This window comes from Trachinotus anak, unplaced genomic scaffold, assembly GCF_046630095.1.
Source record: "Trachinotus anak isolate AG129_WGS33_773 ecotype Australia unplaced genomic scaffold, CSIRO_AGI_Tana_v1 ptg000009l, whole genome shotgun sequence".
NCBI lineage: Eukaryota > Metazoa > Chordata > Actinopteri > Carangiformes > Carangidae > Trachinotus > Trachinotus anak.
In genome coordinates this window covers 14,833,864-14,884,629 of record NW_027273860.1, presented here as the reverse complement: position 1 = coordinate 14,884,629, position 50,766 = coordinate 14,833,864, and the positions used below count along the sequence as shown (strand labels likewise).

Here is a 50,766-nt window from a genome sequence, read left to right as displayed (position 1 = left end):
GGATTTATATTGTCTTTCAGCTATTACACTGCAACAGCTTTCATGCCGTCTCTAGAGAAATCCCTTTGGTAACAACATGGGCAGAACCAAGCCAATGCTGCGAGAAATCAGATTGTGTTTGAAGCACAGAGCTGGGAATGATACTAAACACTCTTCACCAGGACAAATAATCATTCATAGCAAGTATAAGGTAAAGGCTAAAGCCATGGTATTTTGCACATACATTTGATGCCATTTTGTCCACTGAAGACAGAGTGAAATGATTTCATGTTGAACTTGAAACATAAAATTACTTGAGATAGAGCCATTTGTTGGGAATCTGCCAAACAAATGGCAGTATTAGCTACCATATGTTAATTTTGCATTCTATCATTTTATCAGTTCAGTAATATTCCAACAAGATTTGCTTCATACTCTTCTTTAATGAGACATTTCATTCATGGAAAATTTTACATTTTATACTGCAATTGCATGTTGATTAATCAACCTTTAATATTACATAAAGTGGACTGATTCTATACATTGTGCCACTGTGATGAACTGTAAGAGAATGCTTCAGTTATTAATTGTTGTTGATAAAAAGCCAGATTCATAGACCATTACGCACCAAAAAATAAAAATCATTAATCTGACTTTTACTGACTGTGCCTTTGACTGCTTTACATTGGGCACAACATTTGAAACAGATTTAGGAAAAAAAATCTATGTAATTCAATCAAAAAATGAATCGGTTCAAATACAAGCTGCACGTATTTTGAATGAAATGTTCAAATAATGACAACTCTAATGAGCCCACTTTCCTGTGTAAACCTCTGTATGAAGCCATTATGAAAGAGAAATAAGTTTTTAGGTGATACAATGTAAATTGTATTATACTTTGAATTTTGGATGGGTGGACAATTTCGGCAAAAACGAGGCAAACAAAAGACATGCACCAGTAAACACACACATGCACACTCACACTCAATCCACAAAGGTCAAATCCTGGAGAAGATTGGTTTTCCTCTATATTGAATAATAAATGCTATCATCCTCTCTGTGAGGGCATTCTCTAGGTTAAACAAACAGGGTGCTCTGATTATACTGAGACCACCAATACCAATGGCCAACATGATGTCATTTTGGACACCTCCCTGTTTTGCACACCAAAACTGAGTCTGACAACAGGGATCCTCCCTGTTTCCTGAGTTGCAGGTGTTGCAGCCCACAGAAGCTCCAGGTTATATTAATACCGACTTCATAATCAAGCCAAAACACAATTTTTATATGTGTTTCTTAACCAGACCTGAACAATGAAATAGGAAAAGAACTACAAAGAACCACGCAAACGCAGGTTTTCACTGTCTAGTTTATACTGTCTGACAGGTGATGTACTTTCTTTAGTCAATTTAAAACTAATTCTATTGCATTTGGCTGATTACTTCCATTTGTTTGGGCTGGTGTGACAGAAGTATGAATTCTGGTATAGACAAACAACCAGACTACCTGCTTCTGAGTGAGTTCTGGTGCGGTTTGTTTGTGGTATGAAAGCAAAGCAGATCAATCACAAGATTATCAGGCTAGTAAATTTGTGATTTTATTCTGGGATCATTTCAGTCTTCAGTCATGTTAAACATGATCCTGTTGAAATATTCAGTTGGCTTCCCCCTTTGGATAAGACCTAGTAGTTTGTATTGTTTGTGTATGCCAGCCTGGATCCCTGTGGACATGGAAAGTTGAGGCTGTTCACATGCGTGGCTATGGCATGATTTTACTTCATATGCTACATTTACAGATTTTTATCTTGTTTGTTGATCCTTCCTGGACTTTGGTTTGACCATCAGCAGTAGTTTCTGAGTTTCTACTGTCGCAAATGTGCATAGACAAATTCAGACTGACTTGCTAAAGTAAATATGTTGCTTCTCTTGGACTCCAGCTCCTTCACTAATTGCAATTTTTACACAGAAAGGAGCAAGATACAGCATCCATGACTCTACTAGGGATGCATTTGCTTCCTGTGTAAATGTCACTGTGCTGGGATTTGAGGAGCCAAGGTGAGTGATTGCAATGGAAAAAAGGGGAGGGGGCATGGTACTCCTCCCTAATTCCCTCCTTTATTCCTTAATAAGAAAAGTATTCTTCGTAACCCCTGATAGATATTTGATATTTCTCTTTTTCCTGATGTAGGGGCAGACAGAAAAGAAATACGAGCCTAGGAGAAAGAAGGAATCATCAGAAGGAGGAGAAGAATATATTCAATAGCAGGTGGTCTGTCTTTGTAATGATAGAGGTCTTACATTAACATCAGAGAACCACAGATCCTTGTGGCTTACTCACTCTTATCTTTCCCTTCTCTTTCTTTTGTGTCTTCTATCTCTTCCACGCACTTGCTTCTCTTCTCCTCTTTTCTTTCACAAGCTTTCTGTCTGTCTGCACATTCTGGTCTCTGGGGTACAATAAATGTCACACTGCATCATTTACCCTGACCGGCAGCCAACTCTGAAGCCACACGACTCAGGGATGGCTCGTAAGAGGCCATCCATCCAACCCAGGACATCACTGTTTTCATTGTGGTTCCTCTACCCACTACTTTCTCTCGTTCTTTCTTCTATCCCATGTTACTTACTTCTTTTTATTTTTATCTTTTGGCTTTTTTTTATTGTTGACACTCTCCATGTCTTGCTCCCCAACACTGGCATACTACTACATATTTCTTTAATTTTTCCCTGTTTCAGTGTCAGCTGTGCATTGCTAGCATTTGAAGTGTTGGTGTCTCTTCTAAGCATTTTGTCTGGAAGGTTTACTCTGCACATGTTGGCAGGAGGAGAGAGTAAAGATCATATTTGTAGCATGTGTCCGGGACATAATGAATGAATCACCTGGAAAGGAGGAAGAGTTACTCCTGGGGCTCTGGGGTGATAGTTATGGAATGAATGAAAGTGCATTTGGCTTTGAAATTGTCTGTCATGTAATCACCATGTATCATTTAGGTTGGTTGATACTTCGCCTTGCTGGCTGCAGAAAGAACAATTACCACAATTATGGGCCTTTGAGGCTGCAATGTTCATTTCATCCAACAAAAGAACTAATGATTTTGCTACGAGAGCCTAAAGAGCAGTGTGTCTAAAAACAAATATTTTCTCCTTATAATGGTGCTTTAGCATGTGATTTACACCATTTGCTAGGGAAGATCAATAGTTTGATCACTGCGAGCCTGCAGTTCAGACTCGGCCTAATGAAATACTCCAGTCTCATACCCCTCCATAGGACGCAGTTTGAGACACCTGGCTTCAGGACCATATATATCCACTACATCCAATTTAATGCAAAAGACGCCATTGATTTTTCAAATACGTTATTGGGGTTGGTGCATCTTGTATGGAAATCAGAGGCTTACCATATATGTATACTGGCAACATCCTGTAGGTAGCTTCTGTCAGCAATGATACCATACCATTTTTGCAATCTGACCAATAGTTGTGCTGGGCAAAAGTTTCACTTACACTTCAAAATACATTTGTGAGACAACATTATTTACCTACATTTGGATATACTGGCTTAATAAGAAAAATTAGCGCCAATATTCATAGTCCTAAACATGGCTCTGGAAAACTATGGTTATGTTAAATGCTACCATATGTTTATGTTTTGGATAGTGATAGGTTGTAGGAGCCAAAGGATTCAATATCATGTATGTAATGTATCAGTAACACTGTTATCTGAGTTCAAGTTACAAGCAAGCAAATTCATTATTCTCAAAGCTGAGCTTGAATTGGTGATGGCGAGTAGATGACAGCAAATAGAGCTGGCACAGGTGTCATAAGTAATAGATTGTTGATGGCTGTGTATGGAAAGTGACTGAGTGAAAAATCCCTGTCTTAAAATTGATCTCTGATGTTGGATGGGAAAGTCCTACTTGATCTTCCTCCAGCTCTCCTCTGACTCCTGGTCAACAACCCATTTCTAGTGGATGTTATGACCAGCTTTGGCCTGGTGTACATAGACAGCTGGTCTGGTAAACACAAATAGATGAAGTTCTCTGTTTTCTGGATTTAGTCTCTTGTTGTCATTTCACTGAGATATCATTCCTTATGTTAGGACAGGCTCATTTCCATATCCTAAGTCCCCTTACAGGTCCACCACAGTAGCAAAAGAAAATATACTCATGCTAAAATCCAGGTTGTTCCACCCACCATCTCCTATCATAGCTCCCTCTTGTCCTCCAGTTTGCCATATCCCTGTTATTTGGCAGTCAAGATCCAGTCTTTGTGCTTCAATTCATCAGCCTATGGATTGTCATAATAGGAGTTCACTGTATTGCATTAATTGTCTGTCAGCTCTCCAACTCCCTGTTCTGTCACCTGCCCCTCTAAAATGTGGCCTGTTAAATGCCCCATCCATCTCCAAAAAAATTCCTTAATTTGTAACGATTTTATAACTTCCAACTGCCTGTACTTTTTCATGGCTACAGAAACTTCGCTCACACTAAATGATACTGTCTATTTAATTGAGGCTACCCTCGATACTTTCTCTGATTTTCAACTCAGTGCTTGTTTCATGGCAGTGGTACTGCTTATTGAATCTTTTAGATTAAATCAGATTGTTAAGGGTGCCACACATTTGAAAGGCCATACTTTGGATCTGGTCCTCACTAGTAGTTTTCTCCCCATGAATGTGAATGTTGTGGACTTTTATGTCTCAGATCACAAAGCTGTTGTTTATAATGTCCCTTCATCTCAGTCCAGTCAATCACTCCAGTGTCAGCAGTGTGACACCATCCTATCACATGTCCTTACTGCAAATTCTGCCAGGATGAAGCTTTCTCCAGCATCTTGACCTCAAGTGCACTCCTGCAGCAACAGTGTCCTGATCCCAACAGTGTCCTGATGCTCTGATTAGAAATGTAGATTTTGTCCTTGCTGTGGTCCAGTCAACCAACTCTTCACCCTTGCAAGACTTGGTGAAGGCTTTTGAATGAGTTAGGTTTTCTTCACAAGTGAGGGTAAAATGGAGTGAGACTGACAGGGGTATTGGTGTAGCGTCAACAGTAATGCAGGCATTATACCAGGCTGGTGGAGAGGGAAGTGAGAAAAGGGGAAACGAGTCAGAAGGGAAAGCTTTCAATTCACCATTCAATCTACAAGCCAACCCTCACCTATGGTCATGAACTCTGACTAGTGAGTCAAAGAATGAGACAGCAAATACAAGTGGCGAAAATTTGTTTTCTTCATAGGGTGGAAGGATAGCCTTACCCTTAGAGAGGGTAAGGAGCTCAGACATCTTGGGGGAGGACAACTCTCCTTCGCGTTAAAAGGAGCCTGTTCAGGTAGTTTGGGCATCGTACCAGAATGCTTCCTGGGCACCTTCCATTGAAAGTTTTACGGATATGTCCAACTGGTAGGAGAACCCGGTGTTGACTCAGGCCATGGTGGAGAGACTATATATCTCATCTGGCCTGGGAACACCTTGGGACCCCCCAGGAGAAGCTGGAAAAATGGATGGATGACCCCCGACATTCTGGCTACGTCTGTAGGGTACCCCAGGGTTTCTTGCTTCCTCTTACTGTCTTGTAGGTGGATTGATGTATGTTCACACATACAGACTCAAAAGCTGTAATGGGTTGCTACTCATTGTAAATGGGACCTGATTTTGCAAGCCCGACACCACAGGAAGAGAAGTTCAGAATTGTTTACCACTCCACTAATGTAGTGGGGATCACAAGCCCAGGTATCATTGTTGCATTTGGTAAAAGTTTTGCCAATGTTAAAAAAAAAAGAAGCTATTCTGTTCCAGTAGCAAAATTTCCTGTTGCACAGTTTGTGCAACAGGAAATGAACAACTTCCTTATGTGGTGAAACTGTCCAGTCAGAGCACAGTAAGTAAATTATGTGCTGACGGCAGAACATTCACCAAGCAACAGCTCCATGATAGACCAGAGACTGCTGCTTTGTAGCTGTATGATTGATCGCAGTGTTACCCTTGTAATAAGCCAGCAACTTGCACAGAATAAGTGGCTACAGAAAACAAATGAATGGATAGATGGACATCCTGGATTTACACTTCACTGAATGCGTGGGAACACATTACATAAATGTAACAAGCACCCAAGAAGGGGGCTTTTGACTGGAAAAGGAGCACTTTTAAAGGGATATGATTTATACTTTGTTTTGTGCAAAGGTGATAAACACATATATTGTAGGGAAATTTAAATTTCAATGGGAAAAATACATGCTAAATACAAAAAACATTCAGTGATATATCCAATACTATGATGTGATGATATGACATAACAAACACATTTGCAATGGACTACCACCAAGATTGTAAATGATCAAGCACAGTAAACATACAACTTGACTAAAACGATAAAAGATGAGACCTGATCATTGTGTCTTGTTTAAGAACCATTTAGACCCATGTAACCCACTTGGGTACCCAGTCACCCTCCTGTCTGCTCGGCCTCACTGCTCTCCCCTTTTCCATCCTTCAACCAGTTGACAGCGGCTGGCCATGTTGGATGAGTGCAGAATCCAGCTGTGACAACCATTTATGTGTGATTAATGGGAAAGCCATTGCCCATTGTGGGCGACTAGAGGTCAAAGTGACATCAAAACCCATGCAAATCATAGCAATTAATCCATGACTGATTGAGCCTTCCATTCATATGCCATTTTTACCCTGATGGGAGTCCAGGAATCCTGATTGCCCCTGAGAACTCAGCACAAATCCCAGTTAATTCTTACAATTTATACCTGATGATTTTGTTGCAGCTGTTCAGTGGTGCTTATGCTTTATACTATACCAAAACTCCACTAATCAATATTTCTAAAGAATAATGATTAAAATGAGTGCAGTGTGAATAAACTCTTTGCTACTCACCTGTTTTTAGTATCCTCCCTTTTTTTTCTCATTATTTCTTTTCATGTGCGTTGGTTTACATTTCACATTGTCTCACTATTTCCTTAGATATTTTTCCAGCAGCAGGTGAACAATTACAGTAAACATGTTCTGATAAACCCACTATACACCAACTGCATGACAAATGGCTTACTAACTTAGTTGTTAACTTAGTAAGCTAAAGAAATGAACCAACATGAACTGATGGACAGGCTTTTATTTGGCCAATAAAAGAGCAGCAGAGAATCTCAGCCCCCACAACATTTGTCCTTTTACTGTAATGACAGAGCTAAAAAAAAAAAAAAAAGAAAAAGAAAAGAAAAACTGAAATTTCTAAACCAAAATAAGAAAGGCAAAACAACAGACAGACCATACAGTCACTCCGAAGGTGTGATTTGGATGCAAATCACATTGTAGAACAATTTGGATTGGTTGCAGTTTTTGTTGAACATTTTGCAATCCCAGATTTCTTTGCGCTATTGTTGGTGGACAAAATTATTACTATAGACCACAAATGTGTCATAATGCTTTGCAATCCCACATTTTGCAAAACATTTTGTGGCTGTGGCACAGGAGGTGGAGCAAGTCATCCACTAAGCAGAAAGTTGGTAATTTGATCCCCGGCTCCTGCAGTCCTCATGTCTAAGTGTCATTGGGAAATATACTGAACCTTGAATTGCACGTAGCTCTACAATATATAACACATTAGACACCTCTCACCATGTTATATTATGAGAGGTGCAAATAAACTTTCGGTTCATTAAGAAACTGTGGTGGGACAAATTTAGCCTAGGGGATGAGTGGGAAATTCTGTGGCATATATATATCTTGCACAATGAATGCTCCAACCCTCTGAAGGCTGTATTGTGTTGTTCTACGTGAGTTATCCAAACATCCAAATATCCAACAGTCAGAATGTACAGTACATGTGTTGTGCACCTGCATATTACAATCTTTTTATTGCACCCTTAAAATAATGGATAAAATACCACACCATCGACCTCAGACCAAGTTTTTGCTGGTCAATCATGTAATTGCCTTCCGCTGCCTCAAGATAGCCATATACCAACAACGCATCTGACCACACTTCATTTCAAGACCAACACTCCCATGAGCACTCAGATGGGCACAAGGCGCTGGATGGGAAAATGACACCTGTGTCGGTCTGAAACCACCAAAGACACTTGTGTTCCGCTTTGCGCCAGGTGTAAGATAGGGCCACTAATATCCATAATCCATTACAATTAGACTACATAGCCCTACTCTGACTTCTGGAATGGAGGCTTGCTATAGGGGGTGTGCACAGGTGACTCTGTGGATGGGCCTGGACCCATAATGCCTGTCCATACCCTGTCCATGTGCTTTGGGTGGATATATACGAATATAGATATATAGGACAAGTAAAATGTGTGCAATTATGTGGCTTGTCTAGACAGCTGGATTGATTAAAATAGGAGCATACCTGTCCCGAGAAACTTGTGTTAGATGGATGACTGAAAAACACAAATGAAACACCCTCTGTCTGGACAAGCCCGAGTGTACAAAAGCAACACAATGCAAATGTTGCAAAGTTCACACTACATTTAATATACACTCTTCTAACCTAAGGCCATCTCAAGCACACATGTAGAAACACAGTTGCACAGACCAACTGCACATGTAACCAAGCTCTTTGTGCACACACACACACACACACACACACATACACACACACACACACAGTCTGGTTAGTATGTTTCGGTCATCACCTCCCTCCATTCATTTCCACACCCTGTGAACATTGTTGTTCAAAGCCCTGCCTCACATCCAGCCCCCTTCATGTGAAGGGGAATAACAATAATTTGTCATTGTAATCTGCTGGGTCACATAGGGGTAAGCAGGGGATATGAGAAGGCAATCAAATAGGAGGGACTTTTAAAAAAGAACAAGTGAAGGATTTTGATTCATCACTCTGTCCCAACAACAGAGATTAATATTTGAATGTAATTATTACCTTCCTGGCTATTACTGACCAGACTAAATGAAATAATCTGTGTAAGAGAGAGAGACTGAGTAAGACAGGTATTTCATTAAAGCTTCAACAGACCAGGAGGAGGAGATATCACTTACTGGCCAAATGAAAGAATGATTGGATATGTTGAGTAGGTGAGAATAAGGAGGTACTGAGCATCCTAATGAGGACAAATATCATTATCATGAGCAGGTGCTATGTCTGTGATTCATTTGGCCACTCTTCTATCATTTGGCTAACATCAAATGAGGCATAAAATAATGGCAAAATGGAAGATTGTTTTGTGCGATTGAATTGGATTTTATACAATCACCTCCCAAAGCTCAAAACTAATCAAAATGATGAGGAAGTGAAAATGTGTCAGTTGGTCATTCACAGATTCTATTTAAATCTGTGGAGTAAAAGACATTGTTGAAAACTCATGCACAATCTTGTGATTCAGTTTTGCCCCAAAAGTCTGTCATACATACACTTAACATTTAGAGATATTACATTTGATGAGCTTGACCTTAAAAACATAGTAAGATTCCCTGCTTGGATAACCCATGGACCACCCAAACTCCACAAGAAATAAAAATATCTCCCCATTGTGCCTACATGATGTATATGATAAGTCTTATCAGTCCCTTTCCATAAAAGTGCTATCTATCAGCCTCAAACCAAGAGAGTCTAACTCTCTCACATGCAGACAGGGAGTTCCACAGCTGAGGGGCAAAGATAGCAAAGGTCTGTCACCCTGAGTGACAAGTTGAGACTTCGGAACCATTAGTACGGCCCTGTCAGAGGATCTCGAGTAGCAATCAGGCTTATAGGGAGTTAGATCACTTGTATAAGCAGGTGCATGATCATGCAAGGCATTAAAAAAAATGGCAAGGCAGCAAGGATTGGTGTGATATGGTTGCTTTTCATAGAATGTGTTGAAATCATGGCAGGAGCGTTTTGTTGAAGTTGCAGTCTTTTGGATGAGCATTTCTCACAGTTTTGCCCAGGCTTCCTTTAATTACCATTGGTTTTGAACACTGAACATTGCTGCCACAGTAAGATGGAGATTAAAGGATGTTGTTTTCTTTGCTAGTTGTGGATTCACCAACACAAGGATGAACATTAGGGGTCTGTCTCTCTCATTAGCTTAACTGAGTTGTATAGATTTAGATGGGCTTAAGCCTGTGTTGTCTGGATCAAAATCACATGATCACTTAAACCCCACTGATGTGTCCTCAGAAGCTGTGGTTTAAACCGAACTTTTGATTTAGTCTGAACAAACTGCCTTGTGGAAAACATCTAAACAGACATGATGCAACTGAGCTTTAAGGTTTTAAACTTTAGTAATTCAGGATTTATATAGAGTAGTTCTTTTTTTTTTTTGATTTCTAAAATGTTGCATCTTTTTTTGTCATTTCTTCCTCAATTCACCTATGAGGCCAGAAACATTGTTAATAAGTCCAGTGCCTCCAAATATGGTGCAATATGGCTATGTGGTCAATTTTACATTGATATGCATTATCAGACAGACAAAGACACAAATTATCATATATGTATTGTGAGACCGATACCCACCACAGATTTAGTGTGAACTAAAATTATTGATGCTGCAGTAGACTGTAAGTTACTAAGTGTGCTACAATCACTATGCTTTACATTTTATTAAAAGAAATAGAGAACAATATTACTTAAAGGAAACTTCAATCAACTGTTAAAAAGGCACATGTAGACATGTTCTGTCAAGATAAAGTTTTCAGATCAGAGAGGTAAAAACAGGATTCACTATCAGTGTCGCATGTAGTCATCAGATTACTGCCTGGTGAGAATCTCTATGGCCATTTAAACATTAACAGCTGCAACACAGAAAAAATAACAATAACACTAATAATTCCATCGCACCAGCACAATGCTGGTAAGCCTTCAGACCAACTTCCACTGTGCTGTATGATTTTGAATTCCTCTGGCAAACCTGTGTTGGGTGGTGCAGACACCTGGTGTGGCTACAGTTTAGATGTGGTTCAGCTGAACCTGTGCTCGCTTTGACAAGCGATCAGGTCCAAATTAACACAAAGCTGTGTTTTAAATACCTGCAAATGCAGATGCTGCAAATGTGGAGGACTTTGTTGAGATTACCTCTCATCTCCTGGTCATCTTGTTCGTTGCCAAGTGAGAGACTGAGAACAAGCCTGTACAGACAATTCTTCAGACTTAATGTAGTCCATACAGCCTAAAAGAGAAAAGATCATGGCCATGGCTTATTAAGAAAAATGATCATAAATGGTATAAGACAGGACATAAACCTCAGACCACTCCTAAAGGCAAACATTTTATATGATCATTCACATTCCAGTCACATTTCACTGTTCCTTGAATGTCACAGATATCACACCAGTCCTCCACTGGCACTAAAGGCTGTCACTGAGCATAAATCACTGATGCAGAAAAGCTGCATATGAATCTAATTCATGGGAGACAAACTTTAATCAAATTTTCACAACATGTATGGACCAGTGGAAATGTGTACACGTGCGAGGAAAATCAAATGTTTCCCAACAGCACAAACTGATACAAGGACATTCAATCATCTCAGTGTCCAGTACTGCACTGCTTTCATTCAGGAACACACACAAACACTTATGGCATCCACCATGCTGCTGTGAGCACAGAAGCAGTCATAGTGGAACTTCATCCATCTGACGATCAGTCCCTGTCTTCCTGCCCTCCTCAGCTGAGCTCATGTTCTGTCAGGGTTAATGAGCTTGTTGAGGGTTGAGTGATGGATCAGTGTAGAACTGTAGGAAGCCTGCTGGATTCAGCTCCACTGCTTAACAACCACTAAAGGACTTCTGTATAATGACCCCAAATTCAATTTTGCTATTTTTTTTTATTGACAAACCCACCTTAAATCCAAACCTTCAAAAGAACAGTTCTTTTTGAAAAATGCAATATTAGCCAGTTTAACTCAATAGTTGCTCTACTTGTGTTATTGTAACAACCTTACAGTCAGTATTGTAGGGTGTTGGAAAATGTAATACTGTGACCACTTGTATTTTGGTGTTGTATTATGAGTAAGTATTTGTTAGTAAGTCATTTTCTGGAGCTATCCAGTCCTTGTATAACTGGAGTGAGAGTTGTGTTCTTATTCTCAGCAGGAAGTCAAACATGTTTCCAGTTGGTGTTGGACTCTGCCAGTGTTTATTCTTTGTCACTGACTCTGTTTGTGATTTTCATGGATAGGATCTCAAGTTGAAGACGAGGGGAGGAGTGTGTGTGGTTTGGGGACCTCAGAATTGCTAGTGGCATCATCAGACCATGACTTTCAGCATGCACTGAGACAGTTGGCAGCTGAGTGTGAAGTGGCTGAGTTGAGAGTCAGCACCGCCAAGGCTGAGGTCATGGTTCTGTGCTGGAAAAGGATGGAATGCTTCCTTCGGGTTAGGAGTGAGTTGTTGCCACAAATGGAGAAGTTTGAGTATCTTGTGGTTTTATTCATGAGTGAGGGTAAAATTGAAGATGAACTTGGCAGGTGCAGCATCAGCAAAAGGATTAAATGGCGAATGCAAAGGGTTGAAATGGTTTTCCTCCAAAAGGTGGCTGGGCTCTCCCTTATGGATAGGGTAAGGGGCTCACCCATTCAGAGTTAGAGGTAAAGCTACTGCTCCTCTGTGTTGAAAGTGGGACGCATTGCTGGGGAGAGGGGAGTCTGGACTACCTAGCTTAACCTGTTGCCACCTCGACCTGACTGTGGGTAAGTGGTAGAAAATAGATGGATGTTTAAAATAAATTACGGACATGTACAGTTGGGTGTCATTTGCATAGCAATCATATGAGAAGCTATGCCAGCAGAAAATAGGACCCATGGAGGTGATGTATATTGCAAAGAGAAGGGGTCCTAGTACAGATCCTTTGGGCACTCCTGTGGGGAGGGGATGGGATAAGGACTTTTACCCTTGCCACGATACACTGAAGGAGTGCCCAATAACATAGGATTCAAACCAAGAAAGCGCTTTCCCTGAGATGCCCATGACAGCAGGATGTGGTGGTTCATCGTATCGAAGGCTCTTGATAGGTCAAGCAAGATTGGAACCGAGGACTGAGCTGCAGCTTCAGCTGCTCTTAGGGCTTCTGTCACAGACAACAGAACTTTTTCAGTGGCGCGGCTGCTCTTAAAGGTCAAATGATTTGGATCAAGGAGGTCATTCCTTGAGAGGACTTCTGAGACTTTCTTGAAAACCACACTTTGGATACACTTAGAATAACATAAGAATGGAAGTAGTGAGACCGGTCAATAGTTCTCCACTTGGGGATCAAGTGAGGGCTTTTTGAGTAGAATTACCTGAGCCTGTTTGAATGCAGTTGGAAATGTTCCCGAAGTGAATTAGGCATTTATCACTTGTGAATGCTGGCACAGTGGTGAGAGATATGGCTTGGAGGAGGTTTGTGGGAATGGGTTTCAGCGCACATCTAGAAGGGGTACATTTTGACACATTATTCTCAGTAAGAGGGATGAATGAGAGAAAAGATGCACCATCGACCTGGGGAGACCAGGATGGAAATGTAATAGGACTACTACATGTTACATGGAAGATAGGAGTGACTGATAGCCCTTGATGTCAGCGGGGGTCACTGATTTTGCGCCGTTTTTGTTTGCTTTTAATTTGTGAAGAAAAAGCATTTGCTTTTAATAGAGATAGACATAACATTATATCAACTATACAACAATAGCAAATGATGTTCTCACTCAGACAGAGGGCATCGGTGTGTGTTGGATTTTAAACTGTACTAACATTTGTGTAAAACGTTGGTGTGTAAGGATTAAGAAAAATGATGACAACTGCGGCATGGGTACATCACATTACATTACATCATTATATTACAGCCATTTGCTTTACATGGTAAGTTGCTTTTGTCCAAAGTGACTACGGTAAGTGCAAATGTGCCAACCATATATAGTAGGTTGGCATGTGCAAGTTGTCCAAAACTGGGATTGTATCCCTTTCAAAGCAATAAATTTCAAGCAGGTTCAGTGCTAGAGTACAAGTACACAGAGATGTTTTTTTTCCTAAAGAAATGAGGCCTAACTAAGTGCTAACAAGAATTGTTGAGGTGCAATCTGAAATGCTGGGGTTTTAGCCTGCAGGCTTCAGTGGAGGGTTAATAGAGAAGAGACTGACTCCTCTATATGATGGGATGGATAAACGTCCAGAGGCAGAGGAGTGCAAAGGTATTTAGAGCTATCCACTAATCTAAACTGGCAGGAAAGGCATTATTTGATGACTGCAATTACATAAAACTATAGTATCAAAAATATATATGGAACCAGTGGGTAGCCCTACATCGTAACTGCTATAGTCTGTGTACAAAGCTTTAAAAAGCTCAGCACATCCAAGCTTTGACTAAGTATATAAAAAAATCATGCCAGAAAAATAGCTTGCTTAAACTTGTTTTTTAAATTTCAGTGCATTCCTGTGCTTGTTGTGTCTATAAAACAATGTGTGACAGCCATCTAATCACAATGGTTTTAGTGAACATGCATGCTTTTGTACATTTGTTGGGGCCTCCTCTGTTTTTTTTGACTTTGTATGTGTTTCCTCTTCCTTCGACCAGCCGATATTCTTGTCTCTCCATACCCAACAAGTCAAAGTCTATTTACTGTTCCATGGCTGATTTATGGCCTGCTATTGTTGTTGGTCTCTGATATTGTTGAATATTGCAGACTGTGATTGCCTCTCCAGACCCCTTGCCACTCCATACCCTGTACTGTCACTGAAAGGCCCCCCTGAGGACCTTACACACACTCTAATTGGTTTGGGAAGGATTTGGCAGCCTTTGAACTAAAGAGAGACAGAGAGGAAAGGCAAGAGTGAGGCAGAGAGATGGAAAGAAAGAAAGAGCACGAAGAGAGAGGTGGAGACGGTGTTTGTGTGGATAGTTTTCTTGGCAGTTCTTTAACCTCATTCCTGTTGTGTGAAAAAAAATGTAAAGCAATAAAAGTGACGTATTAAAACGGTATGCATTTTACTCTTGAATAAACAATATTGACATGCGCAGTAATGCACATCGCATGCAAAGTAGCCCTCAAATTGGACAGATGAGGGTGGAGTGAAATGCATTCACATATGGACACAGAAGGGGCAGATAAAACGTGTCAGCCAGACAGAAAACTGTCAATTAAAAATGATCTCTGAGAGCCGAGGCTATTTTGAAGTCAGACCTACTACTGCCCTCTCCCAGTGTAAGTCTGATGAGGAGAGTTAGTTATGAGACACAAATGTCTGTTTTTATCATCAGAACCTTTTTAAGGTAATATAGAGGAACAATAAAGAGCACATCCTAGGGAAATTAACTGAACTCAGCTAGTAGATACTGTCTTCATCAGTGATTTCATGGATAGAGGTGCCAACAGACATTTTGAGGGACAAGGCCAGTGAAATGCCACACAGCCATACCTCTGGGTGGGTCTCAGACAGCTCCATGATTCAGTTACTGATAATTGAACTGATAATTTTCTGATTGATCTGCTGCCAAAATTATGCTGGATGTTGCACTGGATGTTTGGCTACTAAGAGAATTACCAGAATGCAGTGTCTTTGGAAAAGAACTTTTTGGAAGTAAGTGAGCACGGTAACAAGTTTTGCTTCACTTCATGTAAAATAGAAGTGTAAGTATGTACGTGTACTAAAATTAACATTGTGGGCATTTAGTTTAAGGGAACTGAACGTACTGTCAGATTTTGTACAATAAATTAGACAAGTCAACAGAGGTCAATCACACAGCAGCTAACAGCAAAATTGTAATAAAAAATATTAAATATTTTAAATATCAGTATCAGTAGTAATTATTGCAGTATAACCAGCCGCGTCAGCAGGTCTGATATTGTCTTCACCTATGTGGGTGTTTGTGTGTCATCATATGTAAACCATATGTAAATGGTATATATTGGTATATTGAATGCCCATAAATGAAATATATATACATACATATATGTAAAAATTCTATATTAAACTTATTAGAAATCAAAACAATTTCATATATTGACATATATGTCTAGCCCACACAAATATGTATGTTTATGTATGTGTGCTGATATTGTAGACATATGTTATGTAGATATACATAATATATATCCATCCTGAATCCTGTCAATAAACTTTATGTTGATATTATATACAGTTGTTTCCGAAAGTTTTAGACCACTTGCTTAGAATAGAAAGATAAATTTACTCTTATTTAAGACAAATTTAAATGAAGAATTCAAATATATATATATATATTTTATGCATATAAAACTTGTATATGTATGTTGTTTCAATAAACTTGCACATATAAATTAAATATATCATTAACATATATCATCACAACATGCTATATCACACAAAAAAAATCATCATAGACACATTTAATATATGTACATGAACAAATTCTACTGTGGGTATTTCATATGTTATATCTTCATGTAGCCAGAGGATGTAAAATAATAATAATATATCCCCTTATAGGTGACATATATGGCAACATCACTCTTGATACAGGGACATATATCATATTACATTTCTGTAAGGCATGGCAAAATGTGGTTCTTGAAACTCAGACGGTAGTGGGAACTACCACAGAGCCAGTTTTGAGCACTTTGGTGAGATAGCTTCAGTGCAAGATCCAGTCACAAAAGCTTTAAAGGTGTTTAGTTGTGATCGAAATAAAGGCCGAGTTTGGAGATGGGTGTAGCGTCAGAATGTCAACATGGTGACAGGGTGTTGCTCTTGATGTGATCCATCACAAGGATTTATTTATATCTATTTTCTGTTGTCACACAAGACTGGCATTTTCCAATGTTTTTTTTTTTTTTTTTGGTGGTTTTGGTTGTTATTATTATGTATTGTTATGATTAGACTACTGCTATTCTGTGCATTGTGAGAGGCATAGCCCTTGCCCCAGCATCAGCTTGTGCTCGTCATTAATAACAAGCTGACAGATGACGTTATATAGAACCCATGCGTCGAATGCCTGTATTTGGGGACAGTAAATCAGTCATAAAAAATTATTTCCATCTCAGCAGTTTTTGGGGTTGCTTCAATATAGAAAGATAGATATCCTAAATACCAGAACATCTTTTTTTTTCTGCGCACATTTTCTGAATTCATTAACATTCTCCGGGCTGGATCAGAGGCTTTGGCAGGCTGGATGTGGCCAGTTGATGATCACTGGTCTAGGATGTTACAAGTGCCTGCCAGTCATTTGCTTGGCCTCGAGAAAAGAGACACCAAAGTTCACTGTTCTGTAGCCACAGTGTGAGGGGGGTGGGGGCAGGTCTTAGTGATGGATGGCAAAGCCCAGCTGAGAATATTGCTCCCTTAATAAAAGCTGCCCTGCAATCTACACGCAGCTAACGGTGTATTTTTTCTCTGTGGCTCCCTCCGCCCTCCTCATTCCACCATCATTTTTAAGAGCCAAAACTGGTTTAGGTGTCAGAAAGAATGATACCCCTCTTCAGACTGCGACTCACCTCTGAGCAGTATCCAAAGCTATATTCACACCAAGTGGCTCTCTATTGGTGTGCGCTGTTTTCTTTTTTGCTCTTGTTTTACCAAGGGCCCAGAACAAACAAGAAAGACAGAAGACATCATCAAAATTTCACCTGGTGACTTAAAACCCCAAATGATGTTTCAGTCTTTATTTGGCAATAGCAGACAGACAAAGGCACAACACTGCCTGGAAAATAATACATGTTGACTTGGTGATCGTGAATCATGAGTCCCTGTTTTTTATATGTAGAGAACTTAGTTTGATTAGACTGTCTGTGATCTGACACAAGCCTGGATTTTCACTTCTTCTAATCTATTGATGGCCCTCATTTCCCATCATGCTCAAGGCTGACCTAATTAGCCTACTGGGTTTTGTTTGCAGAGAGTAGTGCACATGCCATGGAAACTATTTTTTTCGATCCATTGTAGAATTTTTTTATGTATAATAGATAAATGTGAACATCACAGCCAGTAACTCCCACATTGTACATTGCATGTTCAAAAATCTTACATGCATGTATTCCTTGAATATATCTGAATCTCATGATATAGGCCACAAAATGTCTTTGTCTATAATAGTTTTGTTTGTTTTATTTTATTTTTTTCAAAATTTGGAAATATGTGAAACCTACATTTAGGGACTCTCAAAAGTTATTAAAATAATTTTGATGATCCAAAAAAAAGTTTCAAGTTACAAAACTGCAGGTAGCAGTCAAAACGCCTCAACGGAGCTCAGGTTCACATGGCTTGGTGGTCTCTGTTGATACCTGCCTGCAGGCCTTGTTTGCCTTTGTCTTTGATTGTGGGTCATATATCTCTTATATGTCCCAAAGTGGCAACACTGTACATGTTATGTACGGTGTCCCACCCTCGCGCCTCTATCCTCCAGGCGTGACCTGGAACTCTCTCTCTCTTGCTGTCTCTTTCCCTCATATTAAGGCCTTTCACTGTGATTCACTGATAGGAACTTTTATGTTGTTGCTGGCTGCACCAGTTTGCCACTGGACCATATTGTATACTTGTTTGCTATCTCAGTCTGATTGCACACCAAAAGATTATACTCATGGCAACAGCTGGAGCATCAAAATGGATAGCTGGTTAGCATCAGGAAGAATTAAGAGAGAGATGGTGAATCGAAAAACTGATCTCTCGCCATTCAAAGAAAAAAGAAAGATTAAGCTTTCCCTGCTTACCGTTCAATCCTGAATGACCAGCATTTTTGAGTTTTTCAAGTGGGCCACGAGTTGGAAAAGGTTGGGACCCACTGTTCCCTGGACAGAGGAAGAGAGATGAAACTTGTGTGTGTGTGTGTGTGTGTGTGTGTGTGTGTGTGTGTGTGTGTGTGTGTGTGTGTGGTGGAATCGCTAGAAATGGTGACATCTGCTGGGTAACTCTTGGTATTGTATTAGACAGCAGTGGTGGAGGAAGTATTCATGACCCTTGACATAAGTAAAAATAAAAGATTTGACTGTCATTTTAGATAAGAAGTCAGATATAAAGATTTTTTTTTGTTTAAATAAAAACTGATTAAATAAACACCCACCATAATCAGATTCTGGTAATTCAGTGACTGTGAAACTTTTTCCGTTAGTTTATTCTATTTTATTCATATTAAAAACAATGCCATGTTTCTTTTTAACAGTTCCACGGAGCTTTGCAGGACTTCACCCATTTCAGTTCCTGCTCATCATAATTCTGGCTGACATCTTTTTACACAGGAACTGACTTTTTTTAATGTTTAGCCTATTGATAGTTTAGTAGAATAATTCATGTAAACACTGCATCACTGTCAGTATTACTCCATCCCAAAAAGAGTAGAGTAGAGTGGAAATGTTTACTGCTGACAAGCATGTTGGAGTGAAAAAAAAAAAAATAACAGGCTGATCTGAGGTGAATGATATAGATATTTAGAAAATGAAGTGAGGGAAGGGAAAGCAAGAAGGGATCCTCCAATGAAGAGAAAAAGACACAATATATTAATGGCTTTATGACGATTGAGTAGCAATTGTGAGACCCCTGTTTGGGAGCTTGGGAGCAATAATGCACAAGAGCGTAAAGGAAAACAAAGGAGCTTTGACATTTTGGACTGACCTTGAAAAAATAGTTTGAGCGTATAAAAACTGCGGCTATAATGGGTAGGAATCAGACTTAGCTACTCCTATAGTGCTAAATTTCTTCAACTTGAAAAAGTGATACCACAACACATGCAGACAGTGTGTGTAGTCTGCACAGTCCTCTAGATTCCCATCTTATTATTTATCCTCAACCTAAAGCTGATCACAGAAGAGCGTGTCTTTATTTTTTTTTTCATTTTTGCCCCGAGTAGTAGATTTTGTCACAGTAATACCGGCTTTTAAAAGAGGGGCCTGGAAGAAGACACTGTGGCAGATACCGATTCTATAGATTTGAAATTGTACTCTCTATCCTCTATCCAAGACCACCTCTAGGTGTCTCTGTAGTTCAAATATCTTTGCACCCTCTCTTTATTTGTCTCTTCCTCAGAAGTAAATTGAATTTAGGCTGTTTCCGTTTCAGAAAAGCACATGATCATCCTGTGATTTTGTCTGTGTTTTTCCCCTTTTCTCATCTTTCATGTCTCTTTTCAGAGTGAGTGCAACGTCCAGACTGGACTTTTCTGAGGCAGTTTGAAGCAAAATGCATCCAGTCCACTGGTTCCTTGCTGTTCTCCTGGTAGCTGGTGCCTCTGAGCTTTGCTGTGCAGGACCACTCCATGCCCAGTGCAAAGTAGAATGGTAAGGTGCATTTCTTGGCTTCATACATTGTTTGAGGATGTGTTAGGTCTGCACAAAATAACTATCTAGGAAAACCTTTGTCATCAGCATAGTCCAGACCATTAAGAACCATAGTCACTGTGAAACTAAAAGCTGTGTATTTGACTGAAAGTCTCTAGGATTTGTCACAGATATTGACTTATTAAATCTATTACAGTTAATTTAATTTAGTGTAGTTGTAATGACTTTATTCTGTCCTCTGTATTAATGAGGTTTGTATAGATACTTTCTCTGTCAGCTTGTTCAGTTTATATTTAGCACTACTGCAGTGCACAGACTGACTTATAAAGCAGTGCAATCCAGTGCTAGTGTTGTAGTGATTCTGTCTTTGTGAAGCTCAAAACGTGGAATACTTGATGCATGTGTCAGAGTTTTTTGGTTAAGGCTGTCATGAGCACTGGCATCTGTTATGCATTCATTCCATCAGTGTTGGTTAGGGTCTCCATGTGATCATTGCTCCACTTTGCCAATGCGGTTTTACTGTATCTTTGACACTGTATCACTTGTAGGTGACAAAACTTGCCTTGGTTCTTATTACTTTCAGCAGTTTACTTGATGTTGAGAGAATTCATACAGTCAAATGTTTGTGGCAACTTGTCACTGTTTTCTTATTTAGTTTAATCTGACCTACTTTCATGTGAAGAATCAAGTCCACTATAACATATTAAGGAGATGAGCTGACTATTGCTGCATGCAAGCAGCCAATATGTCCACTGGGTGGCACTGTAGGAAAGGCCAGGGAGGCACTTTAAGCCAGGATGTATGCCAGCAAACTTCATGGCCTTCTGACCATTACATTGTTACATCACGTGCAAGTGGAAGTCATAGCCTGAAAAATGCATTTAATGCCATAAACAGACCATAAATAGCTGAGCAAAAACTTTTAAGTTATCGGTTACAAAAGGCAGTTACAAAAAGACATTTTTATTGTTAGATTTTTTTTCTTGGCAAGCAAGCATTGAGTTTGGGGAAAAAAAACAAAAAAAAAACACTTGATTTTAAATATCCTAAACTTCATTGTGCTTGAATTTGCTGTTATATTCGATAGCTTTGTCTTTTTCACATTACCTTTCATTTTTATATTAATTATTATTGTTATTAATTTAGTTCACTCATCTTGACACAATGTTCTTAGGTTTTCACCAAGATCCAGTATCAGATGAAATTATTTAGTTGTGCTAAAATACTATTGTCATATAAACAGCAACATGAAGTCAGACTTTCAAAGGCTTCATTATGAAAGCAACAGAAGATGGTCAGAGTCAAAGAAACACACTCACAACTAATGTCCATCAGATGGAATCTTCTACACAATATTTGAAGACAACAGGAGGACTCACATCACTTCACTGACTGTACTTGTTTTTCTCATGCAGGTACTTGGGGATATCATGTCAAGATGTTTATGAGAGGCTGGTCTCACAGATTAAGAAGTGGAGAACCATGGCTGGCTGCACCATGGGGGGACAGAGGTGCCTGTACAAGGTATGTGTGTGTGTGTGTGTGTGTGTGTGTGTGTGTGTGTGTGTGTGTGTAGTGTGTGTGTGTGTGTGTGTGTGTGAATTCAAAAGTGTAAAACCTGTTTAGGTTTTTAGCCCACCTGGTGGCACGTCTCCATGGAGGGAAATGTAAGTCTGTTAGTGCGTCCACCACTTGGACTCAAATAGCTCAAAGACTACTGGATGGATTGCCATGCATTTTGTGCAGACATTCATGTTCCCCAGGTTATGAGTCTTACTGAGCACCAACACAAAGTCTTGATGCTTTGTTTTGTTTTATATCAGTTTTGGCTGCTACCCCATATACAACAAGCAACTGCTGATCTCATCAACACTCTACAAATCTATTCTTATCTGCTCTCAGTTGAATCCAGCTCTCATTAGATTAATTACTTTTTTACATTTTGTTTCTTTATTTACTTATTTCTCTTTCCGGTCTTGTTCTTTTACTTTGACTGAAATGGTTATGGTAAGTTTTTTTTATATTATCAGTTACTGGTGGCAGTGTACCTAGAGGCTGCAAAGGAGGCCTTGAGATGATTGGATAAAGAGGCCTGGTTGGTTGAGAGGTGGAATCAAGACCATCTGGGTGCTTTGTAACTTTGACCAATAAAAAGTTCAAAAGAAAGCGAGAGTTTTATTCCAGCACTTTCATGTCACTGGGTTTTAATCAAATGCAGTTTGGTCTGTCTACAGCTCCAGTCTGCCTCTGTCCACTTTATATCAGCCAAGCACACCACTCCCTTTAAGGGGTATGTGGATGACATCAATTTCCGGCTGGTCCCCTATCACTTCTTCACCTGCTGTCACATTTCGGTAAGTTTTCATTCTCCTCTAATTCATTATCTGACTGTTTGTGGAAAAAGCAAACAGTACTATAACATTGTACCATAAAGCACCACCTGCAAGCACAACAAGCAAAAAATGACATTGTCTAGCTACTGGTCAAGCACAGCTGTGGAGATTTGTTTTTTCAAGTGTCCTTGTCCTTACAAGTTTGAACACAAATAATACATTAAGTCATAAAGTAAATTATTCAATCAATCAAATTGAATTCATTTAGAATTATGTAACAATTCAAGTATTAGGTAAAAGGCTCAGTTCCTATCCCTAATTAGGTATTTTGCTCCCACATAGAGAAGTGGACCACCTTGGTCTTTGCTTTGAGTGTAATATTATATTGATGAAAGGGGGGAATATGTTTCAGTCTGCCACCTGGTGGACAAATTCATTCTTGCATATTTTGAATGTCAATTCAAATGAGTTCAAGTAAAGGGCGACACTACCAGTTGATTCCACCACACAAATACAGATGTGAGCTGTTGACACAGTTCAGTGTAAAATCTAAACACTAAATGGAATACTTTTTGTGTCCTCCTGGGATAAAAATAAATTGCCTGAGACATGAAAATATGCAAAAAGAACATATTCTTCCAGATGACTGCATGTTTCTGGCACACTTGGTTTGTCACCTGCATAGTTATCCAACGTCTCCAGTCTTGCTACTGGCAAAGCTCAGTTGTCAGTTGTTTTCTCCATCAGTCTGTATGCCAGCAACAACTGCAGCTGAATCACATGGCTCTTGTTTAGGCCAAACAAAATAATGTGATTATGCACACCAGACTTTTGGCATGAGTTTCGGTAGTAGTTTAGACTTGACTAACCATGGGATACACTTCATGGACAGATTTTTGTTTATTACTTATTGACAGGCATTTTTTGAACCATGACCTGCAGTATTTGTATCAAGAAGCTCATAAACAATAAGGTGTGAGTTGTTGTGTTATTTCAATGTGTGCAATACATAGGCCATTTAATCAACATTTAGGTAAAGTAAATATAAGAATCAGACTGGATTCGGTATCCAGTTTCACCCAAAATTAACAAACTCATTGGGTGCGGGGCCAGGAGAACCTGATCAGGTCATCCTTAACCCTTGTATGTCTTAGGGGTCAAAAATGACCTGCTACTATATTTAAAAGCAGAGAAAATCTCTTTAATGATATGCTTTCCAAAATTTGATGATTTGATGACATTTCCTCAAATGACCCATGTCAAAAAAATCACAAAATGTGAAAATTACCTTATACAATGAGACATTTGTGTGCTACTGAACTCAGACAAACATAAAACTTTCCTGTGCATGTGCAGCATCTCCCCTTCACAGTCCTACACATGACTCAAGTCCAAAGACAGAATTTAAGATAAAATAAACACAATTTCAGACAAAATCTAAATTTCTTGAACATATTGATTACAAATGGGGAATGCTGCCAGAGGCTTTAAATGTGCTGTAACGACAGTACCTCTCATTCTCTCTTTGCTGAAGCCACAAGTGCACATTTCAGTGTCCAACAGGTTGTAGATCAATTTCAGATGTCCAGGAGGAACAAGAGAACAATGATTTAGAAGAGGAGAAGGCAACTGAAGAAGAAGCATCATCCAAGATGAGCTTTAGATGAAGACGAAGAAATTGCCCAAAAGGATAGATAACTGCAACTGAACTCCATGTCTACACAAGTCTGCTAATCTTAGCGGGTGTGTACAGGTCCCGAGACATGGCCACATCCAGTCTCTGGGGTACAGAGTATGGACTTACCTTACCACGATGCCACTGAAAGTCTTCTCAAGTGTACTGTGATGAGCTGACCAGTGGAGGCCCACAGCAGAACCAGGGGATGCTGGCTGTGCAATTCCACGTGTGACACTGTCTACACCTCTAATGAACTCAGCCCGAAGCTCCTGAATAGGAAGATCTCCATGATTGGCACAGTTAGAAAGAACAAGCCTGAGCAGGAATGTGTGGTCCTCGTGAGCACGCCACACAAAATGGCTGAGATCAGTGACCATGAGAACAGAAAGTCAGCCATCATCCTGTACTACAACCAAAACATCAAAGGAGGTGTGGACAACCTGGACTCTCTTTATTTCTGTCACCATTTGTTTCCTTTCTGTCTCTCTCTGTTACCGTACAGTGTTTCCTTTCATGGCATCTGTCCTTATTCCTGTTACTGTCTCTTTCAGTCCATGTCTGATTCTGTGCAGCTTTGTCATCTGTGTAATACAGTTGTAACTCTGTCTCTAGGCCATGTCCATCTCAGAGTCCTGGCATGCCATTAGAGACTATGGCACAAACTACTGCAACCTCTACAACCTCATGGAAGGTACAGTAAGATCACACAACTGTATATTGACGAAACAATAGCCTTTTTCTTACTATTCAGTTTTGACTGGTCAGTTTATCCTGGAGCCTAATGGAGTGGACAGGGAGGACCCTGACAGTTTGCCTGTTTTCAGGCGAAAATTACCACAGAACAGAAGAGGCTGCATTGGTGAGGGCCTGTTGCCTCAGGTACCAGTGAAATGATGGGTTAAGCTCTAGAGTTACACTGATGTATTGAGCAAGTACTGCAGTGACCATCAACTGGTGATGACAGGAATGAATCACCAACTCCAAATAAAGTATGTGCATTCGACCCATGGGTTTTAAAGATGTTATAAATCCATCTGTCAGCTTATTATTAGTAAGCATCTACACAACCCGATGCAACGGTAAATGGTTTGTTATGTCCTGTGCTAACACAGACTGCCTGAAGAGGTGCACTTGTTGCCCTCACTTTAAGTTTCAAGGTAGCAGTTTTTCTGCAATGGACTACTCAGGGTATGATTCTTTGAAAGTTGCATGCTTTGCGTAATATTGACGCCTAAGACTGCATTCTTTTATTTGAAAATGACGATTACAGCTTTAGATTTACTGTAAGCTCACATGATGAATGTATACTTATTTGTCCATTCAGCCATTCCATAAGTCCATTCATTTTTCTTTGCCTTGCATACAACAAAAGGTTTTTCTTCCTGCTTCCTGCAAACTTTCCTCCAAGGACACTGCATAATAGCGTTAAAGTTGATTCATACGTCCTACTAATAAAGACTGCAATTGCTTTTCTGGAATTACAGATTTACTGCTTTAGAGATGGGATGTGAGCAAATAAGACTTGAACAAGAGTCCCAACTTAACATCTTGGTATTCTCTCTTTGGGCATTGTTGGACCATCAAAAGTCAGCAGCATAATTATTTATCTCATAAATAAAGACACTAATAATTGATGATGTCAATTCCAACTCTGTCTCCTTTAAATTAAAAGAAAACAGCAACAGCAGGTACATTTTGTAGGAACTGTAATTGCACCTGAATTACATTTTCTGATTTGGCAAATCACAAATATGTTTACACTGAACATATCGGTAAAATGTTCACAGGAAATGTGTAGCTGTATTATTACACTTTTTTATGGTTATGTGGAGGCACTCACAGCATTTGGTCAAGGTTTGGGAAAACTTGTGTTCCTGTTTAATACAGAACAATTTTACACTTCAGATTCAATATGTTTATTAAGATAAATCCAAATCCATTATCTTTACTTAACCTTAATCAAGGTGCTTCTGTTACCTTAGGCTAACCACATATGGAGCTCTGGATACGAACCCCATGCACTTTATATGCCCACCAGTGATGCCAAACAACTCCTGCTGACTTAGAATATAACATTTCATTCATTAAAAAAAATATATCGCTTCTGAACATAATGTGGCCATCAGTTACACTTCTTAGAAAATGTATTTGCTGATGCAGTGAAGGTGATGGTTGCCATTCTTATACAATTGTGCCAGTTCTTGTCTTCTTCTGTGAACAGATGCTCATTATACCTGTTTTTCCTGTCATTTGTCGAACAGGAAGTGGTCTAACTGAAGTCAGAGGATATAAAGAGGTTACCAGTGACTTCCAGTGTACCCAACGCTCATCTGCTAACTGCACTGTCTACTGACTGCATATTCATTATAACCAAAGACCATCACAGTATATCAAGGTTCATCGCTGGACAATTTTAAAAGTTTCAATTCTCTTCTTTTTTTTCTGTTACCTGCTTGTTGGTGTCATTTTCTGTTTTCCTTGTGCAGTAAATGCATAATGAATACATTGAAACATTTGCCAATTTAGTCTAAACTGAGTTTGAATGTATTCTCACATTTTATTGATGCATATCATCCAAAAAACTAAAACAAAAAAAAAACAAAAAAACATACATTTTCATACATACATAGTAAATCCAGTGCTCTTCTTGTTCTTTGTACAAATTCCAATTTTTCATCAGATACCAACTAAATTTCTAAATCAACTATTTAGTTTTGCTTCTTTTGCTCTTTTGAGTGCAGTTAAAGAACTGATTGATGAACACTAAATGCAACATTTTTTATAGCAGTCTTATAAAGGAGATAATATAATTATAAAGAATGTACTTGTTATTGTTTTTTTTACTTTTTTTACTTTTTTTACTTAAGACAAATCCCCATCAAAAATAAAGTTTTTTTTTTTTTTTTTTTGTTTTTTTAAATTACTTTAATAACAGCCCAAAACCTGCTTATTGTTTCCCCAACTTTGACTATATACCATATTTTACCAAGTATTTTTTTCTGTATTAAACTCTTATTTTGAAAAATAAATAGAAGTCATTAAACTGTAAGATCTTGGTGATTCATGCATCCACGCATAGCTGTTACTTGCATCAGCAGCTACCCAGATAGCTTAACCCATATTTTCCAAGCTTCCTGGGAATGTATTGTATTAATGGACAGCGACCTCTGAATGGGACCAGCCGTTCATCTACTGTAACCCTGGGTCCTGGATTGTGGGCCAGTTCCACCCATTTGTTCCACACATTTCTTATGGGGGCAAGTTACTTCTTCTCACAACGAGCCAATCTGGTTTCATGACTGTCAAATTGAATATCTCTCAAAAAATGCGAAAGGTTTGAAGTGACATAGTAGCACAGAAAATAGCCAGTTTCAGCAGCTCATATATACACAGGAAGTATTGGCAGTCCTCTGTAAGAATGGAAATGATGTGTCAATCTCCCTCCAGCTATTCCCTTCCATGCTGTTCATGTCAATAATAATAATGCTTTCTATAGGCTGTGGTATAAAAAGCTCAAAGGCAGACTGTATGTCTTTGCCATGTGAGCATACACTGTGGGATCTGGGGTCATTTTTATGGCTCTTTTTTTAGCATTATTAAGGTGCTTTAAAATTCATGAAACTTTGCACACACACCAGAAGTGGCTTAATTTGATATCTGATATGGCTGTTGGGCTTGGGTGTAGCAAAATCGCTGGAGGGTGCCCCAAGAAATTTTCAACTGGTTGGCATGTGTATTATATCATCTACAAAGCCTCTTGGAGCTACACCCAAAATTCAAGACGAAGTCTGCCATTTTGAATTGAGTGTGCAATTTTGGTACTTTTTTAAATTAATTAATTTAGTTTTTGGTCAATCTTATCTGACTATGTCACTTTTTTTTCCAGATCTGTCTAAACCAGTGGTTTTCACATCAGTGAGCTCTCAAATGTGCATTCATGGACTGTTCCTGCTGGCAAACTTTGATCATCAAATGTGTGTTGTCAACCACAGTTTCTGAACCTATTTACTGATATATCTCCCATTGTTCTAAATGCAGGTGTTTTTTAAGTCACTGTTCCTATTAAAAATAGGCTGCTGAGCAGTCTTTGTGACTGAATCTCTGGCCATCCATATCAGCATTTTTATACCGGTCACAGAGCATAATTTGATGTTAATTGTTTAATTGTACCATGCAGTGCACTTGTGTGGAGGAATTTGCATTTGTTCTGTTTCTCCACTCATTTATTCAGGTTTTTCCTTTCATTTGTCACACATCTGTAGGTACACTGCAGTGGTAGGTACTACAGACATACAGCAGAGGGTGACATTTAGCTATGTTGAGTCCATGGTTTCCCTCTGCAATGCAACATGACTTTGATGTCCTGTAAATAATAAAAGCAGACTCCACAACAGATTTTCTTTTTTTTTTTTTTTTTTTTTTTTATAAGAAAAAGATTTCTCTTTTGTATCATTTTTACACATTTTAAGGCATCATGCACAAAACATAATCCATACTAAAGGCTTTATGCTTACCCTCTACCAAAAATTCTGTGTTCTAACATTTGAAGATCTGCTGTTAAAAATAAGTTTGTACAAATATGGCATGTAAGCTGGCATGTCAGTGAATCTCAAAGCAGAACATTACCTGCTTTCACAGTTCTTGTAAACATGGCTTTGAGCAAAATAGGGCTGAGGAAAAGATAAAAGAAAGGGAAAGCATGCTTCAAAGTGGGGCTAATTTCCCTGAAAAGCATGCAATGCATCTTAAATCATATTTACAATGCATCATTTTACTCTCAGCAGAGTTATTTTTTCATTGTATCAATTAAAGTTAAGACATTAAAAAGTTTATTGACAATGACAGACAGACTGACAGATGTGTCCATAATATTCCCAACCGAGGGTCCACAACACAGACATTGTTCAGATTGGTCGATGAACAAAACACTACAAGATTTTTTTTAAAAACATCAAGCACTGTAGTTGCACTTCCAGACAAATGCTCTCATCTGGAGGGTTTACAACCTCAAAAAAATGGAACATTCCTTTAAGTTTTCTTGTATTAGTTTTATAAATTTGTGTGAAACAGCCCAGCTGGGGCTAAAAATTAGGCTTAAAAAAAATCTTGTAGTGTCCACCATGGCAGACATTCGGGAGGTGCCGGTAGCTTTTGCACAGTTGTGTCCAGTTGTGCTCTTCTGTGGTGATCCGTGTGTGTTATACTATATTGAAGACCATGGAAAGATATTGTTCATATGATACTTGGATCCAGCCATCCTGATCTGTATCGTACCGCCTGAACACATCAGTCAACCTCTGAAGAAAGAAGGGGGCAATAATAATGAATTTAACTTCTTGAATATTATAACACCATGCTTTCATTTCTTATTGCTCCAAAACAAGATGGATATACATTCAGTCATACAGATAATGTCTTCTATTGAAAGATCATTGCTTCAGCACTTTTCAATCACAATTTTACGTGTTCACATTTTTACCAGCATAGTTGACAACTATAAACGTTCAACACTGTCTCGGTATATGTGCTTGTTTTCAATACCCCATAATTCTGGAGATGCAAATACGTCAACTCAAGTTGATTCAATTAATTCTAGCTCAGAAAAAATTCAAAACAGAAGTGAATGGTTGAGACCTCTTGAGCGATTGTGACAGGATAAACAAGCACCCCTGTTATATTACTACTCTACTGTACCTGAAGAGTTTAACAAGATATTAATAAAAGGCTACAATTACACTTAGAGCAAAAATTCATAATCTGAAAGGGAAGAGTGTAATGAATTAAAAACTGCCCTGTAAATCTTATAAACACAAGAGTAGGCTTGCTGTGATGCAAGTGTTCAGGACATCCTGTATTCATGTACTGTCGCCTCAGAAAGTATTCAGACCCCTTCATTTTTTTACATAATTCATTGTGCTGTCGATTTGTGACCTGTTTCAAGAAATGATAGCAAATTTATTATGTATGATATAATATATAAAGGTCCCACAATTCACACTGCATGTCAGGACAAAAACCAGGCCATAAAGTTCAGGTATGGATCAGGGCAAGGGAATAAACCATGTCTAAAGCTTTGATTGTTCCCAGGCACCAGCTTCATTATGGTTATTGAATGTAAACTTATGGGCAAAATGGCAATTTTATCCATTTACAATTTAATAAACAACAGACAAAGTATGCAAAAAGTGAAGGGGTCTCAATACTGTCTGAAGTGACCATATGTGCATGCAAGTGGAAAAACTGGATAAAATCATGTTATTTACAGTTTATTTTGATATAGTGTAACTGTGTCACCTGTAGTACAATGCAGCACTGGATGAAGTCATCGAAGGCCACCTGTCCCTTCCTCTGGCGGTCGAACTTCTCTATCAGTGTGCTGTAGAACTGGTCTGATAGACGATAGCCTGCACACAACAGCAAATATGACAGCAGCAATATAGTTAACATTTCAAAAGCATCCAACACATTCTCCCTTTGAGGCTCTATTTATTGTGTGTGAAGTTCTCAAATGTGTTTGGTCTTCTTGGTTAGCCTTCATTATGGACACCTAGTCTACACACTTTTTAATTTACCATTGATTAGGGAACACGCGTAAGCTTTCTGTGACTTTCACTCAGCCAAATGCAACAGTTTAACAGTTTAATGATACTAGAGAACAAATCCACAAAACCTTGTTTAGGGCAAAAAAGGAAATCACACTTCAGCTAGCACTAACATAACGCTGCAGCAGTCTGACACAGCAAATTTGGACAGTATTTAAAAATTTACAGTAATCTTTATTACTAATTCATTAAATTTCTCCCCTTGCTGCATGTTCCAGTAAAAAAATAAAAATAAAAAAAAGTAAACTAGAGTTTTTAAAACCCCTCAATTTCCATAAGAGATTTCTGTGGCAATATGTTAGTTTTGTGTGAACCATTAATTCTTCTTTGCTAAACTAATGATTTTCGATTTACCCCAACACAAGTGCACTGGATTGTATGTATGGAAGGCTGGACCCATTTTAAAATAAAGCGCTTTACATTACAGTACAAGCCACATTCGCTCACACATTCATGTACGCTCTTTCTACGCATTCACCACTTTGTATCACTCACACAGTCACGACTCACTCTACCTCCTGAGCCACAGCAGTAAGCGGTGAGTGCAAAGTAGGGATAGAATTACAAACTGTTCCCTTATTACAAGTGTTCCCGTGGCATGCTGGTCTATCCAACACACACACACACACACACACACACACACACACACACACACACACACACACACACACACACACACACACACACAGAGCTACTGAAAAGACAAAATCAGACCTACTGACCCAGAGAAAGGACAGTCCTATAGACAGCCACGGAGCCCTGCACAACATTGATTAAATGTAAATATACAAGCATACTTTGCTGCTCACCGAATCCAGTCAGTGCCTGTTTGAGCTCGTTCTTATCAATGAAGCCAGAGTTGTCCCTGTCGTAGGTCCTAAAGATGTTCTGCCAGTCTGTGATGTACTTCCACACGCCGGCGAACTCGTTGAAGTTCACCCCGCCTTTATTTTCCCTGTCGAACATGGCTGAAGGAAAGAAGGAGGTGGAGAATTAGGTATAGTGTAAGAGATATTATTCACTCTTTGTCTCACACACACACACGTATACTCACAAGTCTAGAAGTGTTGGTCTTCAGCACACACTTGGGATGAATCCTATGACATGAAAGCAATCATGCCACCACATATAGTTTAAAAGCAGAGAACTGTGGAGCATAAGCTGTGGTCTGGTCAGAAAGAGGCTAACTCTTGTCTCATGAGACTTAATTATAGTTTTATATTATAACATTTTAACAGAGGAAGGAACAGTTTGATCCCCAGCCATGCTGCACTCCTCGCCCCCATGTGGTTCAATCCAATTACCTCCCAACAAAGGGAGTGTTATTGCAGGATTTTTCTGCGGGACTGTTTAACAAATGATTTACTGAGAATGCCACTGTAGGAAAGGGAGCTAAGGAATTATAGGGATTTACTCTGCAAGTCACACAACAAATAGAGAAAAAAAACTTATATAAGAGACTGGGGCAAAGATATTTTCAACATATTTTTTACTGGGAGCAATAATGGAAATGTTTTGCAGTCGAAAGGGTTTGCAGTTAAAAAAAATAAATTAATTAATAAATCTGTCACATTCTTTCAGATTCCAAAGAGGAAATGAATGCAAATATACATAAAAGTATATTATGTGTATGGTGAGGGACAGTCTGACCTACAGTAGTGTAGCTAAAAAGCTGCCAACAACACGGTACACTATCAAATGCTAGTCCAGCTCCCTCAAATGTGTAAATAGATTAGATTTTTTTTTTCTGACCTATAACCTACACTTGTTAACTGACCATTAATAGTTAACCAATTAGATTAAAATGTATATGACGTCTATTTAGAATAGATGAGTGTCTGCCCCGAGTGCAGCGTGTATAAGACCCTCTCCCATGTAGGAAACTATTAAATAACTTATTAAAAATAAATAGAAAATAGAAGCCAGACTTCTTAATGTATAAACAGATTAACAAAATGAGAACACACATTGAATCCTCCAGCGCCAAGAGCACTGTAATGAAAACCTCATTTTTCAGACCTCAAAAGAAAGAAAAAGAACCAGGCCAGGCCTACCTCAGTCCTCAGCACAGGGGACAGTTTATCTACTGGTTTTATTCAGAAACAGTGACGTGTCAACATGCTGTCAGGTTAGTCTGGTGCGTAGTCTGAAGTGGTGAATATCCGGTCAGATGTCCCAGGATATTTTGACAGTTTAACCAATGGCATTAAGTCAGTCAAAATTCTTATTGTCAGTAAACGGTTAAATGCTTCATTATGAACAATAAAACATTATATTTAAAGTCTGAGGCAGATGGCAGCTGCCTTTTGGGATGAGCTGTCCCATTTCTTTGTTGTCGCTCTCTCCTCCTCACTTTATTTTTGCACCAACACTGAAGCCAAAAGTAAGCACTCTTCATTTTTCTCACAGCTTCACAAATCTATCTGGTTGTCATGGAGAAGAAGCAAATAAACAGCTTGCACAGTCTGTCAGCAAAAGGCAGTTGTGTGAAAATGAGCTTTGTGGGCAATTACTCACATATGATAGAGCGGACTGTCACGGGGTTGAAAGGAGTCCATGTGCCTGTGAGACAGAAAAATACCAGTTACATACCAGTCTGATGAGGCTATTTTGGTATTTGTTGTAAGAGCAACAATGATAAAAAAAAACAAAAAAACATCTAGAATAATTCATGTCACAGTTGAAGATGCATGAGAGTGATTAAAAGTAACAGATCATAGACCTAGACAGGTAGCAATGAATAGTGAATAAAGGGTTTATATTTGTAGAAGAGACTTGTCAGAGTACATGCAGTTGGCAAAGTACAGAAGCTGAGAGGAGCTGCAGCAGCTTTAATATTTCTGTGGTGTCTACATTTATTTTGTAAGACAGACTATGACTATATCATACCAATTTAAGGATCTTGTCTTCTCAAAATATACAACTTTTCAGTCCTGAATTATTCACTTCATTACCCTGGGATAAGGAATGACTGCCATGTTTCTAATAATCTTGAGATGAATAATGCTGATATTAATATGCGCAGGCCAATTCATGTTATTCTCTCCAGTTTTATTGACAACTCTTTCTCTCGAGGCTAAACGGATGGCACCGTGATTATAACCAATTTGCTTACATAGACCATCGTAATAGGCCTTTATCACATAAGACATTTTGACATGTCACTGTAGGAAAAACACAGGCGTAAAGAATAAAATGAATGATGGCTGAATTCCATTTAGCTGTGTTGGTTTCCGGGTCCTGAGCTGTGTCTCTCCATTTGCTATACAGTGCACAATATTTAGTATTAGCCATTTTATTTGAGTTTCTGAATTCCTAGGTGTGATCAGGAGAGATCACTCCTTTGTTTTTTTTAGTTCTAGGAAGAGAAAATAAAGACTCATCAGAGGGCCTTATAGTGTTTTCTCACTGCATGGTGCCGACTCAACTTGACTTCTTGATTTTACTTGCTCTTGGTTCCAGGTACTTCTTTTTTCCCCACTGCAGACAGAACTCCCTTCAATGTGCCATGACGCACAAAGCTATCGCGATGTCATCTTTGACACCACACACAACAACAATGGAGGATATGGAAGGGATACCAAACAGAGAAGTATCTGCACCTCCTCAGCAACAGAGTGGTTCTGCAGGTTGCCGTATTAAAACTGAAACAGGCTACAGTGAGCGTGTACAGTCACTTAGCCATTTTAAAAATGGTGGGTTTGTCCAGAACATCCCATCTCATACATTGTTGAAGCAGCAGTAATGATTCTCTCTGATCAATCAGTAATCAGCAGTGTTTTCACATGACCTTTTGGTATCACCTCAGCTCAACTGGAACAAAAAAAAGGACCAGATATCGTATATCAGCCAAAACTTTTGCCCCGTGGGAAACCAGAAAAGGCGAGTTGAGCTGAGCCGGTACCACGCAGTGGAAAATCAATCAGCAACGTCTTAAAATAGTTTTAATATCCAATGGACACCAGTGCAAAGATGCCAAACAAACTTCCCCCTGTTGTTAAGGATGACAGTTCTGTTAGTGAAGTACTAATAATCTGTGTGGATGAATTAAGGACAGTTCCCACAGGAGCCTTGCACACTATTAGTGCACTGACAAAGAGGAGACATCAAAAACATAACGTTGAGGAAAGAAAAACACATGAATGCATCTATTGAATGAGTTCATAGGATCTTTTAAACCAATGACATCATATTTCATTACATCAGACAGAAAAGTAAGTTGTTAAAAAGGCAGAGACATTTTATGCCACGCACAAAACTGTAATTTATGTGTGAAAATACCTGTCTTCTATATGGTCAGAAAAAGACTGATGGGCATTAAGCTTAGTGGGGTGTTTACTTTATAGCCGTCTTCACACTCTCAGTTCTCCAGAAGCTGAGATTTATCAGGCCATCTAAGACCTTGCTGACTCACCATCTCACTTTATTACAGAGAGGCCGACAGTTCAGGAGTAGGAGTAAAGAGAAGTGAGAAGTGAGTGTGGAAGGGTGCAGAAACCCACGAGAAAGAGAGGAAAAGAGAAAGAATATGCAAAAGGAGAGATAAGCAGGTGAGCAAAGGGCTTTTGTTCCCATAAGGAGATGAAAAGGAGCATACAGCATTTGCAGCTTAGTTTTTGTTGCAGTAACTTGAACTCTTAGCCTTCTTTTGCTGACTTAATATTCCTCCCTCCAACTGTATTTGCAGGCCATAAATACGTTTCTGGCGAATTTTAACAACTCGACTGCATAGTGTGATGCCTTTGTCACACTGCGCTGTTCCTGACTGGTTGTTTTTGACCACCACCACTACAGCAGTAAGCAGGTTTGCAGCGAGATCCGTAAAAGCTTAAATCTTTGAAAGGTTTTCTCTGAAAAACAGAGAAACCATTTTAAATAAATAGATTGATTTTACCTTTTTACCTTTGAGAAAGTCCATAAATGACAAAGGGGAAGAAATCAGTTTAGGACTTTAAGACTTAAAAGATTTTGGTATGCAACCATGTACCCCAGATTTTGCTTCAGTGCTCAAAGAAGACATTCAACATTTCCTCCCTCTGCCTCGGTTTGTTTTATTGATGGGTGAAGCTTTCTGGGACTATGGGTACAGCTGTTCTGACCAGACACAAGGCTCTTACTGGAAACAGGGTTTCAAATCTATGCTCTAAAGCAACAAACACTGAGTAACATAAGCGTATTGATGCAAGACTAATTCATAGAAACAAGTCAGAGTAACTGGGTGTTAGCTTGCTGCAGTGCTGTCCTCTTCCACAGGCTGCTAAACTAAGTGTATTAGAAAGTGTACAGTAGCTTTGCAAGGTGTTTCATTACCTGTCTTCTCAGAGACATTTTTGACATTCAATCACATCAGGATGCATGAGCAGTGAGGACTGTATGATTTACTGGCATAAACCCTGCCAGACACTTCCACCAATGCTGCACTCTTGAGCCCAGATTGCCCTCTCAGCAGGAGCCATAACAGTTCTGAATGTGCAACACTTGTTTGGTGTGCTCCACCCACACTGAAGGGTACCTGACACGCTTTCTGCCACCATTTCCAATTAAAAAAAAAAAGCAGGGTTCCATCTTGAGTTAACTTTCAGCCCTACTTGCAGTGTCGAGACTTAAATATCTTAACAACTGTGTGATGGAGAATTGCCAAGAATGTGGAGACATCCATGTTTCCCACAGGATGACTCCTCCTGACTTTGGAGAGTTTTTCTAACGCGACCATGAGGCTGACATTTGGGGTTCTGAGTGAAATGTCTTGACAACTATTTGATAGAACATCATCACATCTGGTACAGATAATCATGGACCCCTTAAGATGAATTTCAATCACTTTGTTGCTGACTTTTTAATCCAGTGCCATCATTATGAGGTCACAGTGTTAATGTGTCCAATACTTTGCTTTATGACCAAATGTCTGCAAAACAAAGACGATCCCATTGGCCTCAACAATACTTTGCATTCAATGCTAATTAGCAAATATTAGCATGCTGACGTCCTAAACTAACAGCATTGCACACACTAAACATCAGCATATTAGCATCGTCACTATGAGCGTGTCAGCAAACTAACGTTAGCGTTTAGCTCAAAGCACCACTGTGCCTAAGTGCAGTCTCATAAACTTCTAGCATGGCTGCAGACTCTTATACTTGTTTTAATAATATGTACAACACAAAACATATCTAGTGAGTTGCACATTTTGCACTTGAAAAATAAACTTATCTGTGTTTTCTGGTGGATGCTCCAACATTTCTGTAGTGCAGTTTCTGGTTGGCGTATACAACAATACTGACACATATGCGAAAAGCTAATATCTGCCAATATGTAGGCCCAGAGGATTTAGCATTCTGGTTTTACTGTACTCACAAAAAACCACAGTAAAGAGTCAAATGTAAGCTGACACTTGTTTTCCACATAAATTACAAAGAGAACATGGGATTTGTTTCAAATGCGTATCTCAGAATGTTGATCAAGTTAAATCTGTGAAATGACCAGCCAAACAAATACCAGTGTATCCCAGTCAGACTGTGGCTGCCCAGTGTGAGGTGGCCAGTATGGCTGAGATGTTTGTGTGTGTCTAATTGCCAACTGGGACAATGCACCCTCTGTCCAGCCCACACACTGGGCTCACTCACTAGTGAGCTCAACTGCCAGCGGTGAGGGAGGTTCTGGGGGTGGGGGGTGGTATAGGAGGTGAGGAGAGAGGCAGACTGGATGAAAAACAGAGTGAAATGACCGCAGTGTACACATACATATAACGGTTGTGCTGGGGCTCAGTGAGATGCTTGTTACCTTGACAATGCAAAATGAACTCATGCACACAAACCCTGAGTTTTCACAGACGTGAACCAAAACACATACGTGCTTAATGCTGTTTGCAAAAGGTAATGGTTTGACCTTGAAATGGAAAAGGAAAAGGAAATAAAACTAGGTGAAACCATCATCACTACCATCAGTCTTAAAATCAAATATGGTACAGAACATAGTGCAGAATAGCTCACACAGTACAAGATGCAGATAAATAAATGAATAAATAAAGTGTTTCTGGACACAGGGGAATCAAACTGTACCATGTAAGTATACACAGAGCTACACACAACTTAGTATCATCTTACATTAAAGCTTTTAATGCAAATTAACTCTAGAATATTTCCAGTCTCCCAATGCCTCAGGCCCTTTTCTCATTATCCTGACCAACATTATCTCATATGATGCAATTTCACTATTTAGCATTCTCCATTCTTCCTAATGTCTAAATATAATTCTGGCAGCTGAGACTATCTCAACCATCAAAACTCAGTACGTACAATTTCACATCCAGGTCCATCCAAAAATTTTTTTTTTTCTTGGATTTGCTGAAACCCTCTATTTCCAATTCCAATATTTAATATAACACTAGGATTCAACCAAATCGATTCTCATGTGTTGTCATAAAACATTAGAAATAATCACGAGCCAATGGGTCCCTCAGCAAGTAATTCTCAGTTTCTGTTTTTGTGTTTACACCAGACAATAGTCATGATGTGTGTGACATAGACCAGCAGGCTAGGCCCAAGGAATCCAGTCACTCATAAACACCATGGATGCCTCGGACCATTATCTAAAAATTATAGGGACTAACAGAGTCAGTGAGTGCATGAAGCATCTCATCCGCTACTCAGCTGAAGCAGAAATGGCTAAGCAGCATTGGTAGTTGATAACACGGAGAAGATATTGAAAGCTTGAGAGTGCCTGGCAAAAACCAATATTCACCACCATCTAACTTAACTCCAGTGTAACCGAATTTTACCAAGCTCCAGGGACGTGAAGGTTAAGGTTGTTGTATGAGCTCCTTGACTCCTGTCATTCAGCCAAGTCTGCACAGCAAGCATGTGCTCCCCTCAGTCGTGCTTGGTTTCATTTAGTTTATTACATTTATCTATCAGGGACCAGCTACAAAAACATTTATCTCATGCAAAGAGAAGAGGGGCATTGTACCAGATTTAGCTAATGGCTAATTTCCATCTGCAGTCCCAGGGCAGGTCTCAGCAGTTTTTGTGCTGCTCCAACAACACAAGGAAAAGTATAAATCTGTGTGAGCAGGCGAGTCTGGTATGATACTCATTGCTGAGCAAAGAGTGGCCAAAGGAATTGGTGCTGCTACAATGCATACACACAACACAGACATGCATATACACCGCAATGGCACTGAGCCAATCACAGTCTCATCAGGGATGATACACTGTCACACCCAGGACTGATAGAGGGATGGAGAGAAGGAAGAAAAGAGGGAGGGTAAATAGAAAGAGAGAGATATTGGACGAAGTAGGACTGAGTAACGGATGATGGGTGAGAGTATAGAAAGTTAGAGTGACAGAGGACAAAACAGAGAGAGGACACAGCAGGAGCTGAGCCACTGCCATATCCTCCTGAAGAGGAGAGAGGAGGAGAGAGCTGCAAAAGCCCATTTGAAAAACTCATCTGGTCTTATGCAGTCATGTAATGTTGTTAGTGAGTAATAAAGGAAAGGAAAACAATCATCTGCCAGTAGGAAGAGACATTAATGTAATTTGAAACACAAGAGAAAGTGACATCATCTTTACAAAGAGCATAACAGTCCCTCGAGGATCAAACAACATTTTCACATCCACTCAGTAGAAACAGGGAAAAGCTGCTGGCAGATTTCAGAAACGCAAAAAAGGATGTTGAGGAAACAAGAGGTAAGAAGAAGAGAGAGTATGTGGTGCAGAATAAGGAGGCGATGGAGTAGTGTGAACAGCAGCAGCTCCAACATCCTCCTCCTCCAAAGCCTTGATACTCTCTACACACTTCTTCCCCAGAGGGAGGAGGAGTAAAACAGCAGAGGAGAAATGAAGAGGTAGATGATAAAGAAAGAGGTCAAGACAGACAACAGCAGTGTGGCAAACAAAGCTTAGCTGACGGTAGGGTTGGTGGCTGTAGCGAGCAAACTGCCAGACAGGGTGTAGCGCAGTGTGTTCACTTCACTGGCTCTGTTTCATATCACAGTGAGCCTAATGAACCTGCGGAGACTGCACCAAAGAAACCTGCTGTTCATGACACACACATCACAGCAAGGTGCACACATGCTGCGCGAGGGTGAGAAGGGACACAGAGGAAGAGACGCACGAACATATGCTCGTGTGATTATTTTTAAGTTCAGCATGTGTGTATGTAAGTGCGCCTGTGAGTGATTAGCTCAGGCTTGCGTGTGTATGTCCAGTACATCTGTGTGGACATCTTGCAATTGCACGTGAAACCAAGAAAGCCAGCTGTCTATCTAAATGTGGGCCCTATTAACAACCTAGTATGCTCCACTTCTGTAGTTCTATCCGTTTTTGTCACTGACGTAGCTTCATTTTAATTTTTGTGCAGCTTATGTGTGATTTACCATCAGGTAGTCAATATAATATTCATTTCATTAAACTGTTTATATGATTAAATGCAATCATTCTAATGTATACCTACATCCATTCATAAACCAGTACAGACTGATTTACTGATTTTCCTCCTTTAATTTTAAACTAAATAGCCTACTGCTGCAGACTTGCTGCACCAACAGATTTATGCTTAAAGAATAACTCATTTGTTTCAATGAATCATCAAAATCCAACCAAAATCAGCACAGAAAATAATGTTTATCATGGTGAAAGCAGGAAAATCAGTAGAACAGTCTGTGTTTATGTTATGTGTCTATGAATGGGTGACCCTTACACTATTAGCTGCTTTATAGTGTATGGAAACCTTCCTCTTCAGTTCATCGAATCCCTGGAGCATCTGAAGTTGTGATGTATGAGTAAGATTAACCCTAGAAAATATCACAGGTTTGGGCAAGTCAGGCTAAATAACTTACAGAAGCATAGTGTACAATAAGCTTAACTGCGATTACTAGCCCACCTTCCTTCCTCTCTCTCTCTCAACATGCAGGCTGCTCCACTGTCACCATCTTGGCTGTGTCTGACACTGCTTAACTCCCTGCTAATCAGAAAATGGGCAAAGAGGTGGGTCATGTGTGGAGCTGAGACTTTAATAATTGTAATAATGTATTACCGCCCGGCCCAACTAAACGCCTCACTCACAGGCTATCGGCGGACGCTACAATTTACCAATGTTTCCTTAATGGCTCACAGGCAAGCTATCGAGAGATACTAGCTTGACGGCTGTGCACAGAGAAGCCTCTAGTCCCCACTTAGTCAAATCAAACAGGTATGTTAGTAAAAATGAGTCTGTTTGAAAAGAGTGAAATTAGGTGTTCTGATTTAAGACTGACCTGAGTGATTTTATTTACCTGGGCGAGTCTTAGCTGGATGAGCCGCTCAAGTAGGGCGTATGTGTGGGAAACTCTGCACTCACACTCATCGGTATGCAGAGCCAGAGCCAGTGCACAGCCTGATAACAGCTTCTTTCACTGCTGCTGCTGGCTTTAACTCCTCTTTTCTTTTTTTCTTCTGAAATGCCCTCAAAATGAATTTCTGAATCGGTAATCTGTTCCACCGTCTTTGAAAAACTGCCCAAGCAATCCAGTCATAAACTTGATGGGGAACACATTCTATTTTAATGAGAAGACAAACAATGTCTGTTACAGTTTCTAGGAAATACGTGCTCTGACATGTACGTCTCATTAATCATTACTGTATTTCAACCCTGCTGTCTCAAGGTCACGATGCAACACTGCTGCAGTGTTGTGGGTGGGCATGGAAACAGATATTTTTACCAACCTGCTGCATCGTGGCAGCTCCTCTCGACCCAAGAGGGGATAAAACTGACTTCCCTTTCTCAGATATCAGCAGAGAATATGACCTGTACAACCTGCACACTGGGAACTGAACCCTTAATCCTGTTCGAATCCTCCTGCTCCTCCTTCTGAACCACACCTCCATCACTGGCATCACTCTCTGGGACATTTTCGTGATGAGTTTTGAGTTATTTTCTATCAGGTCTTAAATATTCACTTGATGGCTACATTTGTGACACCCTCCCAGCTAAAATGTCAGCATCATCATCAGTTGATGAACCATGTGAAAGTCTAGAGCTAGGTACTCTGTATGTGAGACTCCTCTATGTTCCTGTTTTAGCTGTTTAGCTTACATACTTATAAAAGCCAGACAGGTTGTTAGAGTTTTCCTCTACTCCTCTAAATTTCACTTTTTCAGTTTCACTTCTAACATTACAAGAGAAAGGTCTTTTAACCTAAGTGTTTAATGAATATCACACTATCTCCAATTGCAGGCTTGGCTGGGGGGTTAGGGTTAGTCCAATCCAATAATAAGCAGGATGGAGCCACTATCATTAGTCTGCACTCTGATGTGGCAGTATCCAGGCGACACGATGTCGTATGAAATGCCCATGGCCTTGGAAGTAACACCAGATTATTTCTGCAGGTTGGAAGATAGTAAGCTTGTCTGGTGGACATGCTAATGTTTCCAGCTCTTCCGCTTTTGTATTTATTTATAAAAGCAAAGCCATGGCGTCACGATGGGAACCTCCACAAGCAGGATAACAGTACACTGTATTAAGTGCACACAATTCCAACCACCAGCCACTACAATGTTGAGTTGTCTGTCAAAGGCGAAGGCAATAGCACATGATTCACATCATTTTCCTATTTATTAAACCATTCAGTGACCCCTCATGGATGGAGCAGTGTCATCCAGTTTTTTTTCCTTTAATTTCTCACATGTCTGTACATCCTTAATAATGGTCATAAGGTTGAATCAATACTTTTCTAAAACAATTTCAATAAAAACTGAACGTGATAACCTTTATAATGGTAGGATTTATTACCAGATTGCTGTTTCAGACTGCATTAGTTTTAGCTAGGAGTATCTAATAAACTGCCTACTGAGTGTAAGGAGAGCAAAACAAACAAAATAAAAAAATTAAAAAAAAACAGCAGGAACTGATACTTACCATTCGATAAGGCCTGCTGAAGCTCTGAGTCTGATATCACTCCGCTCCTGTCCTTGTCGACCCTGGGGAGGAAAACACAGATTAGATACCGCCTGCATTAACTACTTCACAGACCCACACACTCCAACACACAATAGGAGCAGGCATCAGCACTTGTCAGCTGAAACTTTATCCTCCTGAGCGCGTGTAAGTATTTCAACACAACACTGAGACTGAATGGAGGTCTGTGATCCAGACACACAGGGAAGCCATGCACACTCGTGGCTCCCCTGAGACCGGCCAAACAAGCTGGGTATGTGTGTATGTCTGTGTGTGTGTGTCTGTGTGTGTGTGTGTGTGTGTGTGTGTGTTGATCTCGAAAAGTGAAACTGAATGTTGGCAACCATAAAACTATTACACCTAGGACACACTGTCTGAACTGCGTGTGCGTGACGACTACCTCACTGAACTGCTGTGGCTTGCACGCATTTGTGTCCACACCGCCTGCGTTGCGTGTCTGCTGCGGCGCTGCTACTGACAGCTCTACCTTTCCACACTGAGTTCCATCAATAATTGAGTGTTGGATTTCTTTTCATTATAAACCGTATTCACCTTATTTACCTTCATCAAGAGCAACAGAGAGAGAGCGAGCACCTGGAAAACACTGCCCTTCACCTGTTAAATTACTGACATAATACAACTGTAGCCTACAGTGGGTTTCTGCTATGACTGTATGGTACATGTGGTACTATCTCCACATGCAACTGCTCAAATGGTTAAAAATTACAATATTTATATATGTTTGATGTCTGTGTCATATTCAGATACAGCCTAGTCATTGAAACTGTAGTGAAAAGTGTCACTATGTTTCTGTGATGATGATAATATCACTATCAACAAACAGGAACTGTGCGTGTCACCTGTGGAAAAACAGGCGCTAAACCTCACGCTCACGCATCAGACGCGGCTCACGCAGGCTGTGTGGCTGCTCTAACCTGTTCACATGAACCAAGATGTTCCGCGACTGGCACGCAACGCTGGTGCTACCAGCATAGTGTCAGCCTGCAGGAATCTCACTGCAACATATTTAGAAAGTGATAAGTGAAAGCAAAACCAAAAACAGTCTAATGCATTAGATAAGTGTTCTCCCACAGCGTTATATAAAAAAGCTTATACGGAATTCTTTGGCTTAATGGTTAAGACCACATAACCACAATATCCCCAGTTTGATTCTGACCTTTTTAGTATGTCATAAGCACCTTTCTCTCTTCCAAATGGTCAAAATGAAGAGAAACGCACTAGAATTACACATGTTGACACATTGTCCTTCACTTTGTCCAGGACCTAGGTTTTTAAACTGGAACAATTAGTCCATTAATCAATTAATCAATTGATTAGAAAACTAATCAGCATCACATTTGATCATCCTTTAAGCACACAGTCAAACATTAACTTCTTAATCATCTTCACACCCACAGAACAACATTCTTAACATTGGAGAGGCTGGCACTGGAGAATGTCTGGTATTTGTGCTTGGTAAATGAATGAAACAATGACTTGATGATCACAATGATGGAAAAAAAATGCAGCCCACCTGAGGTTATTTATGTGATAATGGATTGGTTGCCCCCTCTTGATATGAAGAGATTATTTTTAATTCTGTGGCAGTATTTAAAGAGCTAAAGAGAAGGGAGGTGCTGGCTCTGGCAGTCGTCAAAGACACAAAGGGAATGTCACACTTAAGTGTCTAAAGGTCTAAAGGTACGTCATGGGAAGATAGTGTACGTATGGGTTGTTAAGTTATTATGGAAAAACAGTGAGTGATTGGCTATATAGTTGTCTTGGCTCTATCTTCACAAAACATCTAACTCTCTGTGTTAATGGGTGAAATTACCGCCACTGTGGTGAGATGTTTTTTATAACTTTTTATAACCTTTGAGAATCACACTTTTCTCCTTGTGTTTGATCAGTCAAACGCAGAGATTAAAAACATTTTCTAAACATATCATCTCCAGACCAACATCTAACAGTTTTAGGTCATGAGCAAGCATGAGGGAAACTCTCACATAAAAAAAAGCATTCATGGCAAAAAATAACTCAAAGCTTCAAGGGCATCAAGTTTTACAAATTAGATTTAAAAAAAATAGGCTAAATTACTTTTTCTTTTGATTGTTCAACCATCCCCCAAATACTGGGTTTCACAGCTGTGAAATAATGTAAGTCACAGTAATGTAGGTACATGCCAACATCCAGTGACTCAGTTGCTCCTTAGCAACCTGTCAGGCCTGACCTATCAACACAGAGCACACTCAGTAAACATGCTGAATACCAGCAGAGGAGAGGCGAGAGAGGAGGAGACGGGAAAAACCCCCCAATGAAAACAACCACAGGACCAGCCCAGCGCTGACTTTGTGGGATGGCTTTCCACTCCCAACTGTGATGCTTTATGTGAGGTTGTATCACAATATCAGCAGCCTTTCTATACAGTGACCAGATATACACTGTGTCTCTATGTACTCCTCTCTTTAACCTCCCCCACCTAAATAAAGAAAAACAAACATAAGGAGACCTGCCTGGTCACTTTGGAGAGAAAATAGCTCTCAGCATACCCCCATAAATGAGAGCTTTGTCACGGTGATGGTGAGGAGTGGGTTAGTACACGCAGTGACGTACCCAACCCTTTCCAAACACCGATGCAGGGGTGGTCAAAAGATCACATAACAACCTTTTTAGGTAGAATCATGATCCATGATGTGAATTACGAGTCTCCCCCACAGATTTAGTTGAACTCGTGATCACATGACTAGTTGTGTAATAAGGTTGCCTGAACACAAAGCCTGTCACTTCAACTCAAAGGCCCAACTCTCAAATCTCTCCATCATGTTTCCACTTTGATTTCACTCTGAAAGTGATGACCAGAAGCTGGACTGCAGCTGGTGACGGTAGTTCGTGTTGGTGCATATGGCTCCACACACCAAGCTCGCCGAGGCAGAACAAGGACTGCCATCGCCAGCTGCAGTTAGCAGGCCAGCTGTTTAACAATGGGCTGGTTTGCAGCAAGTGAATTTTTAAAAATAGCATCTTTTAATGACACAATCTGTATGATTCATTGGAAAAGTAGATCATGTGCCAAAGATCATCAGATTGCCTGTCAGATTATACTGACAGTTAATATCAAAATATTTGTGTCTAACATAACCTCTGCCCTTTTCTCCCTCCTCCTCTCCCATCTTCCTTTCACTAACTCATTCACTTAGCCTCAAGTAAAGTGACTCCACCAGACTTTTACATCAAACAAGCTGACTAAAGGAGTGAAAACATCATTAAAACTCCCTCTTTCCTGTAGCACAGACATTGTCAAATACAAAACTGGTTTGTGAAACAGCAGAAGGACATAAAAAACACCACGGCTGAGTCAGTTATTCGACTCATATTTTCCTAAGTTTCACTCTGTCCTATTAAGCAGCCAGGTTAGACTATGACTTGTGGAACAAAACCCGCCCTACTTTCCACATAAACGGTCCAGAAGTAAGGCAATGTCACTGTGGCTTCCATGGCGGGAAAAAAAAAACAAAACCTGTGGGAAACATTGCTTTTTATATGATGTCATTCCAAAGATCCAAAGTATTGACACTGAAACAGCAGACAGTCAGTGAACATGTCGTTGTTCTTGTTCAGGAACTAGTCTGTATGAACAATGATGTTGTTCTTGACACTTGAAGGGCTGGGTTCAAACATTTTTGTTACGCCAGCATCATACACTAGAAAGCAGGCAAACAGGAGAGAATGTCTCCCTCACGATTACAGTTATAGCTGAGGCTCAAGCTTGTCTGAACCATCCCTTAGTTACGCTGCTCTAGGCCTAGACTGCCAGGGGACTTCCCATGATGCACCAAGCTCCTGTCTCCTCTCCCTCTCCATTTGTACACATTCACATCCCATGAATACATGTTGCTAACACGGCTTCTTCTCTCTCTTGTAGTTTTGTGTTTTCTCGTTTCCCTCCTCTCTCTCCTCCTGCCCCTCTCTGCTGGTATTTCTGAGCTGTAGAGTCTGAGGTTTCCTCAAACCCTCAGTCTCATTATTAGTCTCTTCATTATTAATATTATTAGTTTTGTTATTTGTCTTATTATTGCTACTATCAGTCCTATTACCACTGTTAAGATTTTATTATTGTTCTTCTTCTTCTTCGTGTTATTATTATTATATGTCTTTATGTGGAACCTGCATCATGGTATGTTCTCTATCCTCCTGCTCTCTCTCTTCCCCCTTTCTATGTTTCACTCTCCCTTAAATAAGTTTGCACAATTTTATCTGTAGTCATTTCATCCTATTGCCTAACTGTGAAATTGCCAAAATTGTACCATTGCCAATCATGATTCTGCCCTAAAAAGGTTGGCATATGATGTTTTGGCCAGATTGCCCACTGCTACATGCAAATACCTGCCAAAGCACTCAAGACCGGCTCTGTGGTAGTTCCTGCTACCATGGGTGTCTCCAGGTCCCCATGTTGCAGTGATGACGCACACACACAAACACACACATAGATTTGCAAGGTGAAAACAACACAAGCCCCGCTGTCACGGCTGGAAAAATATACACTCAACTCAGAGGCCAGTTAAAGCACGACTGCAATCTGCCTTCACCATTCACTGTGAAAAACAGCTTGAGAATGAACGTCTTTATTTCATCAACTGACCTGACACACCCAGTCAGTAAAACAGACAGATTCATGATTAGACAGCATAAAAGAATGTGCGGCCTGAGGTGAATGGATTTCCAGAAGCAGCACAACAGAAGGACACTGAGTCATATCGGTGGGTGTGAGTCAGATTTAGAGGCCCCTCACGTAAACTATGCTCTATTGACTCTGATCACATGACTGAGGGAATTCCAACACTGTTGTGCCAGATTTTCCCCAAGAGGCAGCAGATGAGGCAGCACAATGCCCATGTGAGAGAAGACTGTGTGTGTGTGTGTGTGTGTGTGTTATTGAAAATCATATTGTTTGTATTTGTATTTGTATTTGAGAAGTAGAGAGATGCCGACATGGTAGCTATAAGAAGTAATGTTTGCATGACAGCATGAGAGAGATAAGGAGAGACTATATATCTATATCTATATCTATATATATATATACACATATACGAGACTAAATGTATACATCTGACCTAATTTCTAAGGGATGTGGTGTGATGTATAAATAATTCATTAGGGAGATTTCAAGCCTTGCAATGCCTGCAGCATCTCAATGTTGTGAGAAAGCAAAGCAGGAGGAAAAAATCCTCTGCAGTATTACATAAGTCTATAGTTTACCATTACCACTGGCCAAAGCATATGGGCTACTTCCCTCTCTGCCGATTACTACAAGCTTCTCAGGTGCTGACACAATTTTTACTCAGACTATTGTGAAATCAATGATTATCAAAGGTTGAAAATTGCCACTGAGACTTCAACTTCGAAATGGGTAAAAACATAACACAGGACGGGACAGATTTCATTATAACTGCACATCAGCTTTCTTGTGGTCACGGCAGCCTCACATAAACACTGCGTCAAACAGACCTACAATTGTCAGACTTTCTTTTTTTAGGAAACCGTATCTTTAGATGATGTTTCTCTGCTGACTGGGTTCAGAATCAAACTGTAGTAGTAGGAGTCACTCATTAAATATTTCCCTCACATCTCTTTTTTTTTTTCTAAACTTAAACTGAACTGTCTATTGCGGGGAACAACTGGGCAAAAGCCTTCAAGGACTCCTGGAGGTCCTTGGACCCCGGTTTGTGAATCCTCACCGGGATAGGTGACACTTCACTGAGCCAGCTTAACTGTAGGACCCTTCAGCACCTATAATAAAGCTATGTAACACCGAGCTTAAGTAATGCTGTGACTTGCACTGTGGCCTGCTGAGTGACGTGTAACAGCTGCGGCAGAAGCACTGCCAGCGAGCCGCGCAACTAAAAGGTAAGCGTATAACTAAATCACTAATTCCGCTGCGGAGCTCCGTCCTCGGTCAGAAGCAGCCACACGGGAGTACAGACGCAAAGCGAGCTGTGAATGAAACACTTGGTGTCACCAGCATTCAGCCCACTCCCTCCGTCTCTTCCGCGCTACAAGCGGCGGCGGCGGACGCGCTGAGAGCCGCCCAACCAGCCGCCTTCCCCGACTCACCTCTGAAAGATATTCCACAGAAAGCCTTGGTCCGGAGGAGCGCTGATCTGCGGCGGGGCTCTGTAAGGACTGTGATACGCCATTTTCTTAAGGGAACGGCCTGTCAAAATTGTTCAAGCGAGACGGACAGACTGCGTTTCCTCCCGCTGTAGTTTCCCCTCTCTGTGGTTTCAATCAGACTCCACCACCCGACGTTCACGGTGCTGCCTGGGTCGCAGAGGGGCGTGGCCAATCACTCACCACACTCACTTAAGGGAGGCTGACGTCACATTTTCCTCCGCTTTGACTGAGTGAAAATAGAAGCTGCGATGTTTGGGATAAGAAAACTGACTTTTACCCTATAATGCCAAATGCATCAAATTTGATACAAGCGTTTCTGAGACCTATTGCATCACCTTATGGTAAAAACTTCTCTCAAAACCCTCTTGTATCCAATCTGATACTTGTCTTCCAGCCCCTGGTGGATACCTTTATCACTACAACAATTCAAACACAGCACATGGGACAATCCAAGTTGGCCACCTTCAGATAGTTCCCAACTCACTGGGTCAAGGTAAAGAAAATTGCGATTTTTTACGATTTTCCAGTGACATTTTCTTTGTAATTTTTAGTAATATTCTAACATGAACACTTAATCTGTTGAAGCAAGTTATAATTACGTAATTGTTTGCATTTTAGTATGTAGTAAAATCGTGTATAAAATTTGGAAAAACCTATATGCAAATAATTTTTTGTAATAAAGGTTCCAGATTCAAGAAATCTGAATTTTCTGTCCATTTCTGCGGTCAGGCATTACAGGGTTAAAATTAGACAACAAACATTTAACAAATTCTCTTCACCTTTTAGAACATTTGAATTTGAGCACAATTACCTCTGTGATTCTGTCACCAGGAATTTAAAGGCGCAGTCTAATGAAATCAACGCGTTTCCCAAATTCCTGTGCCACTGAAAATACTAGAATCTAAAAAAAAATTTTTTTAAATTAAAAAAAAAATTACAAGGGATGACGATAATGATAATGATGATATGGTGATAGATATTTTTAATTAAATCACTTTCGGTATCATGTTTAACTCAAAATTAATTCAGATTGAGCCACCATAATTAAGTTATTCATAATTAAGAGTGCGTTTTCCTCCTGTGTAAATAGGCAGTCTCTGTTCATAACTTGGACAGGTCCACTGATGAATTTTGTTCTTACCTGTGAGAAAATTATAAGTAAGAGAAAATTGGTGAATGCCATAAAGTCTCTTAAATTTCATGAAGGTGCTGTTTCAGAATAAATCTGTTCATACAACTGGTTCTTGCATGTAGCCCATTGTACTTGAAATGTCAAAAATAAAGTAGCCGTCAGTATGTACTGGTAAATGTTACATGCCTGTGTTAATGCTAATGCTAATTTGAACTATTTTCGCTGTATGAATGTAGCCCAGGTAGGCTTTAAATTAGCATAACATGGAAATACTAAAACTGTGCTAAAGTAGACTGCAGAACTTCCACTCAAAAAGAAAGAAAAAAAAACAAGAATAAGTTGTGTACTTGTTTCATTATCGACAGGTCCCCACAACTTCGGAGTCATAGGTGTGCCATAAAAAAGATTAAATCTGTAAATGAATGAGACAATAAACGGGGAAATATAAACAGTTTGATTTTTTGTGACATATTGGTTTGTCTCAGGTAGCATGGCTGCTCTAGCCCGTAAATATGGTTGTTGAAATGAAAACCAAGACATTCTGCAGCCACAATGCAGACAGTGTGTCCCAGGTGTGAATGCGATGGCGGTTTGAATTGGAGTTGGCAAGGGAGCGCTGAGCGCACTGTGCATGCACATGTGTGTCTACTTCCTGTGGGCCATGCCAAAAAGTTCCCTCCAAAGCTGGATGCATGTGTGCAGGAATCGACTACTCAGCCTGGGCAGGAAAAGCCCGCCCAAAGCCAGTTGACTGACAGCTTGGCCTTTAGTA

The 50,766-nt window shown here is 39.9% G+C and overlaps 2 protein-coding genes across 3 annotated transcripts; one reads left to right on the top strand and one right to left on the bottom strand.

Moving 5' to 3' along the window:
- The first annotated feature begins 19,985 nt into the window (after positions 1 to 19,985).
- Positions 19,986 to 27,192, top strand: LOC139625493 (uncharacterized). Its single transcript, XM_071485528.1, has 5 exons — positions 19,986 to 20,144; positions 21,560 to 21,668; positions 22,379 to 22,498; positions 24,768 to 24,846; positions 26,417 to 27,192. Exons 1-5 carry the CDS (start codon positions 20,047 to 20,049, stop codon positions 26,506 to 26,508), a joined length of 498 nt encoding a protein of 165 aa, XP_071341629.1. The 5' UTR covers positions 19,986 to 20,046; the 3' UTR covers positions 26,509 to 27,192.
- Positions 27,193 to 28,550: 1,358 nt separating this feature from the next.
- Positions 28,551 to 49,020, bottom strand: pdcd6 (programmed cell death 6). 2 transcript variants are annotated; one of them, XM_071485526.1, is made up of 6 exons: positions 48,803 to 49,020; positions 42,653 to 42,714; positions 33,275 to 33,319; positions 31,555 to 31,725; positions 30,450 to 30,559; positions 28,551 to 29,452 (listed from the first exon to the last, which is right to left on the bottom strand). In XM_071485526.1, exons 1-6 carry the CDS (start codon positions 48,883 to 48,885, stop codon positions 29,354 to 29,356), a joined length of 570 nt encoding a protein of 189 aa, XP_071341627.1. In that variant the 5' UTR covers positions 48,886 to 49,020; the 3' UTR covers positions 28,551 to 29,353. The 2 variants fall into 2 exon arrangements, with proteins under 2 accessions (XP_071341627.1, XP_071341628.1); XM_071485527.1 differs by having other exon boundaries at positions 31,567 to 31,725; positions 48,803 to 49,017.
- Between the last annotated feature and the right edge of the window lie 1,746 nt (positions 49,021 to 50,766).

Bases quoted from the DNA above. Each gene is read 5' to 3' on its own strand.
- LOC139625493 (XM_071485528.1), top strand. From the start codon at position 20,047: ATGCATCCAGTCCACTGGTTCCTTGCTGTTCTCCTGGTAGCTGGTGCC. The intron at 21,669-22,378 runs GTATGTGTGTGT...GTCTGTCTACAG, and splicing joins GACAGAGGTGCCTGTACAAG to CTCCAGTCTGCCTCTGTCCA. The intron at 24,847-26,416 runs GTACAGTAAGAT...TTTGTCGAACAG, and splicing joins CCTCTACAACCTCATGGAAG to GAAGTGGTCTAACTGAAGTC.
- pdcd6 (XM_071485526.1), bottom strand. From the start codon at position 48,885: ATGGCGTATCACAGTCCTTACAGAGCCCCGCCGCAGATCAGCGCTCCT. The intron at 31,726-33,274 runs GTGAGTAATTGC...TCTTTCCTTCAG, and splicing joins GACAGTCCGCTCTATCATAT to CCATGTTCGACAGGGAAAAT. The intron at 29,453-30,449 runs GTGACACAGTTA...TTCTTTCTTCAG, and splicing joins AGTGCTGCATTGTACTACAG to AGGTTGACTGATGTGTTCAG.